The sequence below is a fragment of the Tenrec ecaudatus genome, chromosome 9 (genome assembly GCF_050624435.1).
Source record: "Tenrec ecaudatus isolate mTenEca1 chromosome 9, mTenEca1.hap1, whole genome shotgun sequence".
Lineage (NCBI taxonomy): Eukaryota > Metazoa > Chordata > Mammalia > Afrosoricida > Tenrecidae > Tenrec > Tenrec ecaudatus.
This window is the reverse complement of record NC_134538.1, coordinates 10,324,032-10,396,120: the sequence shown is the minus strand read 5'-3', so window position 1 is coordinate 10,396,120 and position 72,089 is coordinate 10,324,032. Positions and strand designations below refer to the sequence as shown.

Here is a 72,089-nt window from a genome sequence, read left to right as displayed (position 1 = left end):
TAGTTTAAGTTTAAGGGCACAAAACATGTTGGGACAGAGCAACCTGGGGCCTAATAGAAAATCTGTGTTTTGTCATCATGTTTCTGAGAAAAATTACTTCCCCTTCCAGAAAGAGCAGAGGTAACTCAGAAAAAGAGAAAGCGTGCCCTGGAAAAGCGAGCAGTAAGTGGGAGAAGTAGCAGCTATACTTTAAAGCCAGTGAGGTACACCAGTGAATTAAAATAGCAAGTGAACCCACAGGAAAAAGCTTTTTGCCTCTAATTCCTGTCACTATGAAGTTCCTGCCTGTGGTTCCACAGCTGAACCACAAATTGAAATGAGCAACAACATTTTTCAATCATTAAATGCTACAGAAAATGAAACATCTGAAGACACCGAAATTGAGAACCATACTTCCCTCTTCTCATCACAATCGGCTCCTCCTGTTTAAGTATTTCTTTTTTAATATATTCACCCAATGTGGCATCTGCTTCCTCCCTCCTTCATATAATCCACTCAAGGGATGAAATAATTGTTTTTTACCAATTTAACTACTATGTAACTACTTTAACTCTACTACATAACTATTTTTTGCATCTATATTAATGTAACTCAATTTATTTTACTTAATAGAGTTAGAAAAAAATCTCCTTAAAAAATACTTAACATAAGATATTCAATTAATGCGGTCTCTATGGAATTTTTATAACTACTGCATTGCTCACAAGCAAATCGGTTGTATGTGGATGTCTCTTAATTACCTGACATTAGTATGTAAAAGTTAGTCCCTGCTTTCGAGTAAACAGAGACATTCTGACGCTGGCCTAAGATTTAAGGAACCATTGTTCCATCTGCTTGCTCATGGTCAAAAGTTGCTTCCTGTGGTTACTCTGAAGCCCGAGTTCATGTAAAACATCTATATAAGATTCCCACAAGTGTAAATTCCAATGACAAAGATGTCTATCCTCTATGTATTCTGGTTTCAAATGAGACGACGTCTGTGCGAAGAGACAATGAAGATGTTCAATGTCAGCAGCTAACACTAGGCTTGGGGTCAGCTATGGAACAAGCCAACAATTTCTCATATGTATGTTCAGGCTGAAGCTGAAGGAATTTAAAACAAGTTTGCAAAAGCCAAAATACAACTTTGAGTCTATTCCATCAGAAATTCAAGAATATCTCAAGGACAAATTTGAACACTCTCAGAAGACCTGATGAACTGCGGGATAACCTCAACATCATCATGCATGAAGAGAGCAAAAGGTCCATTAAAAAGATGAGATAGAAAAAAAAACTCAAAGCGGATATCAGAGGAGACTCTGTAACTTGCTCTTCATCATAGAGTGGCTAAGGCAAGTGGGAGAAAATCTGAAATAAAAGTGCAGAACAGAATATCTCGAAGGGCGACTCAAGAAGACCAAGTAAGATATTATAACAAAATGTGCACAGAATTAGCATTAGAAAGCCAAAAAAGGAAGATCATGCGTGGGATTGCTTGTACTGCAAGAACTAAAGAAAAAATGCAATATTGAAAGTTTCTATGGACAAAATATTGAAAGATACAAAAAATAATCAAAAGAAGATGGAAAGAATACGGTCATTGAACCAAAAAGACCTAGTCCACGATCAACCATTTCAAGAGGGAGCATATGATTAAGGACCAACAGTCCTGAAGAAATAAGTCTAAGCTGCGCTGTGGGCATCAGCCAAATGCAAGGCTCCAGAAAGATGGAATACCAATTAAACAAAGTGATGAAGCCCTGGAACATTTCCCACCTATCTTAAGAAATTTGGAAAACAGCTACCTTGCCAATGAATTGGAAGAGATATATTTGCCAATGAATTGGAAGAGATATATTTGTACCCCAAATAAGTGGCCCAACAGAATGCACGAATTACATAACAATATCATTGATATAAAAGCAGGTAAAATTTTGCTGAAGATCATTCAACAACTTTAGCAGTACATTCACAGGGAGCAGCCAGAAATTCAGGTCAGATTCAGGAATGGACGTGAAAAAGATGCATCGTTGCTCATATTAGAAGGATCTTCACAAGAGCAGAGACTACTAGAAATATATATTTACTACATTTTTTTGACTAAGCTAAGACATCTGACTATGTGGATTGTAACAAATTATGGATACCCTGTACAAGAATGGGAATGCCAGAACATTCCATTGCACTCATTTGGAACCTGTATATGGATCAAGAGGTAGCTGTGAAAAAAAAAGGGAGAGTGTGTGTTTTAAAATTGGGAAAGGTGTGTATTGGTGTTGTATCCTCTTACCATATTTATTTAATCTGTACACTGAGTAAATAATCATGGTGGCTGGGTTTGACAACACCAAACAACAACAACATATGTTAGGTTTCATGGCAATCTGAATTTTTTCACCTGCTCTAATATGTTGCTATCTGACCTGATTGTCAGTTTGTCATACTGTGGGAGCTATGTTATCAACATTTCCAATAGCAGCGTGGTCACCTATAGTGGACACATTTTAGCAAAGTATGTAGACTCGGACAGACTAGGAAAAGAGGGCTGCTTATCTATTTATGACAATTATCCAATGAGAACCTTTTTACATCACAATAAAACATTGTCCAATTCTTAATTTGAACATCAAGAAGGATCGATTATCAAAGGCGGGCATCATGTCTGGTGACAATGAGGGTCAATGAGTGTGCGGTGGACTTTCAGTAAGATCAGTGGCATGTTAGCTTCAAAAATGAACTCAGAAAATTCCAGCGCTGGTATCCTTCACGCAGAACCAGGCAGTGTTCCCTTCTTCTGCACATTAGATGCCTTGAGAGCATCTGTCTATCCATCTATCTATCTAAAGGTCCTTGATCACACACCAGTTATCCTACTCCATTACTAACCCAAATAATGGTGCTTTGCACCTCCCAGCCACTCCAGGGGAGAAGTGACCTACTTCCACAAAGAATATAGCTTAGGAAACCCTACAGGACCATCCTGCTCATCCTACATGGTCACTCTGAATCGCAATCATCTTGAGGGTAATGGGTGTGCTATTCTTCTATCAAATGTCCTAGGTGTGCCTTTGCCATCACAAATGATACTCCCGGTGATACATCCAGAAGCAGAGGCTTGGAACTGTCTTCGCAGTGACACTGTACCTCTGTGAATCAGCCAGGATACTTTAGCGAGGGCAAGCTACAATATCAGTCACCCAGGTTCTCTATCCATGGAACAGAGGAGTCATCTCTAAAAGGAAGACTGTCCTGTCATCATTACTTCGGAACTAGAACTCCAGCTAGTCACTGCTCATAGGAAACCATGGCAGGCCTCCCTTGAGTGATCCCATCACCCCTGAACATGGATGCGATCCAACCAACCAGACTCCATTTCGCGAACTAGCAGCTTATTTTAAGAGTGCAGATCACTTGAATGCTCAAGAGATCTGCTAAAGGTGACAGGCTGCTCGGGCTGCTCCAGCTTCCCTCGTGTTTTTCCTCATTAGTGTTTCTCATCGCTTCTGGTCAATAAAAGCAGAAGTAAAAAAGCACTTTTCACGTAAACATGTGCATCTAGGTCTGCCAGGAGGGGTGAAAGCAATGTAAAGTTAAGGCAAAATTGTCCAAAAAGTCATTGATTCGTGTGTGCTGTAAGCGAGCACAGGCACTTGGTTACATGGCACTGAGATCACTGCACTCTATTTTATTGTTGGTGCAAATAATCTTTGTTATCCGATTTACTCGGCGAGGTTTTCCTCTGTTGGGTAATCTTCACGACAGATTAGAGAAAGCATATCCTCTTTATGTACTCCCATGCCAACTTTAGTGGCTCATTCTAGATCGAGTTTCTAGAATTAATAGTGCTTTTCCTTCAAGGCAATGCTTCAATGTCTTGAACAAAGGAGTGGTCCTACCAGTATATCATCTTTCTATAAATCTTTTCTTTGGAACCCAATGCCCACATGTGCCTTGTCACTAGTAATCCTGTGTAGTAAGTCATACCAACTACTTAGATGTACAAAGTTAAGCCCAAAAGCATTGATGCTAAGATTCGAATTCACAGGATTATTCAAAATAAAAATATGTCAAGCAGGTCTCCATCACCAGCAGATGGCTGCAGGCACATTCTTTCAATAGCATGCTGTCTTGGACTCCGGATAGTGCCTTCAGAGAAACAAAAAGGTTCATCAAACTAGCTTCCGATGGTATCTGCTGGGCCAGTTACATTCAAGTCAAAGAGGTTTGCTCAGAAGGTCATGACATCTCTTTCGTGGGAATCCCAAGGGGATGTTCTAGGGGCCCTGATGATTTAGTAGTTCTCGTTGGGCTATGATCACATGGTCAGCATTCTGAAACCATGCACCACTCCACAGGAGAATGACCGGGATTTCTACTTCCTTTGACAGTTGTTGTCTCAGAAGCCTACAGGAGGGACAGCAATGAGTCTGCATGGACTCGAGGACAGCGGAATTTAGAGAAGGGAACATCTCAGTGGATTTCTCAAAGTGTACATTATCATCCTAGGGGTTTATTAAGAAGAAGTTTTAAGAACAGGGAAAACTGTATGGATAAGAAAAAGACTAGGAAAATTGTGCCATGTAACTTTTTAAATTAATAAATCTTTTTATTGGGGCTCATACAACTCTCATCACAATCTATACATACATCAATTGAGCAAAGCACCCTTATACATTCGTTGCACTCGTCATTCTCACCACTTGGGTTCCTGGAATCAGCTCGGTTTCCCGTTTTTTTCTCCTCCCCCTCCCTCCCCGCTACCCCCTTCCCCCTGGTCCCTTAATAGTTTATAAATAATTATTATATCTTATCTTACACTCCCCGGCGTCTCCCCTCACCCACCTTCCCATTGTCCATCTCCCAGATAGGAGGTTACACATAGATCTCCGAGATCGGTTCTCCCTTTCTACACCCGCTTCCATCCTGGTGTCGCCACTCCTACCGCTGGTGTTGAGGGGTTCGTCTGTCCTAGATTCCCTGTGTTTCCAGATCCCTACTGCACCGCTGTACATCCTCTGGTCTAACCAGGTCCGCAAGGTAGAATTGGGGTCATGATAATTGGGAGGGGAGGAAGCGTTCAGGAACTAAAGGAAGGTTTTGAATTTCATTGCTGCTACACTGAACCCTGAGTGACTCATCTTCTCCCCACTACCCCTCTGGAAGGGGTGTCCAGCTGTCTACAGATGGTCCCCATCACGCACTCCCCCTCATTCACGGTGATGTGATTCTCACTACCACCCCGCCTTTGTTGTTTGAGACCTGGTGTCCTCTGCCCTTCACGATCACCTATGTTGGTGTGCTGCTTCTCTGTGGGCTTGGTTGCTTCTGGGCTAGATGACCGTTTGTTTGCTTTCAAACCTTTAAGTCCCCAGACGCTATATCTCACGTAATTTTATTTTTGTTTTCCATCATGGCAATTTACTTGCTCATTAAGTGTACCACGGGATGACCCATAAGAATTTCAATGAGAAACCTCATTCCATCAAACCTATCCCCCTGATCTTCCCCATTCAGACTTCTTTCCAAACGTAAGGAATTACAGAGGGTAGAGCCCACCTAAAACCGTTCAAATTCAGTAGCTGTTAGCTTGTATGCTGGTGTAATTATCTGGGTAACCAAAAGAGCATTGGTAGTGCACCCCTGGCCAACCATGTGCCAAACTACATAAGGAAGAGAAGATCCAAACCCTGCCCTCCAGGGCTCATCGTTTAGAGGGGTGGGGAAAGGGCATGCATGAAATATTTACAATTGATGGTCAAAGGAAAGAGTTTATGAGAGCCCGGAGAAAATACTACACTTGAGAATTAGCAAGCGCAGTTACTCCAGTATTGCAGTGGAGTACTGTAGCAGGAGTTGTGATTCCAGTACTGCAGTGGAGTACTGTAGCAGGAGCAGGGACTCCAGTACTGCAGTGGAGTACTGTAGCAGGAGCAGGGACTCCAGTACTGCAGTGGAGTACTGTCGCAGGAGCAGGGACTCCAGTACTGCAGTGGAGTACTGTAGCAGGAGCAGGGACTCCAGTACTGCAATGGAGTACTGTCGCAGGAGCAGGGACTCCAGTACTGCAGTGGAGTACTGTAGCAGGAGCAGGGACTCCAGTACTGCAGTGGAGTACTGTAGCAGGAGCAGGGACTCCAGTACTGCAGTGGAGTACTGTCGCAGGAGCAGGGACTCCAGTACTGCAGTGGAGTACTGTCGCAGGAGCAGGGACTCCAGTACTGCAGTGGAGTACTGTCGCAGGAGCAGGGACTCCAGTACTGCAGTGGAGTACTGTAGCAGGAGCAGGGACTCCAGTACTGCAGTGGAGTACTGTAGCAGGAGCAGGGACTCCAGTACTGCAGTGGAGTACTGTAGCAGGAGCAGGGACTCCGGTACTGCAGTGGAGTACTGTAGCAGGAGCAGGGACTCCAGTACTGCAGTGGAGTACTGTAGCAGGAGCAGGGACTCCAGTACTGCAGTGGAGTACTGTAGCAGGAGCAGGGACTCCGGTACTGCAGTGGAGTACTGTAGCAGGAGCAGGGACTCCGGTACTGCAGTGGAGTACTGTCGCAGGAACAGGGACTCCGGTACTCTAGTGGAGTACTGTAGCAGGAGCAGGGACTCCGGTACTGCAGTGGAGTACTGTAGCAGGAGCAGGGACTCCGGTACTGCAGTGGAGTACTGTAGCAGGAGCAGGGACTCCAGTACTGCAGTGGAGTACTGTCGCAGGAGCAGGGACTCCAGTACTGCAGTGGAGTACTGTAGCAGGAGCAGGGACTCCAGTACTGCAGTGGAGTACTGTCGCAGGAGCAGGGACTCCAGTACTGCAGTGGAGTACTGTAGCAGGAGCAGGGACTCCAGTACTGCAGTGGAGTACTGTAGCAGGAGCAGGGACTCTGGTACTGCAGTGGAGTACTGTAGCAGGAGCAGGGACTCCGGTACTGCAGTGGAGTACTGTAGCAGGAGCAGGGACTCCGGTACTGCTGTGGAGTACTGTCGCAGGAGCAGGGACTCCAGTACTGCAGTGGAGTACTGTAGCAGGAGCAGGGACTCCGGTACTGCAGTGGAGTACTGTAGCAGGAGCAGGGACTCCGGTACTGCAGTGGAGTACTGTCGCAGGAACAGGGACTCCAGTACTCTAGTGGAGTACTGTAGCAGGAGCAGGGACTCCGGTACTGCAGTGGAGTACTGTAGCAGGAGCAGGGACTCCAGTACTGCAGTGGAGTACTGTAGCAGGAGCAGGGACTCCAGTACTCTAGTGGAGTACTGTCGCAGGAGCAGGGACTCCAGTACTGCAGTGGAGTACTGTAGCAGGAGCAGGGACTCCAGTACTGCAGTGGAGTACTGTCGCAGGAGCAGGGACTCCAGTACTGCAGTGGAGTACTGTAGCAGGAACAGGGACTCCAGTACTGCAGTGGAGTACTCTCGCAGGAACAGGGACTCCAGTACTCTAGTGGAGTACTGTAGCAGGAGCAGGGACTCCGGTACTGCAGTGGAGTACTGTAGCAGGAGCAGGGACTCCAGTACTGCAGTGGAGTACTGTCGCAGGAGCAGGGACTCCAGTACTGCAGTGGAGTACTGTAGCAGGAGTTGTGATTCCAGTACTGCAGTCGAGTACTGTAGCAGGAGCAGGGACTCCAGTACTGCAGTGGAGTACTGTAGCAGGAGCAGGGACTCCAGTACTGCAGTGGAGTACTGTCGCAGGAGCAGGGACTCCAGTACTGCAGTGGAGTACTGTAGCAGGAGCAGGGACTCCAGTACTGCAGTGGAGTACTGTAGCAGGAGCAGGGACTCCGGTACTGCAGTGGAGTACTGTAGCAGGAGCAGGGACTCCAGTACTGCAGTGGAGTACTGTAGCAGGAGCAGGGACTCCAGTACTGCAGTGGAGTACTGTAGCAGGAGCAGGGACTCCAGTACTGCAGTGGAGTACTGTAGCAGGAGCAGGGACTCCAGTACTGCAGTGCAGTACTGTAGCAGGAGCAGGGACTCCAGTACTGCAGTGGAGTACTGTAGCAGGAGCAGGGACTCCGGTACTGCAGTGGAGTACTGTAGCAGGAGCAGGGACTCCGGTACTGCAGTGGAGTACTGTCGCAGGAACAGGGACTCCAGTACTCTAGTGGAGTACTGTAGCAGGAGCAGGGACTCCGGTACTGCAGTGGAGTACTGTAGCAGGAGCAGGGACTTCAGTACTGCAGTGGAGTACTGTAGCAGGAGCAGGGACTCCAGTACTGCAGTGGAGTACTGTAGCAGGAGCAGGGACTCCAGTACTGCAGTGGAGTACTGTAGCAGGAGCAGGGACTCCGGTACTGCAGTGGAGTACTGTAGCAGGAGCAGGGACTCCAGTACTCTAGTGGAGTACTGTCGCAGGAGCAGGGACTCCAGTACTGCAGTGGAGTACTGTAGCAGGAGCAGGGACTCCAGTACTGCAGTGGAGTACTGTCGCAGGAGCAGGGACTCCAGTACTGCAGTGGAGTACTGTCGCAGGAGCAGGGACTCCGGTACTGCAGTGGAGTACTGTAGCAGGAGCAGGGACTCCAGTACTGCAGTGGAGTACTGTCGCAGGAGCAGGGACTCCAGTACTGCAGTGGAGTACTGTCGCAGGAGCAGGGACTCCAGTACTGCAGTGGAGTACTGTCGCAGGAACAGGGACTCCAGTACTCTAGTGGAGTACTGTAGCAGGAGCAGGGACTCCGGTACTGCAGTGGAGTACTGTAGCAGGAGCAGGGACTCCAGTACTGCAGTGGAGTACTGTCGCAGGAGCCGGGACTCCAGTACTCTAGTGGAGTACTGTCGCAGGAGCAGGGACTCCAGTACTGCAGTGGAATACTGTAGCAGGAGCAGGGACTCCAGTACTGCAGTGGAGTACTGTAGCAGGAGCAGGGACTCCAGTACTGCAGTGGAGTACTGTAGCAGGAGCAGGGACTCCAGTACTGCAGTGGAGTACTGTCGCAGGAGCAGGGACTCCAGTACTGCAGTGGAGTACTGTCGCAGGAGCAGGGACTCCAGTACTGCAGTGGAGTACTGACCCAAAGTACTGGGGAAGACTGAGTTCAAACCACTGGGCTGAGCACTCAGTCAAACAGAAAGCAGAAGATCAATTCAGGGAATGAAGCCATACCTATCTATCAATATTTCCATAATCATTTACTCAATCGGACAATTAAAATGTAAATACACAGGGGGTAATGATAAATGTATTTGGGGCTTCAAGTCTGCAGTCTCTGCTTGTGACTCTCTGGCACATATCATTTGTATAAATTTTAACTCATCCAGTCTCCAATTACTGGCTGTATGATGACCTACCACAGAAGCACAGACTTGTTAATTAATGGATTAAAAATTAGTCAGGAAGTACATGAAGCCTTATTCAGAACATAATAATAATATCCCACAATCCAGCTAGATATACAATTACCTTTGTTACTGATACTAATTTTGGGGGGGGCACAATTTAAAATGCCTTTTGTTGCTACTTCCAAAGAAAACCAGAACCTAAAATAGATGATAAAATTGTAATTTATTTGACCTTAATGTAAAATAAATTGACTAATTGCCAGTGTTTGCTGCTCTTAGTTGCCATTGTGTAGGCTCTGGCTCATGTCCACCTTTGTATATAAGTTTATACGAGGCTGGTGATGTTGTGGTTCAGGCACAAGTCAGCCCTTGAAACCCACCAGCTGCTTCTCCACAGAGAAGCAGGGCTATCTGTCTCTGTAAATATTTAGTATCAAAATACCTGTGGGGTGGCTGTGAGTCAGAAGTGACCTAATGACTGGATTATTACGTTCTGGGCCATCCAAGGCAGTGGTCCTGGTTATTATGGGACTGGGGAGACGATTTCAGCTCATAGCAACCCAAGTTGATAAAGTATCACCATTCCCCGGGGTTTCTCTAGGCTGTGATTTTTACTAGTGCCGATCTGCAAGTCTTTCTTCCTTAGAGCCATGAGGTTGGTTCTAACCACTAACCTTAATTTCACAGCTGAGCACTTTGCTATTGCTCCAAAAATAAAAAATAAAAACAACAACACACTGTTATCGAGTCAATTCTGACTCACGGCGACCCTATAGGGCAGGGTCGAAACTGCCCCTGTAGGTTTCTAAGTGTGGTAGCTGCATAATTACAGGGCAACATGATAAATAAGTATAGCGGGGGTGTCTAACCTGTCGATCAGGTCACAGCCTGATGATGCCTCCTTGAGGGATTGGCCTTCTCAGGAGGATTCCTGCTACTTCCTCCCTTTCTCCCTGCAGGCTGGCCACACACTCTCCCGGCTTCACCTTCCTGTGACAAGACACAGGGATCCACGCTAAAGTCTTTGAGCACCCTGGAGATGCAAAATTCGTGGAAGCCAAAAGAAGTCTCACAGAATGGAGCAAGAGAGGCATGCCTTTTTTTTTTTTCTTTTTTGCCAAAACCCGGCACAGTGAGATGGCTGTGTGAGCAGGCGCATTTTTGTGGTGGCAAAACCAGTCCCAATTCTCTCACAAATCAGGCCTCTTTTGACACACTCAATCTTTCCAGCGCCTCTAACTAGAAAGCTTGGTTAACAGTCTGAGCTGGTGGAATGATCTCCAAATGCTGCACTCTCCCCCTCACATAAAAAACCCCAAAAAACCAAATAAACGAGCATGCCTTTATCTTTGGTTTCCTTTGAAAAGCTTTTCTTGGATGAGGTGTTGAAGGTATCTTCCCCTGGCTTGACTGATGTTTGGTTTGGGCGTCATAAGAATAGCCCCATGTCTCATCATCAGAGGAAATCACGGAACCTACAGTGTATGTAGAGGGGCTGGACAGCCATGCCCACAGGGAAGCAAACCAAGAAGGAAAAAGAGAGAGGGAGGGTCTAGACCCTATATTCGCACAGCAAGCTCTGAGGACGAAATCCCTGCACAGAGCTGCTAAGGCACAGAGAGGACTGTAGGGCCGACAACAGTTCAAGACATGACGTCCCCTCTCTGGAGCACACCGTGACAGAGTATAATATCGGGGCTTACAGTGGGGAGGGGAGTGAGTCTGGTCTGAACCCCCAGGGGGTGAACCAAGAAGGAAACATAACAAATCAGCAACAGGAGCAAAGCAACGTCCCTGAAGAGTCCCTGAAATAGACTTCAGGCTGGGAGGGGCAATTCCCTGAACACCACATGACTGGTGAGGGGGGTTTGGGGGTGTCATGAAGGTCAGCAGACAGATATGGAATTCTGTATTATTTGAGGGTTTTTTGGCTAGGTTTTTTTCCACCATTTTTTCCATTTATGTATTAATCTGCATCAATTTAAATGCCTTGTATTTGTTTCTGTTGCTAAGCCTTCATTTTGCTCAAGTTAGTGATAAATCTTCCCTACATTATCTTTGTGCCCAACCAACTCAAAGGAACAAAACCAGAATGATTAGTAATGAAAAATGTAGGAATTAACACAACCGTTTGCTTTACGTATTATTAAGATTTAAAAAGTATTTAAAGAAAGTTTGTACTTCCTAAAAGGAAAATGCAATCTGAATGAAAACCCTGATGAAAAACAACTGTGAACCGTCCAGTGGCACTGGGGTTGCAGGGTGAGGGTGCTCTTTGCAGCACCCCAATTTCTTGATGAGAAGGTCGGAGGTACACTGGTTTGTATTATTGCGACATCCAAGAAATGCTCTAGCTTGCTTTTCCTTCCGCAAGGGCTTTATGTGTCAAATAGTTTTATGCTTGACCTCCAAATCTGTCTGACAATTTACTGATGACATTCACAATCTTTGGCTTACTCTGGTATTTTGACATATTTGCTGGGTTCTTGGCCACATCCTGGAACGCCACCAGAACTTCTGGATCCTGCATGGCAGCAAGAACCTCTGGATCCCTAAGAATCTCACTGAACACAGGCATTCCTGCCATTCCAGCCATACCTGCTCCCATTCCAGGCATTCCTCCAGGAAAATTACCAGGCATCCCCCCTGGAAAGCTACCCGGAAAGGAGCCATGTAGAGCTCCTGATTGTCATCTAGCTTCTTCCTCCTTCTGGGCTCGGTCATGTTCTTCCCGGGCTTTCTTAACTCTTTCTATTCTTTGATCTCTTGCTCTTCCCGGTTTCGCTCATACTTTCTCCGATGTTCTGCAATTTTCTGGGCCCTCGGCTGAACTTCTTTCAGCATTCCACTAGCGTCTTCATCATAGTCCAGTTTGCAAGCAAGGACAAGGTCATGTGCAGCTTCTTCCCAATGGCCCAAAAGTCTGTGTGCCTTCCCTCTCCATTTGTAAGGCTGAGCTGAATCAGGATTAATTTCAATGGCTCTGTCACAGTCTCGGATGGCAGCAGTTGGCTTCTGTAATTTGACGAAGACACTGGCTCTCTTGGCATAGAGAATGGCCAGGCGAGGATTCAGTTTGATGGCATCAGTAAATAGATCAATAGCTTTCTGTAGTTTACCATCATTTAGGGCATCAATGGCAGCCACTTTCTTGTCATTTGCCTGATCCATCATCTCTTCAGTTATCTCTACAGCTTCATCTCCCATTTCTTGAGGGGCATCTGCATCTGGTTCAAGCACACCTTCAATTGTCAATCTCTACATCACTTTCCTCACTTGATGGTTCATCTGCCTTTATGTTTTCCTCCGTCTCCGTATTATCTGGTTTTTCTTCCTTGATATCTTCTTCTGATCTGGATTTATGAGGAGCAGGTGGTATTTTACCACCCATGCTCTCCACCCACTCTCTCAGGAAGTGCATCTCCTCAGTGTGCAGAATGCTTGGGTCCTGCTTACACATTTTCACGAAGGCCCGCAGCTCACTCACTTTGTGGGGGTACATGCTCGGCAGGCAGAGGGGAGCCTTTTTCCACCTTTTTATCCTATCTTCTGTTTTCTTTTTGTTTTGTCTCTGTTACTGTTGGTTTGACTACCTACATAAGATAGGCATGGGAAGCAAGCCCAAGAAAAAATAATGGGACCATCGGTTCCAAGGGATTTGGCGGTAGAGGGAGAAGGGAGTGATGAGCAAACAACGCCTTAGACAGGGGAACAACTAGAGAATTAAAACCAACAACCAGGAGGACACAGAGATCCTGGGGGTGTTGGAGCAACAGCAGTCTAGCTGAGAGGAAGTACTAAGAGGCAGAAGATGGGTGAGCTTGATAGTGGGGCAGGAGGAAGGTAAAAGGAAACCGAGAAAAGATCTAGGAAGCAAAGCAATGGATAGAGGTATAAACATAGGTGTATACATATGTAAATATATTAATGCATAAAATAGAGGTATTATCGTATGTACATATATTTATATGGCAATACACTGAAGTAGTGAACAGACTGGGCCTCTGCTCAAGCCCCCCCTCAATTCAAAAACAGCTTGTTCTAACAACCTGGTATTCTGTGATGCTCACCCTCCCGGCACAATTACCGGACACAAAATGGGTACACAAGCAAATGTGGTGAAGAAAGCTGATGGTTCCCAACTACCAAAAGATATATTGTCTAGGGTTTTAAAGGCTAGAAATTAAACAAGTGGCCATCTAGCAGAGAAGCGACAAGCCCACACCCACACACACAAAACAAGGTTCAAGCAAATCTGCTTTTCAAGGGAAAAAAAGTCAGAAAAAATGTGACCAGAGAGAACCTACCCAGGTGAAGCCACGGGGTGCATTAACTCAGAGTGAGTTAACAGGTGCTCGCCTAGCGTTGAAAAGTGTGTACTATGAAAGCTCTGCCCAGTGAAGTTTTTTTCCCACGGGGGGGGGGGTAGCCCCTCATACATCATGTAAAGGGTCCTATCCTTTTAAATAGTAACATTGCTTAGGTTAAACTGGTCCAAGGAAAACTATTCGAGAGTTCACCATTTCAGGGGGTAGCATATGAGCATGAACCAATGATCCAAGAAAGAAGTTCAAACTGTATTGGCCTATAACAAGGTTCCAAGAATTGATGGGATACACAGTGAACCATTTCAGCAAGGTGAAGAAGCCCTGGATGCACACATTCCTTTATGCCAGGAAACTTGGAAGACAGCTCCCTGGTTAACAGACTGGAAGAGATCCCAATTCGTGCCCACCTCAAAGAAAGATGACCCAAGAGGTGCTCAAACTATAGAATGATATCATTGATAAAACGCACATTTAAAATTTGGGATAAGATCATCCAAAAACAGCTGCAGCAAAACAAAGACAGGGAACTGTCAATCGCTCAGGCTGGATTCAGAAGAGAATCTGAAATATGGACCTCATAGCTGTTGTCAAGTGGATCTTGGCTCTTGACAGAGACTACCAGAAAGATGCTTCCATGGGTTTCATTGAGGAGTTAAGGCATTCAACTTCGTGTACCATAATACTGTGGATAACATTGAGAAGAATGGGAACCCGAAATATTTCATTATGCTCATTCAAAATCTGTACACGGATGAAGAGGCAGTTAGGCAAACAGAACAACAGAAGTACTACATGATTGAAATCAGGAAAGGTGTGTGACAAGGCTGTATGCTCTCTATATTTATTCAATCATATGCTGAACAAAGACTTAGAGAAGCTGGATTATATGCAGAAGAGTGTGGCATCAGGATTGGAGGAAGGCTTATTAACACCTGTGATATGCAGATGACACACCTTGCTTGCTCAAAGTGAGGAGAAATTGAAACAGTAGCTGGTGAAGATCAGGATTTCAGCCTTCAGTGTGGATTATAGCTCAAGGTAAATAAAGCCGAAATCCTCATGACTGGACCAATAGGTAACATCGTGATAAATGGAGAAAAGGTTGAAGGATTTTGTCTTAAATGGATCCACACGCAATGCTCATGGAACAAGCAGTCAAGGGATCAAATAGCAGGTTGCCTTAGGTAAATCTGATAACTTAGAGTCTTGAAGAGCAGGGATGTTACTTTGAGGACTAAGGTGTTTCTGACCTAAGCCATGGGATTCTCCTTTGCGTCATAAGCATGTGAACGTTGGACCTTGAATATGGAAGACCCTAGAAGAATAGATGCATTTGAGCTGTGCTGCTAGAGAAGAATATGGAAACTACCATAGACCGCCAGAACGGCAAACCTTTCTGGCGTGGAGGAAGTAAGACAAGAGTGCTCCTTAGAGGCAAGGATGAAAAGAATTTGGTTTACACACTTTGAACAGATTGTCATGAGAGACCAGTCCGTGGAGAAGGACATCGTGTTTGTTAAAGTGGAGGGAAAGCGACAGAAATCCCTGGAAAAGAAGGACTGAGACAGTGGCTGCAACAATGGGCTCAGGCATAGAAACAAGTGAGTAGATGATGAAGGCCGGACAGTGTTTTGTTCTGTTGTGTGTAAGGTCATTGAGGTTCAGAACTGACTCCATGGCATCTAACAATGCATAGATTTCTGTTTGAGGCTAAAGAGAATTTCTCTGACAGCTGGCAGCAGAGTCAGCAGCAGCAGGCTCAGGGGGCCAGCTTTTACACGGCTGGAGGTGCCCTCATTTGGGCTGCTCGTGTCTCATGTGTCTCAGAAGTGCATATTTTATCAAGGTGTGCTCTAGACAACTTCTGTCCCAGCAAGCTACAAGCTTCTCAGATCATTTAATGGTGAACTGTGGCAGGGAGGAGAAAGGGCAACTTTAACAGCACCATGCAAAGTGTGGCAGCAAGTCTAAAGGTGGAAATGAAAAATCAGGTGATCAATGAACAGTTGGGAAGAGCTAGCTGGGATTTAAATTAGTGAGGAAAAACCTACTCTGAACTATCAGGGCAAGAAAATCAGAAAGTGTGAAGATAAGTAATAAGTGAAGAAGCTAGGGTGACTGGTTCAATTATATCAGTAATGATTATAAGAGGATCAATATCATAAAATTTGCAAACTATGTGTAAGCTCTAATGTAAGGCAAATGAGAAAATGACTTTTTCTTGCTAGCTTGCAATTGGGGACTCTTACGCAAATATGTGATCTCACACGTACAATATCTACCTATTCCACTAAATCTCTGCCTTTAGATAGCCTCCCTTTGATACTCCTGATTGTCTGTCAGCCAATTATAATTTTATAACTTTTAGTTACTGTTCATTTGTACAAAAATGTCTTCTTCCTCATTGTCCACTCGAATGGCCATTTTCACCCAGTAAATTAGGATGTCTTCCTGGTCCAGACCATCACTAGCCCTCAGTAAACTCCTGTGATGCTTTTATTTTAAGCAGAGTCAACATTGTTTTGCAAAAAACATACAATAGCTTTTAAAAATGTATTCCATGTACTTATTTATTTTTAAAATTTTCTTGCATTGCATTCAGTTAATTTTTTCTTATGCACACTCCCACCTCCTTCCACGCCAAGTAGCTAAATTTGTGAGATCAAAATGTCCACATTATAAAATGCCAAATAAACTATTGTCTCGTCCTCAATGTGGTAGTTAGTCTGTGTTGACTAGAAAAAACAATCCAGAGATATTTATACATGTTTAAGAAAGAGATTTATATCGAAGAGAAATTTCATATTAAGAATACATTCCAGCCCAATCCAGATCAAGTCTATAAGTTTAGTATTAGCCCATAAGTCCAATACTAGTCCACAAATTCCTATTCAGACTGATGGAGCCACATGCAATGATGCAGTATGCAGGAAGACCACAGGCCAGTTGGTGCAAAGTCTCGTGACTCCAGTAGCAGTGAAAGCAGCTCCGGGGCTCTCCCAGGTGTCAGCGTGCTCAACGTGTCTCCTCAACAAGAAGGTGAAAACAGAGAGAGGGGCTCTGCCAGGTCTCAACAAGTCTCCTCATGGCTTGTCAACCGGAAGACGAAGGCAGAGAGAGAATGTGTGGCCTACCTTCAGGGAGAAAAAAGAGGAAGTTCGCAGAATCCTCATGAGAAGGCCACACCCACAGGGAGGCAAAATCAGACTGTGACCTGATTGACAGAGTAGACTTTACCCTAGCACATATTTATCAAGTTCACAGGAAATTATGTAACAACCACACTCAAAGAATCCCATTATTCCTCAACCACAGTCAATGCTTCTCTCCCAAGACACTTGGTAACAATATGTTGCTATTGTGAGTTGCTATCAGTGTCACCCTAATGACCAACGGGATGAAACACCACCTAGCCCATGATTATCCGCACAACTGGTAGATGTGGGTCCGTTGTTGTGGCCACAGTGTATTTTGAGAACTTTGTAATCCATAAATGTATCTTCCAAAACCATGTTAGAGATTATTTTATTTTAATCCATAGACTCTTCACTGGCTAGTTTTAGGAGGTGGATCATCAAGCCTTTTTCCTATTTGTCATAGTCTGAAAACTACACTAAGGCCCTGTTGGCATTTCAAGTGCTGATGGCACAGCTTTAGCATCATAGCAGTACACCAGCAACACAACAGAATAACAACTGATGTGCAGGTGGCGAAAGACGTCCTTAAGCCCAACCAAGCCCACTGCTGTGGATCTGCTTCTGGTTCATGGCAGTCCAACAGGACAGAGTAGAACTGTCCCATAGGGTTATTGTGTTAGGCCAGGTAGCCTAGAGAAACAAATCCAGGGCTCATATGTGTGTATAAGGCAGTTCTATAACAAATGGTAATTGTCTACTAAGAAAACATCCCAACCCATTCCAGATCAAGTCCATAGTCAATTATTAGCCCACAGGTCTGGTAATAGTCTATAAATTCCTCTTCGGACTCATGCAACAGATGCAATGATGCTCTAAAGGAAGATAACACGCGTGTAGGTGGAAAATCTTGTGGATCCAGTGGTGGCGGAAGCATCTCTGGGGCTTTGGCTGCCGTGAGTGTGGCTCCATGTGGTTTCGCATCAAGAATGTGAATCACAGAGAGATTTCCCAGAATCCTCCTGAGAAGGTCACACCCACAAAGAGGGTTCAGGCTGTGACCTGATTGACAGGCTACACTCTATCCCTTTAATCTTATTTATCCAGTTGACATGAAATGATGTAACTATCACAGTTATTTAGGCTGAATGCTTGATGGGAGCAGACTGCCTCATTATTCCCCCATGAAGCAGTGAAGGGGTTGCAACCATGAACATTTCAGTAAGCGGGCCAATGCTTCCCTTCATGTTACCCACTGCACCACCATGTTTCCTTGGACTATGTCCTTAATAAACATGAAATGATCTAATCAAGAATATTTTTCTTGATTAGAGTTGTAAGAGTCCCCAATAAAATGGTCTAAATAAATAAATAATGGAAAAGAAACATTTTTTTCTTTATAAAATATTTCTATACCTGTGAAATCTTTAGAAGACTCAGAATATTCATGACTATTTCTTGAAGGTAAACTCTTTCACATTTTAGATGTATTCAAATACCCAGTGCAGTATCTCCTGTAATACATTACTCAGAACATCCATTAACGTACACAGGACACATTCATTAGCTCAGCGATTCTGTAGAGGCAGAAACCAGCATGGGTGGGGATTTGTTGTGGTGGTGACTGTTAGGTGCTATCAAGTTGGTTCCCACTCAAGTTGTACAACCCTCTGTACAACAGAAGGGGACACTGCCTGGCCCTGGGCCAACCCCACTGTGGTTTTTATGTTTGAGCCCATTCTTGCAGCTATGGTATCAATCCATCTTGTTGAGGGCCTTCTCTTTGCTGCCCCTCTACTTTACTAAGCATGATGTCCTTCTCCAGGGACTGATCTCCCCTGACCACACGTCCAAAGTACGTAAGACGAAGTCTCCTCTAATGAGCATTCCGAATTCACTTCTCCGAGACAGATTCATTTGTCGTTTCAATGGGTGAATTTTAGCACTACATTTCTGATGAGGTTCCAGTCAAGTTGTCCACTGAGGTTGCGAACATCTCAAGACTCAACTGGTTCTGAAGTATCTGCTTCCAAACACGCACATATGTTTGCTGGGCCGGACTTCAACCTTGTTCAACACAGTTCAAGGGTGACTGACAGAGAACCACAAATTCTTCAATTGTGAATGGAAACAGTATTCAACATGGGAAAAACTTCAAGTCACTGCACTGTTAGAAACTAAAACTTGCTCTTAAAAATAAAGGGAATGTGGGCATTCTATAGTAACTAAATCTCCCAACCAACCGAGTCAAGATAATAGTGCCCAGAACAAAGTGGGAAATCACACCACTTTGAATGTGCAGTTCTCTGTACTACACATAATCCAGTGCCAGGGATCTGGCTCCTGAAAGGGCCCAATATGCCCCTTCCAATTCCCCCATTACACGGCTTTTCCCATTTCCCCCATTCCAATTATGTTTCTGAATCACCAACATTTAAAATTTTTTAATCTGTTCAAGTTTCACATTGCTGGCCAGGCTGACATGGTTTATGTCCTTGTTACCTGGGCCTCTCCTGTGTGTTTTCATGCTGTGACAACTAATAGTGAGAAAGTAACAGAGAGAGAGAGAGAGCCACAATCTTTTCATACCCAAATCTTGAAAGTGACCTCCCATAATTGCTGTTATAGTCTATTCATTAGATGAAAGTTACTAAATCCATCCCACATGCCAAGGAAGAGTGACACTAGGACATGAATATGTCCAGGCTAGATAGTATTCAAATCAGTGACCATCATATCAATTCAAACTTAAATCCCATGTTTGTCAGAGTAGAAATGTGCTACATAAAAGTTATTTTTTCTTTATTTCTATCTTTCCTTTTTTATTCTAACCTGTGTGAAAGTTTATAGAGCAAATTGGTGGCTATTCTATAATTAATACACATTTTTTTCATGACACTGATTGAAATATCCATAATGCAACAACTACATCACCATCTTTTTCAATGTCATTCACCAATTGTCCCTATCTCTTCCTGTCTTCTCAGCTTTATCCCTGGACAAATGATGCTCATTTAATCTTATATGGATGAGTGTTCTAAGAGCTTTGGATGAACTTGATGTTATTGTTCACTGTGAAGGCCTGCCTGTTATTTGGTTAAAAGTTGACCAACATGGGTGAGTTCATTTCTAGGTCTTCAGGGTGGCAAAGTTCTAGTCTAGAGATTCCACCAGGCTCTATCCACAACATGTTCATTGTGAATTTCTTCACAATGTCAAAAGGGTGGAGTTAACCTAAATAGCCATGAAGAATAAATGAAAAAGCACACAATAATGCATACACACAGTGAAATAGCATCCTTCACATTATTTCCAATAATTGATTTTCAGAAGTACCTCTTTTTTTCTGAGACACCTCTCTGGTAGACTTACTTCACCAACTTTTTGGTTAATACCTGAACAAATTAACTCCACCTCCTAGGGATACAATGTATAATAAGACTCTATATACTCGTATAATAGAATGAAATACCACTTGTTCTATACCATCCTTACAATTGTTGTTACACTTGACCCCATTGTTGCAACCACGGTGTCAATGTACCGTGTCCAGCATTTCCCTCTGTTTCCTTGAAACTCAATTTTACTAAGCATGATGTCTTTCTCCAGAGATTGGTTTCTCCTGATAACACCTCCAAAGTAAATGAGAGTAGGCTTAACCATCCTTGCTCCTACAGAGCATTCTGGTGTACTTCCTCCAAGATAGAATGTATGATTTGGCCTTGGTACTCCCAATATTCTTTGCCAACACCATAGTCCAAGTGCATCCATTCTTCCATGGTCTTCCTGATTCACTGTCTAACTTTCACATGTATATAAGGTGATTGGAAACACCATGGAAACACCATTAAGGTTCACCTTAATCCCCAAATGGCATTTTTGCTTTCTAATTCTTTAGAGAGGTATGTATGCTGCAGCAGATTTGCTCGATTCAATACATATTTTGGTTTCTTAACTACTCCTTTCATGAATCTTGATTGTGGATCCAAGTAAAATTAAACCCTTAAAATTGTAAATATTTTATACACTCACTATGATGTTGGCTATTGGTCTATTTGTGAGGATTTCCATTTTCATTGAATTAAATTGTAATCCATTCTGAAGGCTACAGTCTTTGAATTTCATCAGGAAGTACTTTCAAGTCCAACCAAAAAAACCAATCCCAACCCCGCTGCCATAGAATGAATCCCTACCATAGCAACCGGATAAGTGTTTGAGGCTAAAAATCTTTATGGAAGCAGATAGCCTCAAGGTGATAAGTGTGCAATAAACCAACAGTTTTACAACACACGTTTGATCAATAAATAAATATTCTAAAGACTGTTGAGCTTCTTGAGCCTCTGAGTTTATATTCAATTAAACTTCATTCTGCTTTTATTTCTTCCATTTTTTTCCTGCCTTATATTTTTAGCTTTTTGTGCTTCTTGCATTGGGGAGCTCAGGTGGTGTCACAGTGGTTTTATGCTGGGCTGCTCATCATAAGGTCAGCAGTGTGAAACCACCAGGAACTCTGAGGAGAAATATGTAGGTTTCTATTCCTGTAAAGAGCAATAGCCTTTGAAACTCAAAAAGGGACTTCTATATTGTTCTATAGGGTTGCTATGAGTTAGAAGAGATTCTATTGCAGTGAATTCGGTGAAAGATTTTTGAGTTATGTATGTTCAGTCTCTTGATGTCCCACTCACTAATGATCTTCTCATTTTCCCCCCTTTATATTATTTGCTCTGTGTTTTGTTTCTATGTGTTGAAGTTCATTGATTCTTTTCTTTTACTGTACCTATATTAATCTCTATCTCAAGCCTATGGTGTTTCAGTTATCTGCATGGCCTCATTCTGCATATGTTCACCAATATATTGTTTCTGGGGTTAGAATATTAACGGCAGTCATATTATTACTAATATTACACATGGAATAAAAGCACACTTGGAAAAAGCACACCAACCCACGTGACCACGAGGTGTTGAAGAGCTCAGGTATCAGGCACCAAAGAACAACAACAACAACAAAAAACATCATTTTGAGACAGGGGAGTGCAGATTGAAGTCCCAAAGCTCATCTGAAGGCAACTGGACATCACCTTACCGAAGGGTTGTGGGAACGAGACCAGCCAGTCAGGGACCAATGTAGCAACAATGAAATATACAACTCTACCTAACAAATCTGGCTAGACCATAGGGTGTACACTGGTACAGATAGGAACGAGAAACACAGGGAATCCAGGTCCAGTGGTGAGAGTGGTGATACAGGGAGGGTGGAGGGAGGGTGGGGTGAAAAGGGAGAACTGATTATAAGGATCAACATATAACCTTCTCCGTGAGAGATCGACAATGACAACAGATAAGTGGTTGAAGGGAGATATCGGAAAGTGTAAGATATGACAAAATAATAATAATTTATAAATCATCAAGGGTTCATGGGGGGGGTGCACTGAGGGAGGTGGGGGGGTTGAGCTGATGACACCAAGGGCTCAAATGGAAAGCAAATGTTTTGGGAATGATGATGGAAATAAATGTACAAATGTGCTTGACACAATGGATGGATGTGAGGATTGTGGTGAGTTGTATGACCACCCAATAAAATGATTTAAAAAATAATAGCACTACTAATATAATCTACTGTAGCATTTCCCAAAGTCTGATCTACAGACAAGTGTCCCTGAGACTCAGTGGATCCCCAAGGTCAAAATCATTTTTATAATAAAGATAAATTATTTTATATTGTTTTTTTCATTCCTAGCCTTGCAGTCATATTTTTTGAAAATTACCAATGTATGAAACTTCTGCTGTCTTTGTATGAATCAAGGCTGTGAATCAAACCTACAAATGATTTACCACTATATACTCAAATTAAAAAGTAAATGCTACTTAAGTTAAGAATATTCTTTTGGAAGCAGAAAAATCATCAAATCCTGACATTGTATAGAAATACTTTTAGTATTCCATGTAATAAAATGGTAAATGTGCATATATTATTATGTATAATAATATAAAGTGCTTGTATCAAGAAAAAGCATTTGCTTAATTGAGTATGGATACGATTTGTAAAGCCATTTTTGTAAGAAAGAACTGAAAAGAAGCAATGATTTGGGTTTTAATGCAGGTCTTTTTCCCAATATAAATAAGTTGAAATTTAATGATAAATAAAATAATTTACAGTATAATTTTGTCAATAATATATTCAACCTTTCAAGTACAAATTAAATTTGTATCCATTTATGTGACCTTGATAGTTTTCTAGCTTTTAAATACACCAAAGAGGTTGGTGATGATGTTAAAAATGTGATTATTTTTAATATAACATATAGACATATTTGGAAGAGCTGCATAGATCATTAACCAATACTTTCTAAATAACCAGTACATAGTATTAAAAAAAAATCATGTGTGAGTAAAAGATTTATTTAAAGAGTAAGTAGACCAATGGATTTTACTGTAATATAGAATAAAATGTTAGTTGGTATGAATTCAGATTCTATATTATATATACCTATTGATTAATAGATTGTTTTTTTTGAGATTCAATCTTGTATTAAAGAAGAATATTTTAAATTTTGTGAAAAATTATTAAAATGCTCTGCCATTTTCAACTTTACATGAGTTTATTTCATATACTTCAGTCAAAAATAAAACTACAATCAAGTGAATGAAGAAACAAATATTAGTATGTACTACTATAAATTAGATAATTACATATGAATAGAACACAATGCCACTCTTTTCAGTAAATTTCTTTTGTTTTGAAATATATTAAGGATATGCAATCTCTTTATAGTTATTTAAAATTAATTAGATAAATATTTTTTAAACTTTCAACTCAATGTATATCACAGTAAGTATTCATAGATAGAGCTCAAATAAGGCAAAGTTTTTGATGTAGCTAAATAGTTTTTAAAAGTATAAAGGGATCCTGAGATAAGCATAATTAAATATTGATCTAATATAATATTACTGAGCCATGGTATTTTCTTTTTCTTTTAATGGTCATGATATATTAGCACTTTATTTTATTATTACATTTTTTTAGAATTCAATACCTTTCTTTTTCCCCCCCAGTACTTTCATTGGGGGCGCTTACAGCTCTTATCACAATCTATACATTCATCTAGTGTGTCAAACACATTTGCACATATGCCAACATCATCATTTTCAAAGCATTCTTTTCCCTCCTGAGCCCCTGATATCAGATCCCCATTTCTTCCCCCTCCCTCCCTGCCCACCCTCCCTTATGAACCCTTGATAATTTATAGATTATTTTATACCTTAATTAAGGTATAGATTTATAGATATGAGTACACAATATATAGATATGAGTACATAGTTCTATCTCCTCTCGTTATATTTACATGTTACATTTGTACATGCCTATATTCAGATATTCAGACCTCTATAAATGTCCATTCCTCCTGGTCTTTCCTCTATTTCCTTTTACATTCCTCTTGTCCCATCATCATGTTCATTCAGATTTAGTAATTCCCTGCTGCTACGTTGCCCTTGATAAAGCCCCACTAGGCATGCTACACCCTTCTTTCTATTGATTTTAGTTCACTTGTTGTTCCTTTGTTCCTGTGGCCCTTTTCTGCCCAGTCCCCCACCTCCCCTTCTCCTGTATCCCTTGGAACCATTGATTACTTTCTTTTAGTCTCCAAATTATTTATGCAGCTTATCTTATCTAGATAGGCATGCAGATACATTCTAAGTGTAAAAACTAGGCAAAGCCAAATAAACCAATGAAACAAAAACAACCAAAAAACAAAAAGAAAGCCACTGACAAAAATGAAAAAGCCTATAAATAGGTCAAGGTCTGTTTGTTGGCCTTTGTGAGTGTTTTCCAGTCAAGTCTGAATGGGTGACACACGTTGCCTCTATTTTTGGTATTCCCTGGGGGTTTCATCACTTTGCTGCCCTTGCTGCTCTGTTGCACACCATCAGTGTTTCGCCCCAGCGTAATGAGGCCCGATTGTGCACTATTTCCTCACTGAGTCTCCAGTGTTGTTCCCTATAGGACTAAGGTTTAGTGGGGGATGTCGTGTCTTGTGGTGGGGCCGGTCATATGGTCCTCTCTGTGCATTGTCTGCTCTGAACAGGAATATCGTCCTTGGGACTTGGTGGGTCAGGATGTCCTCTCCTCCCTCTCCATCCCATTTTGTTTCTCCCATGTGCTGTCATCTGACGCACCCCTCTTCCTAAGCTGTAGCCTCAGTGCTGTCCTCTGAAGTGCATTCTTCTAGAGGGTGGGGGTGTCGTCATTGTTGGGATTGGGGTCGGCCCCAGTTGTGGTATTTTCAATTGCCTCCTAAGCATGCACAAGTTGGACATTGAATAGAGATTATTGATGCAATTGAATTATAGTGCTTGTGATGAATATTGAAATTACCACGGACTTGCAAAAGCACAAACAAATCTGTCTGGGAAGAAGTACAGCCAGAATGCTCCTTAAAAGAAATGATGGTCAGACTAACAAAGTGGCTACAACAATGGGCTCGAACGTAACCATGACTGAGGATGGCACAGGACTAGGCAGTGTTTGCTTCCGGTGTACATCAGGTTGTTACGGGTAGGAATAGACTCAATGATAGTTAAAACAACAGTACCAATATGCATTAGGTGGTATTGATCTGGAATGAAGCCAGATTTTATTTATGTAGAGTATCTCATTAAATCATCACAAAAGTTTTATGAGATTGATATACAGGTTATAGTTAATTAATGATTAAGGAAATTGAGCTCGGAAATGTTGAGTAGTCTGCCAGTAATAACACAGCAGTAAGCAGTAGCATTTGTCACAACAAATGGACTTCGAGGGGCACAAACAGTTTTTGCTTGATTGGTAATCTAAAGATTGACAGTTTGGACCCACTCAGTGGCCTCACAAAAGTAAGGCCTGGTCATCTGCTTCCTAAATATTACAGTCAAGAAAACTCAATGCAGCAAGCGTTCTACTCTGTAATAGAGGGCCATCCCAAGTCTGAATTGATTTTATGGCAAGAGTTTATGGATATTTTAAAATGCAATTTCTTTGATTATAGCATTTAAAAAAATTATATATATATATATATATATATATATATATATATATATATATATATATATATATATATATATATATATATAGAGAGAGAGAGAGAGAGAGAGAGAGAGAGAGAGAGAGAGGTTGTCTATTCCTATAAAGAAATGCACTCTCAGAAATCCAGAGGCAGTTCTTCCCTGGCATATTGGGTTGTGATGAGTCAGAATATCTGAGTTCATGACTCAACTTTTCAGTAAATTATATGTCATTTGTCTAACAATTATGAGAAGAAATTAAGCTGATCAAGAGTTCTCAGGATTTTTCCCTTCCCAAAATATATTACATTACAGTTGTTACATTCAATTTGGTTACTTTGAATATCATACTGGCAGCCATGATAAAAGGGTTGAGTGCCCAAATAATATAATGCCTTCAACTCCCAGAGAGAGGTCTGATGGTCATGACATCAGTGTTGATTCACTGAGTTGATCTAATTCTAGCCCATAGCAGAGAAATATTATCTCAGATAGCTTTCGCACTTGTATATGTATACTATAGCAATAGTCTACTAACTTTCAGTGTAAGTGTAGCACAAATATTTTATACATCTTTGCCTCAATACCAAAAGGCATCTTCACACAAGTAATAATGAGTTTTAAGACTTCACACAGGTAATAAAGGCTCATCACCATAAATATTGGCCAGTTTTTATAAGATCAACCAGGCATTCTTCCATAGTTTAATAGTACCAAACAAATTTTCTGGATCAAGTGATTTATTTTCATCTCTTTCAAATATACCAGGAATATACTGGTTATTTCTCAAGGTACATTTTACAAAGGCTCACTGATTTTAGATAAATAAAGTAGTTTGGAAGTGAAGTCACAAAGCATGAAATTACAGAGAAACTTGGCTTTCCAAGGTAACCGATTAAAAGTGCAACTCACGGCCCAAATCATTCTTTTTTTTTGTACTACGTATTTTATTATATGCAGATGCCAGTGTATATAAAACAACCCTTGTGAAATAGAAATTCATGAAAATTCAGAGAGGTAGATGTTAAGGACTGACAAAAGAAGTTTGTATAGTATGGCACATGTAACTGTGAAGACAAGCTTTTGTACAAGCTTCAAATTTAGCTCTCCTTGAATAGTCACTTGTTCATGAGAAGTGGCTTAGGAAACCTTTCAAAGATTCATCTTCCTGCAAAAATGAACAGACTTTCTGGGGTCTAAAGGGATTTGTACTTGAAGACACTCCAGTCAGCAAGGGGTCATGTTGGGCATTCTGCAGACAAAACTGTTTCAAATCTGCAGCTGCCTGGGAAACTTTCACACGGTTGAGCCAAGCCTCCAGCCGGAGCTGCTGAACCACTTTCTTCATGGCGGTGACACTGGAAGAGCCAGACATGGCTAGCAACAGGGCGCGGAGACGTTCGTTCCTCGGTCGTCGGATCTGCGGGTGAGTTGGCCGCTCAGGACTGCAAGGCAGCGCGGCAGGGGGCCGGCCCAAATCATTCTTATAGAGCTCCCATTCGAAAGACACACAAAGGTGCAAATATATCATCAAAGAGGTCGTCTAAAAGTGCTGCCTTTTATTATACTTAGATGTGTACCTCCAGTATATCCAAGCTGCTTTTGACTAGCAGATTTGTATCCATCCTACCACTATACTGTATTTCTTGTTATATTGTAGGACATCACCATTTCTATACTCATCCGTAAATGCAAATAAAATCAGTTCTGCAAATTTCCATTTCAAATGAGTGCTTTTTCCTAATGCATCCATATATTTCCAAGAAATTATGACTTGAGATTTGATTAATTATTGAATTTTCTGCTTCACTATGTGCCACCACTTATCAGTCAGTTTGTCATACCGTGGTGTGATACATGTTGTGGTGTTCCTGGAAGCTATGGCACTGGTATTTCAAATAGCAGGACCTCCCTCTGATTGGGAGTTCCTCCTTTCCCTCCTCCTTAACATGTCCCCCCCCCCCCACTCCAATAGCCTATTTCCACCCTGGATCACATGCAAGGAGAAGATAGTACTGAGCTGTGCAGAAATCCACAATAAAAAAAGACTTCAGTGTAAGTAAGTGTAGCACAAATATTTTATACATCTTTGCCTCAGTACCAAAAGGCATCTTCACACAATAACAGAAGAGCTGGATTCTTGCTATATAATGTATAGGGTCACTAGGTGACTGGTAGATTTAATATACCCCTCATCTACCCCAGTCACCTCAAAACACTGCTTCCCTTATCTCAGTAACACACAGTCTTATCTTCTCCAGCTCATCAAAAATTACTATAATTATCCGGAAGCCTTCTTATAATGAATAAAAACACCACTTAAAACCTACTCATAAGCACCTATATACTATTCCTCCTACCCACACAACTATCAGTCCGTCTTCATCTATACACAATATAATTTCCAGCATCTATGTGATCCTCCTCTTACCTAAAGATCAAACCCACCCATCCCCCAAAGTCAAGAAGTCAGTGCATCACTTACAGTTCAAACACTATGCAGCACAAACAATACACAGCAGCAGCAACCACAAAAAAACCAAAAGAAAATCAACAATTGAAGACTACCCAAACCCAATGGAAAAAACAGAAGAAAAAGCTCTTGAATTGCCATCTAGAGAACACAAGAAAACTACGCAGGTCTCCGGGTGACTCCGTGTGGCTTGTGAACAGGAAGATGAAAGCAGAGATGGAGGGCCGGGCCTCCAGGGAGCAACTTATCTAGGTCACCTTCTAATCAAGCTGTGACCTTATTGGCAGGCTAAACACCACACTTCACTCTTAATACCCTCAAATTGACACTAGATTGTGTAACTAATGCACAGGATATCTCTAAGATGAGCCAGAAGACGATTAAAAAAAAAGATTCAGGAATAGATTGGGGGCTCACAATTAATCCTTGCTCCAATCAAAGAACAAGTAGTTCCTACCACACAACCTGCCCTCATGAATGAAACAGAGTCGATATGGGTGCTATAGCAAAGTGTGATGAAAATGTTAGATGGTATCTGGATACCAGATAGGACAGTGACTCCGTTCTTAAAGGCTTGTTCCCAAACATGTAGCCATCTGAAATGTGAAATCAATCCATGTGGAAGAAACACACCCACATCTGTGAGCCACATATTATAAATTATATAATCCAAATCCAAACAAAAGAATAGTATCAGAAATTAAAATTGAGATTCTGGTGTGCAGAAGGCTGTGGAAGACAGTGGAAGCCCAAATAACATTTTCAGGATATATACAGGGCATAAGCCTCTAGTGATTTACTTTTAATCATGATTGAAGGACAGGAAAAAACTGGTTATCAGACAAAGAATATTGGCGAGATGACTATAGTAGATTAAAATGACGAATCTGATTTGAACGGTTAAAACTTTGTCACTTGATGTCCCCTCTGGTACACTTTGGGCTTGATCTAGCTTTTTAAGATTTTCTTGGTATGTTTACCTTTTTTCATATTGAGGTTTATTTCTGATGTATTTGGTCATTATGGGGAGCCTTCTAGAATCTTTGATAGGTGTTTTTACATGTTTTTTGGTATTTGAAACACAGCATAAATGGACATATAGTGACAACAATTACAAGAAGAGCTCCAGGGGGTGGGGGTGCAGTGGGGGAAGGAGGGGAGGCTAAGGAAGAGCTGATATGAAGGAGTTCAAGAAAGAATAAAATGTTTTGAAACTGATTTTGATAGCAATTGTACAATACTGCTTGATGTACCATATACTCGAGTATAAACTGACCCAGATATCAGCCAAGGTACCTAATTTTACCACAAAAATCTGCATTAAAAATGTACTGAAGAACTCAGCTTATAATTGAGTATATATGGTAATTTAACTATGGAAAGGTGTGATATCTGGCTTAGCTCCTAATGTTAAATAAATAAATCAAAGTGAAATAGAAAGCTTTTTAAATGTACCCATTCCAAAACCTGTTGACTCAACAGGATGCTCAAATTATAAAACAATATCATCAAAATCATATGCAATAAAGTTTTGCTGATAACAAATCTAATAATAGTTACAGCAGCAGCATATTGAGCTTCTGGGTGAATTGAGAAGAAGATGCAGACAAAGGATATCATTGCTGATGCCAGATGAATCTTGGCTGAAAGGAAAGAACAGGATTATATTTAATTGTTTTATTGACTATGTTGAGGGATTGGACCCAGTGGATCATAACAAACTAAGGATACTCTTGCAAAGAATTGGAATCGCAGAACACTTCATTGTGCTCATGAGGAACCTGTACATGGAACAAGAGGCAATTGTATGAACAAGAAAATACTACATTGTTTAAAATCAAGAAAGATGTGAGTCTGAGGCTTATTCTCTCACTATACTTATTTAATCTGTATGCTCAGCAAGTAATTAGAGAGTCTGGGTTATATGAAGAAGAATGTGGTATCAGGACTCCTGGGAGGCTTATTAATAACCTATGGTATGCAGATAACACAACCTGACATTCTGAAGTGAAGACTTAAAGCACTAGCTGATTAAAATCAAGAATTTCAAAAAAATCCAGAATTTCAGCCTTAAATATGGATTACAATCAATACAAAGAGAATCAAACTCTTCACAACCAGACCAAAGCGTAACCTCATAAAAATTGAGAAAGTTTAAACTTGTCAGGGATCTCATCTTGCATGGAATCACAATCAATATTCATGGAAGTAGCAGTCAGGAGATCAAATGATGCATTACGTTGGGTAAATCTGCTGCACACGACTCTGAGAAGCAAAAGAGGTTATTGAGGACTAAGGGATGTCTGTCCCAAGCCATCATATTTTCAATTGCTTCATATTTATGTGCAAGTTGAACACTGAATGAGAAAGACAAAAAAATCACTGTCTTTGAATTATGGTGCTGGCAAAGAATACTGAAATTACCCTGGATTGCCAAAAGAACAAACAAATCTCTCTTGGAAGACGTAAGGGCAGTGCGCTCTTTAGAGGCGAGGGTGGTGAGACTTCATCTTCCATATTTTGGACTTATTGTCAGAAGAAACTCATCTCTGGAGAAGGCCATTATGCTTGGTAAAATAAATGGGCAGCCAAAGAGAGGAAGGTCTTTGACAAGATGGTTTGACACAGTGCCTGGAACTATGGGCGGAAACAGGAAGACATGTGAGGATAGCTCAGGACAGGGCAGTGTTTCATTCTGTTGTACACACGGTTGGCAGGGGTCACAAGAGGCTTGATGACATCTAACAATATGTACCCTGGGATCTGAATCAAACATTTCAAATGTGAGTCTTTAGGACGTTCCACTTTGTTGTAGTTATTTGGTAAATTACACTAGAAAAAATTAATATAAACCAAAAATAAATAAGATAGACCTGGGCTAGACTAGGAGATCAAATTCATTGAGTTAGCAGCTGGTGATCTTGGGAAAATTACCTTGTTGACCCCTTTCTTCATATGTGTGTTCACAATAATATCTACATGTGAACGTAATACTTTTAATGTATTAGAATTAAAACAGGTTTTCAGTAAACTGAACTGATGAATATAGTGGTGATGGTAGAATGAGAAATCCATATATGTAATTAATAGTTTTTCCTGAACTTTATTTGATTAAAAACATTTTTATTATTAAAATTTCAAACAATATATGACAAACATCAATGTACGACTTGCATGAGGAAATATTTCATATCTACCGCTGTATACAAATGCACTCATTTAATAGCAAGGTTATAAAAAGAACAAAAGAATAGTCCTTTTGTGGGCTGACAAGTGCACAGAGGCCAGGTTTTTCTTTTCCATATTGTGTGTAAAAATTAGTCTTAATATTCTAATGGATTGAAAACATACCGGTAATTGTATTTTTCACTGATTTTGTAGATCAGGATACACAGTTATCACTGTTTAGGGAATGTGGAAGTATTATAAAATTGTTGGCCTAAGAGCAAAGAATTCAAGTCTACCTGAAGCTATTTTAAGTTAGTGACATGTTACAAAATCTCTAGGACCTTAGGACTAGTGACCCAAAGTTCTGTTTTTGTAAGTCACATGATGCAAAAGTTAAGTTTATTTTGCTAACATGTGGGTGGAGTTTAATCAGGTTGCAACGTGATTGGAGGGCAACTGAGATACTTTCTGAGGCTGGCATCCTGTCTCTGAAGATCGGACAAGCGTGCTACTGCTTAAGCTACTTCTTTGCCTCAACCTGTGCTGCACTACTTGTGGGTCCAGCCAACCCATGGATTTTGTCCTTAGAGCTTGGGGCTCCTTGGAGGCCAGCTTCACCAAGCTACTGGTGTGTTTATAACTTGTTTGATATCCAGTCGGACAGGCTTTGCTAAGCTCCGGGTGCTACTGACTGTTGCTGCCCCACCCTTCTGTAGCTGTCTGCAGGGTGACTCTGCTTGTCTTGTTTTAGGACACACTCCACTTTCTCCGTCTTTGATGTTGAATCTGCAGCCTGAAGGTGAAGGATCTTCAGTATATTAACTGTTCCATGAAATTGAATTGAACTGAGCCCTCTGTATTGCTGTGTGAACTAATAAGCCATTGTATTCCTTCTCTCTGTATAAACCAATTCAAATATATATATATGATACATATTATATGATATTTTCTCTTTCTACCTACCTTTCTCAGAGTTTTTGAGCCTTGGAAAACTTCCCTAAATTCTCTAGAGATTGTATTTATTATTTAATTGAATGTTTTAGTATATATATATATATATATATATATATATATATATATATATATATATATATATATTCATAACTGTCCGGGTTTTGTTTCTATAGGGAACACTGCTTCACACTACAATTTAAAAAAAATCTTTTCTTCAAATTGTTTGCAACAATTAGTGACTCTCCTATCATCTGTCCAGGTTGTTGAAGTCAGAACAGTTTTTGTTTTACAAAAAATACTGGATCAATGGTTGGGAGATGACTTCTAGTTTCTATCTCTACCTTTGACTCCTTGTGTATTTAGATAAAAGCCTTGATCTCTCCTGGCCTCACTAACCCCTTCCAACAGCAAAGTTGGAGCAGTATGTCCAATGATTGTTATTCTGCCACATTGATGAATGAAGGCACTTTTAGAAAATGATCTCAAATCGAATGAAATAACTTAAGACTATATGATGTCTTCTCTTTCTACCTTTCTCAGCATTTTTGAGCTCTGAAAAACTTCCCTAAATTCTCCAGCCACTGTATTTATCATTGACTGCTGTAGTCGTTATTGTTGTTAGTTCCCCAGAATAAGCCACCAACATGAAGTGACCGCCATGCACAACCTACTGAAAATCTGCCTGGCAGTGCACCATCACCATTGTAGACCTGACCTTAGTGAACCACAGATTCGCATTGACTTCAGAATCGCTTCACAAGTAGAAAACCAGATCTTTCCTCTTTGTGCATCTTTGTCTACAGACTTATGTTACTGCAAACTGTGCAATGTGGTCCCAACACCGATGACTGTGCAGTAGGTGCTCTCTCGGTGAACTGAACCTGGGTGAAGAATTTGAATTACAGAGTTGGCCAAGAATATTGAATATACCATGAATTTCTAGAAGAACAAACAGATTAGTTCTGGACTACCTGTAACCAGAAGCGGGGATGGCCAGACAATGTCTCACATCCTTTTTTTTTTTTTAAATCAAAATGTTTTCATTTCCAATTTTTTTTCTTAAATTTTTGTTTCATTCATATACTTTAGCCATGATATCAGAGGGAGCCAATCGCTGGAGAAGGACATCATGCTTGGTAGAGGATCAGCGAAAAGAGGAAGACACCCAGTGTGGAACTATGGGCGCAAACAGCAAGGCTTGGTGAGGGCGACACACAGGATCAGGCAATGTCTCAGTCCGGACACAAGAATCAGTCAAAAAGTGTTGCTCGCAGGGTTCCTCTTCACAGCCACGTACAGATTTATGTCAAATAACGCATGCTTAAACATGTCTGCGACTCATGGAAACAGAGAAGTTTTCTCAATAATTACACTTGCACTCATTAGGTTGCCTTAAAAAAAAAAAAGACCTAACAAAAGCCATGGCTTCCAATTAGCTATGGTGACTGTTTTGTGGAAGGGATTTCTAACAGATTTCTTGACAGATTTTCTCAAAGCACACAGGGCAATCATGCGAGTTTACTATAAAGAAATTGGTAAAAAAAAATTTTCGGAACTGCATTGATGAGTAAAATGCCAGAAGATTTGCACTGAGCAATGTTTGTCCATCATAACATGACACCTGCTCCTTCTTTGAGCATACAAACACTTTCCTGTTAGAATTTCACTGGGAAACCCTACTCCATCAATGCTACAATCCCAGTGTTGCTACTCAGTATTCTTATTGCTCTCACAACTCAAAGAATATTTTTAAGGGATATAATTCATGTCCCTCTAGGATGCCTAAACTCCTTGACACAGAATTCTTCAAAGAGAAAGACAGAAGCATCACTTTCAGCAGAATGTAGACCTCGCTGGAGGATATGGCAAGAAATAATAACTGCATATTTTGATGTCATTATTTAATAAAGATTTCTATGATTTTATAGCAATGCTTTTGGGCTTACCCTCTTAAGTGGGGATCCTATGAGTAGGACTCAATTCAACAGCACCCAGGAACATAATCACTTAAGTCCCTGCTTGGACCCTGAGAATTCTACCATGGAACCAACATGCTCCTTTCCATGCAAAGCTGCCCTTGTCAGCTGCTATTGCAACACTTCTGATTCAGAGCCACCTCATGCACCACAAAGCACGGCCTGGGCATGAGGATTCACCAATTCCTCAGTTATACCCTAGGTGGCTTCCAAACAGAAGGGCCCATGTTACGGCATCATATTAGACAACGCTAGTCTGCTCTTCATGGTTTTCCACGGGCCACTGTCTTTGGAAGTACATCACAAGGTCTTTCTTCATACACATCTTAGTCTGAAGTCTACTCAATGCGACTATGCGCTTATTCCACGAAAACAACCTCCAAAAAAAGTCAAGGTCATGCAGCTAGTACATGCTGGACATTAAATCTAGCGTGGTGTAAATCTCAAATCTGTGGTTTTAAGCTCTTCCCATTAGCTTTTTGTGAATACCATAAACTCTGGCTATTCTGGGGAGTTAGCAAGTGTACATTAAGCATTGGTATTGCTCATGGTAAGCCATCTGCACTGACAGACTCCTCAGCTTCCTGTAAGTGGCAATGATTGCTTAAGCTGTGTAGCCGCCAAGTATCCATAATATCTTTCAAAATTAGTGGCTGGTAATGTTGCTGGGCACTGAGGCAGAATAGAAAGTGCGGATGGCTTCACACTGGACCTTTGTGTATCCACATCTTAAACTGGCAGGCCAGGGTTTGGAAGTTCATGCCAGGTAGGAAAGACTCTTTTCTTGTAACTGCTTACAGAGTTCAAATTCAGCAGCAATTCAATTGGAAGAACATTTACTACACTTTTAAAAGTCAATGTAGGCATCAGAAAAGCAATGTGCAAGTCCGATTTCTTTTCTGAAGGTAAAGTAATGATTTCCAAATACTTGAAAATGAGTATGTGTTGGTGACTTTATTTTTAACTCACTATCTATCTATCTATCTATAAAATAAAAAAACAAAAACAAAACTCAAATTCACTGCCATTGAATTGAGGCCGATTCATAGCAACCCAACTGGACAAGGTAGAACTGCCCTTGTGAGTTTCTGAGAGTTATAGCCAACTCAAATTTAATTTTAAAGCATAAATTTATATGCAGTTAAAGAATGCATATTTGAATTTTCAAGTGATTAAAATGCTATTTTATATGGGTGGTAGAAAATGTTGTTGCCCTGCTGGCTGGCCAGAACTAGTTTGCACACTCAGACATAAGATTTATACATAAGATTTATCTGGCATGATTATCAGTTATGTTACATTTACAACATCACACACTATAGTCCAAAAGCAATGAAAGGCTAGGCTCAGATCATCTAGAAAGGGTGTACTTTGGACAGTGTATAACATTTCATGAACACACATGTTGCTCTTGATATTTTAATGAAAAATAATGTTAATATTTATGTTGTGTTTACTTACTGGCACAGCTGCTAAATAAAAGGGTGGTTTTTCAAACCCACCAGCCCCTCTGTGGTAGAAGGATGTGGTAGACCATTTCGCTGAAGCTTTACAAACGTGGAAACTCTATGAGGCAGTTATACTTGTCTTATATGATCGCTCTGAGTAAGAACCTATTCAATGGCCATAGGTTTGGCTTGGTTTTTGGATATGCAGGCCCAAATTCCCTGGTGGTGAAAATGGTTTGCAATTAACAAGTACTCTAAAGATTGATGGTTCAAACCTACCCGTGGTGCCATGGAAAAGGGCCTATATATCTGATTCCAGTGAAGGTTACAGTGAAGAATACGTTATAGAAGAGTTCTTTATAAAACAGAGGGTCACCACAGCTGAAACTGAGAGGTAGGGTATGCTGGCACGGTGCTAAACATTAGGAAATCTCTGTAGTCACCTTGGAAGAAACTTAGTATTGCCTGCTTTTCTTTGTTGTTTTTTTAAAGAGTAGTAGAGAAATGTTTATATTGTTCAAAGTTGTCCTGCCATTAAATCAGAGAGCTGGAGTTTATTGATATTTGTATTTCATGATTCTAAAGATGACTTTTCACTTGTAGAATAAATATTGCCTCACAAGGAAATCAAGATTTAATGGGAGGAACAAATGTAAAAGACCATCATCATAGGCAGTGTGTGACATCGAATGTGTGTCTGCACAAAAGGAAAAAATACTCAATACCCTTCCTTTGTACATTCCTGTATGTAACAGAGTCTAGGGGTTATGGTTGTTTACATTTTATGATTCAGTGGTGCGTCTGTCACAACTATGAAACTGAATTGATACATTGCTAACAACTAAACTCCAGAATTCCTTTGGGTTTCATCTATATTTTCAAATTTCCCCCTTTTCTAAGCCAGGATCTTATCCAGGGAACAACACTGGTTTTTACAAGGTCCTCAGATCTGAGACAGTTTCTTATTCTTCCCTTGCTTCGGTGACCTTGACAATGTTGAAACCACTTAAGCCTCTCAAGGTCGGCAATTCAAACCCCTGGGCTCTTTGGGAGAAAGACTTGACTTTCGGCTACCGATTTACAGTCTTAGAGACCCACCGTGGTAGTTCTATTCTGTTTGGCAGGTTTCTATGAGTCAGAGTCAACTAGGTGTTAGGGGAGTTTGGTTTAGTAGGCAGGTGTGCTGACAACCACAGTCTGGATTGGCCTATCATATTTCTTAGGATTAGAATAGGATTAGGGATATTGGAAAGATACCAGAAAGAAGTGTCATTTTGTTGCCTTATAGCAAAGGATATGTGGTATCCGAATTACATCCTGGTGATATTGTCCTTCATCACATATTGAATTGTTTGCCAGGTTTATCCACAGCCATTTCTCAGAATTTCTAAGAAATATGTTTTGGATTTCATGTGTTTCCTCACAAGTGTGAAGACCCTGCACTTCTGACTGCAGGTGGCCTCTGATCTGCTTTCTGGTAGTAGCTTCTGTCCTTGACCTGACTCTCTGCTAGTGGTGCCCTTTGCCAAACAGGACAAAACAGGAAGAAACACGCCCACCTCCAATTGTCTACAAAAAATGTTATGCAAAGTCATGCTTTGCCTCTCTGACAGCCAAATCTTTAAACTGAGAGCATCATCCAAGGATCAGATGGCCTCATTACAATGACACACGTGCCTCAGTAAGCTCACAGAGTGAGACTTAAACTGCTGAGTCACAGACTTTGCTTCTCAGGCCTTTCGGAACAACCAGTTTTCCACTGGCCAGCTTTACAGATGTGCATGTAGTGCCCTTGTCGAAAATCAAAGGATCACCCATCAGAACATATTTTAAAATGGAGCAGAAGGAAAATAGCTATCCCTCTTTTGATTTTTATTTCTCTTCACTTATACAATCCATACTTTGGCGATGGTGTTTTTATTTTTCTTTATTAAGATACTGTATCTTCAAGAAAAAAAGAGAAACAGAAAATATGAAATCCATTCATATTTTCATATGTATCATCTCTTTTGTTCTTAGGGGAGCTTGGAGGAGCCAGAGACAAATGCAAACACATATTTGATTGTTTTAAAGCTTTGCTGGTTGTTTAAATATACTTCCATCGAGGAGAAATGCTAAGAAACATGGAATGTATCATATTAAAGGAGTGTGCTTGAATAAGTGAATAAGGTTAGTATTGGGCTGCTCTCTCCTACCTCAACTTCTCACAGGCTGAAGATCAAGTAAAGGAGAAACACAAAGATATGCAAATCACAAGGATTTGCTTCCAGGAATTACAACTTCCCCAAAGAACCATTTTCCAGTGATAGCTACTGACCGGCTTGTGCTGCTTTGTGATTTCACAAATAAACAGAAAGGCTTTCTTGCATAGATGAACTATTTAACCAAACCTTAAAAATCAAGAGGTTTTAGAAAGCTTGTTGCTGGTTGAATTCAGTTTAGAAAACCCAACTTAGAAGGAATTGTAAAAATTTCATTTCACAGAACATGATAAGATGTAAAACCAGTAATATTGCATCCAAGTGTATTAAAAAGACAGATTCCCGATTAAATATATTATTTGAAATACATCCATTAGAAATATGTTTTATTTAAACAAGCCCTTATGAAGTATAATAATAAAGTATTCACATTAAAGTTTAAAATAAATTTTTCCATGTGGGGGGACTTGAAAATATTGGTGGAAAACATGACTTAAATAATAATGTGATTTTCCATGATTGTTTGAAGCCACTTCTTATACCCCTCTGAAAGATTACCACAATGAAAACCATGCAAATCCATTAGCTGGAAAGTTTCTTCATCCCCTGTGTAATTTTTCCCTCCCTCCTTTTCTTGTATCCTGGACCTCAGACAATTACTGATATGTTTACTTTTACTATAGATTTGTTAATATATTCTAGATTTTATAAAACTTTATTATAGAGAATATCCATGTTTCATTTGGTTTTTTCACCATCCATGTTGTGTGTTGCTGTCAGGTGACTGTGAGTCAGTTCTGACTCATAAGGATCCTACCTACAACAGAATAAGAAAGTTTGCGTTCATGTTATTTGCATTTCCTCCTTTCCTTTGTTTAATTGGCTTGGCTTGTTTACTTCTTTTATCTTCTCAAAAACCCAAATTCTTATCTTGTTGATTCTTTCTGTTGTTTTTCTGTTCTCTTACTCATCTACTTCTGCTCTAATCTTTCTTATCTCTATTCCTCTAGTGTTTGTAAACCTATTCTGCTAGTCTTTTTCTAATTGTTGGAGATGGTGGACCAGGGTGATGATTTTCACTGCTTCCTTCTTTGGTGCATGCGATTATTGTTCCAAATTGCCTTCAGGATACTGATTTCACTGTCATCGAGATGTTGCATTTTCATTCTCATTTGTTTCAAGGAATTTAAAATTTGCAAATGGAACATGGTTAAGCATATCCATTATCTCAGTAATACGCTTGTCTTACTCTCATTAGGGTATCTTTAAAAAAAGTCCAATCAAAACAGTGGTTTCTAAGATGACTTGCTGGGCCAGTGAAATTCAAGGCATAGAGGTGAGCTAACGGGTTATGAAAATGTCTGGGGAGAGATTCCAAAGGGATCATGGGGGCTTGAAAGAAGATGTTTTAAAGAAGTAGAGCTCTCTATTAGTGAAAAAAGGTCAGGGAACTTGTGCTGAGAAATTTTTAGTCTTCGTAACAATGCACCCACTCACTCTTCAAGGGTAACACGAGCCGTCCTAGGAGAATTTCACATTCTGGAAAATTTACTAGAGACATCCGACAGCCCTGATCTGCCCCTTTAGACTTCCTTTTGTTCCCCAAACTCAAAGAACATCTCAGAGGAAGATGTCTGGAATCCCCAGAGCATGCCAAGATTTCCATGCGCTGCAGTGTAAATCAAAGAGCAAAGAATTATTTGAGGAAGGACTAGAGAAATGGAGACATTGTATAAACGTGATAATAGTATATCAATCTAGATGGAGACTAGGGAAAGAAAAAGTACTTTAATATTGTTATAATTTTGTTTTTATGGTTTCTATGTTTATAGCAATTCTTCCTGATTTGCCCTTGCATATCTGCTATGAAATAGTGATGAAATGTTGCACTCCCTTTGAAAATTGTTTTCTTATGGAGTTTTGACAGTTCTTCATATATTCTTGAAGCAGGGCTAGTAGTTTATTAAATAGGCTCTTTGCAAATACAGTGATACTGTGGTTGTCGAATTCTATTCGTTCCAAATTCATGTTGGCACACAGGGGAAAAACTCCACATAAGAAATAACAGAAAATAAAGTTGGTTCCAAGTGAAAATAACTATAAGTCACGATGGAAGTCTTGTCTCAGACATGCAACCACCACCCAGTCATCTCTGATTCATTCAATTCAACAGTAACTTGTCAACCTCTTCAGAGGTCTGGGTTCTTTGTTTCATGGTTAATGATTTCACCTCTCTCGCTACATCAGCTACTTCAATCACATTTTTCAAAAATGTTGATGATGTCAACTTAGAGCATGTTGTTTGCATTAAGCTGCCTAATCAGACAAGTGTCCAGCGATTCTAATTTTGCAATCATTTTTTCTTTCACCCTCCCTTGGTCCTCACAGTGTTCCTCTTTGCTTTACTGCTGGTAGGGCAGTAAACTTTCTTTGGAACCAAGGTTATAATATTTTATGAAAATACAGAGCAAGAAAGGCATGTGGTGAGTGTTCTAATGCACTAACACAAGCACGGTATGTTGTCTGAGTGAGATTGGACATTAGACTGAAGTCACCCTTTGAGGCCCACTGGGAGATGCAATGCACGACTCTCCCTAGGTCAGTACAAGATTTTTTCAAGTTGGTTTTCAGTTGACTCAGAAAAGTTGCTGGGGTAGTTATATAATCTGTTGTCAATTTAAGACAAGAGTGAAAGGGTGGAGTTTAGCCTGTCAGTCAGTTCGCAGCTTAATGACTTCATTCGGAGGCACTGAGGAGATGAGCAGCTCACTGGAGGTGAGATACACACTCACTCTGCGAGACATTACTGATGATGAGCCTGATGGAGCTATGCTGATGCACTCAGAGCCCTGGAGCTGAAGAAACCACGTGGAGACCCCTGCCAGCGCTGAGATGCTTCCACTGCCACTGGATCCAGAAGACTTTCCGTCCACTGGCCTGTGATCTTCTTGCATTTGGTGTCATTGCTTGTGTTGGGTGAGTCTGAAGAAGACTTTATAAGCTGGTATCAGACATATGGGCTAATATCAGACTTATGGACTTGAACTGGACTTGACTGGTATGTTTTCTTAATATACAATTACTCTTTTATATAAAACTCTTTCTTATGAACATATGAGCGTCCATGAATTTGTTGCTCTCATCTACCCGGACTAACACAGTTACAAACACCAAGTGGTTTTTTTTTTTTTTAGGGGGGGGGCTCTGCTGCTGGAGTGGAAAGTTCACACATGGAACTATTTGCGTCAGTATCATTGTGTTTCCCCCTATGCTGTGCTGTGCCATGGTCATAAATCAGTTCGTTTTAGACAACAAGACATTTGAATCTTGTTGGAGTCAAATTTATCCCTTTCTCCTTATGGATTACTATGTGATATTGTACATAAAAATGATCACTTAATTCCAGCTCACAAATTTTTTCTCTTGTGTTTCCTTCTCAAATTAGTATAGCACAAGCAATGTCCAGGTTATGAATATGCTTCATTCCAAAGTGTGTCTTCAAGTTGAATTTGTAAGTAAATCATAAACTGGGGCGTATTGTGCTTATTTCCTCTTACTTTAGTGGAAGGAAAAGTTTACAGCCTTTTCAATGATTTGAAAGTTGTATTATCTACACATGAAAGCGATTATTGTGAAGAGCTTGTTGTGAACAGAAGTTTGTCCAATCATTTCCATTTCAGAGTGAAGAGACATAACATTAAAGACAAGTACAAGTTGTCAGACATTCAGAACCTGGGCACTGCCCATATGATGTTTTAAATTTAAGTAGGGAAAAGTATAAGACCGACTTTGTGGGTCCCATTTTCTTTCATCTTTTAAAATTAATCCTTTTACTGGGGGGCTCATAAAAATCTTATAACAATGCTTAATTCAGTAGAATCAAACACACTTGTACATATGTCACCATCAACATTTCCAAAAAAGGTCTTTTTACTTGAGTTCTTGCCTTTCTGAAAGGCAGACTATAGCATTCAACTCTGTGACCACAGTGAAAAATTAACAATATTCAATATGTAAATGAATAGCCATGACTGTATTCCAATAAAATTTTATTGATAAAAACAGATGGTGGGGCACATTTGGCCTCTAGGACAGTTTGGTGATATAGTTGGATGTCTATTAAATTGCAGGACCAAATCATTCTGAGTTGCTTAGGGCTTTCCCAGTTTTATCACTTGAAGTTTTATGTCCTCTGATGCACATTATTCTGGATAAACTAAGAAAGTTTTCATGCTATATTATTGAGTGAGTCCTAATTATCATTTACAATCAAATTTGGGGGACCTAAAATACAGCAAGCAAATATTATAAAAATCACCCCTGCTCCCTTAAACATTGCATTGGCCAGGGTTATATTTGTCTTTAAGTTATGCATGAGAAAAGCACTTTGTAAATGCACATTAGATACCATGAACATACAAGGCAAAAGAACCAGATCACAAGGATCCTCTTCTACGTCTGCTTTCATACAGGGTATTTCCATTTCCCTCCATTGTTGGCCTCTTGTTCAGGCACAACTACAAATGGAATGTGTGTATACACACACACACACACACACACACATCTATCAGGAGGTGAATATGGAGTCCAATTGACTTGTCATTCTTGGATTAATGATAATTGTTCCATGTCAGTAGCATCTCCAGAGACGCCGTTGAACTTTAGTGGATAAACAAGCGAACCATCAGGGATTCAGGTGACACAGAGGAAAAGCAACCCCAAACAGCACTGACAGGCTGTTTTCTTGCCAGGTTCAGACAGTTCCTGTGGGATGCTTTAGTGTCAGAACCACGGTTGATCTAGTGCCAGGATGGCCCTGAAACACCCAGGTTCAAAAAAAGAAGCATAATCGTATAGTATGTAGGTAGTAAAAATGACACCTTCCATAGAAATGTAGGTGACCTTGGACAAGTCTTTAACCTCTAAGCCTCAGTGTAACTTATCTTCCATACAGTATGATAATACCAAGCATATACAGAGATTTGGTGAGAACCCAGGCTTGGTGTTGAAGTCTCCTACTATAATTAGTGGTCTTGCTGTTTCTCTTTTCACTTTCATGTGTTTCTGTTTCTGTCTGCAGACCTAATTTTACTTGCATATTTATCCAAAATTGTTGTGCCGTCAGAGTTGATTGGCCCTTCAGTCATTGTTTAATGTCTTTCTGCCTCTGGTAAGTTTTCTTCCTCTGGAATCTACTTTATCTGATATGAATGCAGTCACTCACATTTGCTTTCCATTGTGCATGTGCTTACATCCTTTCAGAAGCCCAATATGCATCCTGCAATAACACCAGGGCACCTCCTATATGATACTGTAAATAAAGTTATTGTGTGTAGCTGGGTTACAGCACAGGTCAAAACAGACAACAATGGTATGTGATCCTTTATGTCAATCTACATTTTATTTGTATATTTATACTACATATATTTAATGTGAATATCGACATATTAGTGCCTAACATTGCCATTTTTATTCTCTTTCTCTTTTGCTTGTTATTCTGTTGTTTTCTTCCTACCTTTATGCACATAATATAAATACATATTAGACATTTTTTAACTTATAGTGGCTTAAACAATAGAGTGAAATTTGTTTTAAAAAATATTGTGAGTTGGGTGGAGTCTTATAGAGCAGGTCAGTTTTCCACTCAGTGATTTATTCACATTTTGGTTTAGTCATTGATTGCAAACCCCCTAATACAATATCACGTATCCCAGTTCCTCTCTATTTTCAGATTCCATTTCTTCGTATCTTCTCACCTTTCGGAACACTATGCTTGGGCAAATGCTGCCTTTTGATCTTAAATGGTTAATGATCCTAAGGTACGTGTACCTCACCAGAATGATTGTTCTCTCCGTAGACCTCTATATTATGGAGTTGACAATTGAGCAACAGAAGGGAGTTCATCAGCAGACTTGAAGGTCTGTCATGACCTTTCAGCCTAAGGGTCATAGTCTTGGGGATTACACCAGTGTTTCTCGAGCCAGTTTGTCTGCAGAAGCACTAACATCAATTGGCATAACATAGTCCAAAAAGATCATGTTCCACATTGAACTTAGATGAGGTCTTAAAGATTCCTGAGCATTCATCTAAGGTATGTTCTCCTTTTCCAAAGGAAAGAAAAGTGCTGTAATGCAAAATGGATAGAAATAATGAGTCCAGGAGGTGGGGGACTATGACTGAGAGATAACAAGCCACAGAAGATCTCCTCAGTAACTACTGGAGAGGTTTCACAAGGAGGGATTTCCTGCCTTTCCTGGCTCTGAGGACATCAACTTGAGTGCTAAGTAGACCAAAGGTTCTTGAAGAGGGAGTGCAGCAAGTCCTCCCGACAGACTCTCCGTCACTGTTGATCTTGGCACACGTGAAACAACCATTCCTTGCGGAGAAAAAAACACACAAAACCCTAATAATACTTATATAGAACCCAGGGGGCAGTACATCTGATCCTATGTTCCTAATTGGCTACTTTTGACCTAGTTTCTGTCCAGCCCTTGGTGACTTAGGCCACGTTCTATAGATGACTGAAACATCAGACTCTTTCCCTTTAAGATGCACAACATCTTTCATGGGCCACTCTAGAAGGATTTGATATGGTAAACCTATGAAGAGAACTTGCCTTTACCCCAAACTCACCTGTAGCTGATTCAAGGAAACAATACACTCCCTTGGATTTAAGGCTGATACACTGTATTGTTAGAAGAAGCACATGATCACTATTCCAGGGTTATAGAATTTTCTGGAATTGGTGGTTGTTAGACTTTGGTTCAGATCTCTTGTTTGGAGTCTTACCAGTTAAGAGTAGCCCTAAACTATCATATATTTGTCAGGGGAAGCCAGCCCCTAACACATCATTACGGGTCTAGTAGGCGCAATTGTACAGCGATAATAAGTAAAGATCATAGTAAAGTTATAGAGAGCATGAGAGATAGAAGTGAAGTATTGAAATAAATGGGAGTCAGACATGTTTCATGGTAGCATGCTCACCTCTACCTCACTAGATGGTCCACGTGGAGGGAGAGGGAGTTTTATGGTAGCCCTGGCCCCTTTTATATTCTCTGGGGATATACAAGCCCCCTAATTACAGGTGAGGACATACGTCACTGGAAGGGGCTGTCCTATAGGTAATACAGTAATGAGAAGGGGGTGGTCTAGGGACATACACACAATAGGAAGGGGGAGGGATTGGGGTTATACATGTGACAAGATGGGCAGATCCTAGGTTCGGGATGGTGGTCTAACTCTGACCTATTTCCTAGATCTCCATAGGAACCATTATCAGTAGGGTGTGAACGCTTGGTCTCAGGCCTGAAGGAGGAATAGTTTATTGTCTCCAGTAGCAGGGAGTGAGGCCTGCCATATAGTCTGGTTGACTAACTGCTCTAGAGGCCTACCCTGTAGTCTGGTGACTTCACTACCCTGGGGAGGATGTCTGTAAGCGTTTGACCTCTCCCCACATATATTTACTATTTTAATGCTCTCTCTCCTTTATTCTGATAAGCATGGTTCTACTTTTGTGAACACGTGTAATTAAATGTTTTGCCCTACCACGCCTACCCATATTGTTAGTGTAAGTAGAGTCCAATCACTTAAGACTTTAATATGTACCAATCAACAAGTCATGTACTGTGGTCTGAAAATGCCAGCCTAAACATGAATCCTTTTCTCAACAATGGTTTAAATTCTATTTCATTGAATAAATTAATGATACTATCGATAGATTTACTTATGCCCCAGGGGATTCATTACAGTGTTCCCCATCATAAATCTAGAATGATGTCTCTAAAGCGAACCAGAGATGTATTCAAACAATGCAATATGAATGGATTTTGTGCCCCCACTTAATTCTAGCCCCAGTCTAAGAAAAATTAGCTCTTACGACATGGCCTACGCAGTGCACACCCTCATGAAGAGATCACTGAAGATATCAGTGCTATAGCAAACTGTGGCGAAGAAACCGATGGTCCCCAACTACCTGAAAGATCGTTGCCTTCAAACAATCAGCCCCATAAGGGAGGCATCATCTAGGTCCACTTGGAAGAAGCACACCAGCTTGTGTGATCCAAGAATTGTAGATAATAAAATCCAAATCAGAAGAGAGAATGATATCAGTTTATATTATGAATACCTGTTATTCAGAAGGCTAAGGGTGACAGCACAATCCCAAAATCCATTGATCCGAGATGTGAATAGACTTGCTATTGGGTAGAGAGCATTATAAAGTCTATTGTAAGAGATATAGTTAATTAAAATCTAACACCTTATCATTTGATCTCCCTTTTGGACCCATTGTAAAGTTGTTTCAGTTTTCAATATTGTCTGCTTTCTTTCTGATTGAGGTTTTTCTCACTTTTGTTTTTTCATTGTTTTTGTCTAGTTTGTTTGTTTCTTTGCTTCCTCTTTGAGTTTTGTATGATTCTTTGTATATGAAATACAGGGTAGGTGAAGCTATGAAGACAGTAACTGGATTAATAATTACCTAGGGGCAAGGCAAGGGAGGTTGGCAGGAAAGGAGGAGTCAAAAACAATGAGTAAAAAAAGATTCAGAAATTGCTTGTGGTGATGATCTCATAGGTCTTCTTACTCTGATTGAATGATTAAATTGTGTGATATGTGAATTATGTGCCAATATAACTATTTAAAAAGATATCATTAGTCCAGTGGACTAGTGGACCGTGCAAGTATCACTCTCCATAACTCTGAGACCACAAGAACTAGATGGTGCCTACAAACTTCTCTGAAGGGATCATAGTAGAAGTTCCTACGTAAGAGTAGGAGAAAACTGTAGAACAAAACTTAGAGTATTTTTAATCTATCTCTTAGCATAGCTCTTTTGGTGGGTTTGGGTTTGATTGATTAAGGTATATCAAATCCCTGGGGGTACAAATGATTATGATCTCAACTACTAGCAGAAAGACTGGCAGTTTGAAAATACCAGGAAGTGTTTTGGAGAATAGATCAGTAATGAGAGCAAAGCCAAGCCACAAAGCCCCCAAAATAGATTTCAGGCTAAGAGGAAAAGTTCCTGAACCCCCTAGGACCAGTGGAGAGATCATAATAAAGGTCAGGAGACAGATGAGGAATTATCTGTGCTTTGTCATTTTTTATGAGTTATTATTTTTCTTTATTTATATATATATATATTTTCTATTCCTTCCCCCCTTCTTTTTATTCAATTTTTCCCTTTATTTTTGTATTGTCTACCCAGAGGAAGCAAGCACAAGGAGAAAGTAATGGGACCAAGGGTTTCAGATGGATTTAGGGGGAGGATTAGGTAGGGAAAGGGAGCAGTGAGCAAACAACAACACCGTAGACAGGGGAACAATGAGGGAACTAAAATCAATAACAAGGAGGACGTAGAGATCCAGGGGATGTTAGAGCAAGAGCAATCTAGTTGAGAGGAATTACTACGAGGCAGAAGAAGAGAGAGTATGATGGTGGGAACGGATGAAGGTTAAAGTGAACAAATGAAAGATCTGGGAGCAAAGCTATGGATAGAGGTATAAACATTGGTGTGCATTTATGTAAATAATACATTAATTCATACAAGTAGATGTATTTGCACAGGTACATATATTTATATGGCAATTCATTGAGGAAGTAGACAGACGTAGGCCCTCTGTTCACCCTCCCGACACAATTGCTGAAGACTAAATATATGTACGAGCAAATGTGGTGAAGAAAGCTGATGGTGCCCGGCTATGAAAAGCTATAACATCTGGGGTCTTAAAGGCTTGAACTCAAACAAGCAGACATCTAGCAAAGAAGCAACAAGCCCACATGGAAGAGGCACACCAGCCTGTGCAATCATAAGGTGTCAATGTGATCATGTAATAGACATCAGCAAACCCAAACAAACAAGAAAATATATTGTTGAGAATGAGGGGGTTAGATGGAATTAGATGAGATCTCGCTGAATTTAGGATGGGCTCAAACCAGTGCCAGGTGTTCTATAAGCCAACGGAAGCTTAGGGGAGATTCACACAGACACAAGGAGGAAAGGGATGCGAAGAAGAAAGCAGACATCAGATCATGCTTCTACAAGCCAAGTATCTTCAATGGATGTTGGTAGTATCCTGAAACTAGGAGAGAGACAGGGAATAGATTGTCTCATGCTTCAGAAAAGAATTAGCTCTGTAGATACATTTTGGTGAACTTCTGGTCTCCAGAGCTATGAGAAAAGAAATGCTTGTAGTTTAAAGCAACCATTTTTAGTACAAACAACTAATGATAGCTCTCTAGGAAACTAACCTCTGAACATAGTTCAGAGTAACAACAAACATCTCCTTGCTTGGTCCAGATGGTGTGTCAAGCAGACTCAAGGATCAGTTCTTAAAGTTTTGGTGGTAAATCAAGATACAATTTGAGACCGACAAACTCTCCAACTGGAGGATTTTAAGTGAGGCGATGCAAAAATTACAGTCAAGAAAATCCTATGGGGGCAATGTTACTCTGCCTCATGGGTTCACCATGTGTTGGAAATGATCAGATAGCACTCGACAATATACTTCCTTTGGCAAGAAGTTACTTTTTTGTGTGAAAAAAGTTCTGGTTTGCTAATGGACCTGATAAAAATTAAACTAAACCAGTTGACCTTAGGCTTTGAGTTATCTATTTTGAACTGTAATTTCTATTCTATTTAGCAAGGAATGGTACATAAAGATTAGACCGGAGCACCTGAATCACATTCCCCCCTTGCCAACTCCTATATTAAGGCAAATTCCCAGTTAGTCAATGTAAATGCCAAAAGAAAAAAATTTTGGTTTTTGTTGTTTTCAAATTGCAGAAACTAAATGTTCCCACCAAAGACTAAAGGAGACCCAAACCATTTCTGATGAGATATTCTTAGAAGTAACGGGAGAAAACACACATAATTCTGAGGTTCAGCAAAAGTACTCATTCTACCATGAGTGCTGGTTAAGTGATTTACTAGACAGGTGCCAGTGCAATGCTGAGAAAAATCATCCAAGGTCCAGGAAAAAAGGCAGAGCACCAGTGTGGGAGTGAAAAATGCCAAGAGTGGGAGAAATGAAAAGATAGTATATATAATGCATAAAAAATGTTTATCAAAAAGGAAGCTCAAAAACAAACAAAGAAATGGAAATAGCAATAACAGAAGGGGGAGTAATCACGGGTGAAGGGAGAGAATAGTCAGTGTAAGATATGAAATTAACAATAAATTATAATTTATCAAGTGCTCATGAGGGTGAGCAGGTGGAGAGGGAGGGTAAAAGGGGAACTGATACCAAGGGTTGAAATAGAAAGTACATGCTTAAAATATAATTATGGCAACATATGGACAAATATGCTTGATCCAATTGATGTGTGGATTGTTATAGGAGCTGTAAGAGCCCCCAGTAAAATGTTCTTGAAAGAAAGATAAAAAAAAAAGAAAAGAGGAGGAAAAAAAGAAAATGATTAGGGCAAAGAATGTACAGATGTGCTTTATACAATTGAAGTATGTATATGTATGGACTGCGATAAGAGTTGTATGAGCCCCTAATAAATTGTTTAAAAGAAAGATAAAAGTATACAACATACTGGAGCTCAGATAGCTTCTCCCTCGTGGCTTTCCTAGGGGTGCCTCTGCACTTTCCTAAAGAATTTCCTGCACCAAAGGGAGATGGCAGCAATATCTGGGCTTAATGGAAATTTTCATTGATGGTGAAGTTCTTTAAGGTAAGATGACCTTCCAGGATAAGGCGTCATCTCTCAAGAACAATAATTTTGACCATATCTCCTTGGCTCTCTTTTATAATATATATTTTTGTGGGAACCAGGATTTAAATGAGTTCTTGATCTCAGTAACCAGAACTTAAAGTTCTTTTACTTACTACACTTTGTAGAGCCTAGGAGTTTCCATCCCTCTGAGCCAATGACTGAACTTACGGATTTGGGAGCTGGGGAGACTCAGCCCTCATCTCTGGTCAATCTAGTAGTCCTGGGGCACAACTTCCACTCCAGAGTTGTTACTCTGTGCGGTTCAAGTCAACCTTGTCTGAATCCATTTTCTCTCTCAGCTTTTGCCCCTCCTCCTCCTGCTTCCTCTTCCCTGTCACACAGCTTTCCCTTGGGAATGCCCTTGCTATTATTAGGTGCTGCCTAGTCAACGCAGACTCATGGCAAACCCATGTTACATCTGTTCCATAGCATTGTCTTCACTGTAACCTCCAGAAGGGTAGGAGCCTGGGGCTTTGATTTCCAGATGCTGCTGGGAAGAGTCAAACAGATCACAGTTACGTAAGCACTGGAGTCAACCAGAGACCAGTCTCTGAGTACTACTTAGTACTACTCCATTCATAATTCAGTGGTACAATACTCTGTCATAGAGGCTGATTTTAAAGAAGCTGACCTAAGAAAATAGAGCACTCATCAGTCAATTGCTATGTATATGTAAAGTATACATATGTTTGTGAATACATTCACTGCTAAATGTAAAATAACCCATATCACTTAAAGATATTCATAATAGTCAAAACCACAGAGCCTCTGACCTCCAAGAGAACAAGGAAAATTTCTTAGTAAGAAAGATAATTCTTATCTCTTGCCACATGGGAGCAAAACCATTTTATAGTACCTGATTTGTAATCAGGAATTCCAAGGAATGCTTTTTTAATTTGGAATTATAAAACTTGCACCCTTTCATAAACTTAAAATCATTTTGTAATTTCAAAATCATTTATGTAACTAGGTACTCGTATATAATTCATATATTCTATACTCATGCATATTACTATAAATGAAGATAGTAATTCATACTTTTTGTCTTAACAATTTTATTGTTACTTAGAACTAGTTACAGATGGAAACTGAATTTCAAATCTGATATATTTCTTGCATTGGTTTAAATGAAAAATAGCTTAATCAGAGGAAGGTAAATATTAGTCATTATTTAAATAAGGGACATTGAAGTTTGGTTTGAGGTTACTGAGGTATTTGATTTGTTCTTGAATTGTGTTTTACTTAAAAAGAATTATTTTGAGTAATTGGGGCCACTGATAATACACTTGGGGCCACTGATAATACAGTGGGATCTGAGTATTTTTTATTACCTCGTTGTTATATTATTCTTTTTCTAATTAAAAAATAATTTCACACAACATAATTCACCACGAAAAAGGGTTGGCTGGAGAGAAGTAAAACCTTGAAATGTGGTGAAGGACATCATTATTTAAAAAATGGAAGTGCTAGCCAATCACTTCCATTTCATAGCGACCCTTTGTACATGGACAGAAGCCCGGCTAGTCCTTTGATGGCCTCACAATGGTTATTCTGTTTGGACCCATCATTGCCGACACTGTCCATTCATCTTGTTGAGAAATTTCCTCTTTTCCCCTGCCTCTCTACCAAACATGATGTCCTTTAACATGGTTATTCAGAGATGCTTATGATACACACCGTTATATGCCTTAGCATAGTCAATAAAATACATGTAAACATCCTACTGGTATTCTCTGCTTTCAGCCAAGATCCATCTGATATCAGTATTGATATCTCCTTGTCCACATCTGCTTCTTCTTTCTCAAGCACATGAGAAAAAGTCCCGCTCTCCATTCTCTAAGGAGCATTCTGGCTGCACTTCTAAGACTGATCTGTTTGTTCTTTGGGCGGTCCGCGGTACTTTCAATATTCTTCGTCAACACCATTGTTCAAATGCATTGACCTTCTTTGGTCTTCCTTATTCAAGATGCAACTTTCACATGCATATGAGGTGATTAAAATATCATGGCTTGAACCAGGTACACTTTAGTCCTCAGACTAATATCCTTGCTTTTCAACAAGCTAAAGTGGTCATGTGCAGCGGATTTACCCAACGCAATGTGTCATTTGATCTCTTGCCTGCTACCTTCATGAGCATTTCCTATGGATTCAAGCAAGAGGAAATCCTTTCCAACTTCAATCTTTTCTCCATTCATCATGATGTAACCTATTGGTTCAGTTGTGAGGATGTTGGTTTTCTTTACATTGAGTGGTAATCCATATTGACGGCTGCAGTCCTTGACCTTCATCACGAAGTCCTCCTCGTTTCCAGCAAACAAGATCATGTCATCCGCTTATAATAGGTTGTTAATAAACCTTTCACCAATCCTGATACCACATTCTTCATATAGTTTTACTTCCCTGATTATTTGCTTAGAATAGAGATTGATTAAATAAGGTGAGAGGATACAACTCAGATGTGCACTTTTCTTGGTTTTAAATGATGCACTATTCCCATGTTTTGTTCACACAACTGCTTCTTGATTCACGCGTAAGTTCTGCATGAAGACAATGAAATGTTCTAAGATTCCCTGTATTCTCAAGGCTGTTCATAGTTGCTTGTGATTTACACAGATGAATACCTTAACATAGTCAATAAAAAACAAATAAACATCTTACAGGTATTCTCTGTTTTCAGCCAAGAGACATCAGACTTCAGTAACATCTCTTTGTCCCCGTCTTCTGAATCTGGCCTGAATTTCTGACAGCTCCTTCTCAATGTACTGCTACAACCATTACTAATAAGCTTAAGCAAAAATTGTACATCCTTGTAGCATTAATGACATTTTTCTATAATTTGAACATACTGTTGGGTCACCTTTCTTTGGAATGGGTTCAAATATGGATCCCTTTATGTCATTTGGACAGGTAGCTGTCTTCCAAATGTCTTGACCATTTCCAGAGTTTCATCCACTTGTTGAAGCATTTCAATTGGTTTCCATCCACTCTTGGAGCTTCACTTTGGGCTGTTGCCTTCAGTTGAGCTTCAACTTTTTCCTTCATACCATTGATCCTTGACCACATGCTACATCTTGAAATGGTTGGATGTCGACTCGTTCTTTCTGGGCCTGTTTATTCTTTCCATCTTCTTTTGATGTTTTCTGTTTCATTTAATATTTTTTACCATAGAAACTTTCCATTTTCAACTTTACATTTGAATTGTTTCATTTGTTCTTTCTCTCTCTCTTTTTAAAATCATTTTATTGGGGGCTCATTGAATTCTTATCACAATCCATACATACGTACATTGTTTCGAGCACATTTGTTGCCATCATCAGTCACAAAATAGTTGCCTTCTACTTGAGCCCTTAATATCAGCTCCTCATTTCCCCCTCCCTATCCTCACACCCCTCCCTCATGAACACTTCATAATTAATAAATTATTATTTTGTCATATGTTACATTGTCCAATGTCTCCCCTCACCCACTTCTCTGTTGTCCATCCCCCAGGGAGGAGGTTATATGTAGATTCTTGCAATCGGTTCCCCCTTTCCACCCCACATTCCCTCCACCTTCCAGACATCGCCACTCTCACCACTGGTCCTGAAGGGTTCATCTGTCATGGATTCCATGTGTTTCCAGTTGCTATCTGTATCAATGTACATCCTCTGATCTAGCCAGATTTGTAAGGTAGAAGTGGGATCATGATAGTGGAGGGGAGGAAGCATTTAAGACCTAGAGGAAAATTATATGTTTCATCATTGTTGCTACCCTGTACCCTGTGGGTTATCTCCTCCCCACAACCCTTCAGTAAGGGGGTGTCCAGTTGCCTACCAATGGTCTTTGAGTCTCCACTCTGCACTCACCCTCATTTACAATGAGCTGATTTTTTGTTCTTTGATGCTTGATGCCTGATCCCTTCGACACCTCCTGGTCACACAGGCTGGTGTGCTTCTTCCATGTGGGTCTTGTTGCCTCTGAGCTAGATGGCTGTGTGTTTATCTTCAAGCCTTTAAGACCCCAAATGCTCTGTCTTTTGATAGCCGCCACCATCAGCTTTCTTCACCACATTTGCTTATGAACATGTTTGTTTTCAGTGATCATATCGGGAAGGTTGGCACCCACTGATATGATTTTTTGTTCTTTGAAAGACATTATTTGTTATTTCAATTTATGATACGATGAGTATGTTATTCCTCTTTAGTTTTCTACCTCTAGGTCCTTTACATATTTCATTATAGTATTTTTCTTTGTCTTCTCAAACTTCCCTTTGAAATTTTCTGTTGACTTCTTTGACGTCATTATTTCTTCCATTTGCCTTAGCTACTCTATGATTAGAGCACATTTCAGAGTCTCTTCTGACAACTACTTTGATCTTTTCTTTCCTGTTTTTTTAATGACCTTTTGAATCTTCCAGGGTGATGATCTTGATGTCCTCTCATAGTTCATTAGGTCTTCTGTCCGTGTTTAATGTGTCAAATCTGTTCCTCAGATGTTCCCCAAATTCAGGGGGGGGGGAGGGTATATTGAAGGTTGTATTTTGGCTCTCATGGATTTGTTTTCAATTGCTTCAACATATGAGCCATTGGTGGTGTGTTCTACAGCCAGGCCCTATCCTAGCTTTAGCTGCTAATATGGAGTTTCTTCATTGTTTCTTCGCATAGATAATGTCAATTTGGTTTCTGTGTAAGCCATCTGGAGAAGTTCGCATGCATAGTAGCCTTTGGTGTTGTTGATTTGTGATTAAAAAGTCAAAAAAGAGGACCTGATGCAAAGGGCTTAAGTGGAGAGCAAATGCTTTGAGAGTGATCGGGGAAAAGATTGTAAAAAAAAAAAAAAAGACTCCCCCCCAAAAAAGAAAAAGTCAGTAGTATTACAAAACCCTATCATGTCATCTCTAGCTTCCTTTCTATCACCAAGGCCTTGTGTTCCAACTAGTTCTTCCTCTTTTGCATTCCAATCACCAGCAATTATCAGTGCATCTTGATTGCATGTTAGATCAATTTCAGATTGAAGATGTTGGAAAAATTCCATTTCTTCATCACTAGCTTTCATGGCTGGTGTATACATGTGAATAGCAGTTTTATTGACTGGATTTCCTTGTATGTGAATAGATAATATCCTATCAATGACAGTTTGTACTTCAAGATGGACCTTGAAAGGTCTTTTTTTGACTGTGAATGTGACACCAGCCCTCTGGAATTGGCTATTCTCAGCATTGCAAACTATATGATTACCTGATGTACAATTGCCAATACCAGTCTATTTCAGTTCATTAATGCCTAGAATATCAATTGTTATGCATCCCGCTTCTTATGGACAACTTCCTAGGTTCATAATTCATACATTCCAAGTTCCAATGATTAACTGATGGTTGCAGCCATTTATTCTCATCTTGAGTCATGTGCCCTCAGCAAATGAAGGTCCCAAGGGCTTACCCCTGAGGGCTGTGCTCCATCGAAATCATTAGGGTCCTTGCAACTTTGAGAAGTCAACTCTCCCTCAGTCATATTTGGAGTCCCTTCTGATTGGACGGGCTTATCGTCTGGCACTATCTCTGACAATGTTCTTCTGCTTCTCATAAGGTTTTCAGTGGCTCTTTCTTCAGAAGAGGGCAGTCTATTTCTTCTTTGTTGTCTGTTCTTGGTATGGAAGCTCTGCTGAAAAGCGTTCACTTGGGGTCACACTGAAGATATTTGAAATATCAGTGGCATAGCTTCCAGCAACACAGCAACACCAGAACCGCCACAGTATGACAAACTGACAGAAAAGTGGTGGAGTGGAAGAGTAGGTGTGATTTATCATCAAGGAATCCTATATTTGCTCTTATCTAATGTGTAATGACTGCAATATTATAAAAAGAGAAAGAAATAACAGAGTCAACTAAAAAGCTGCTGCAAATATACAACTTTAGAACTACCAAGGCTTCAAATATCCATGTGCTAAACTTGTGCCACTCCACTCATTAAGGCAAGAGGGGCACAGGGAAGAAGCTACTGTACACAAACACTCCTGGGGGGAGGTCCAGGTAGTATGGCAGGGGCCAGACCAAATCCAGGGATACTTATGGTAGCCAACTAAAAAGGAATGAGGAGGGATGAGTAGTAGAACAGGGTTCTAACCCATCGAGGGGAGGGTATTGTTTATATCTCCACAGAGAAGGAGGGACCAGACTTCAACCCAGTGCTCCAAGATGTGAATGCAACACACCAGCATGAAGCAGAGAACCAGTAGAGAGGTCTGAGGGTTTGTTAATGGCCCCAATCCGATTATGTGGGCAGCCTCCCCTCTCCACCAGAAGCATTTACTTCAGATGACAGCACTGAAGTTACAGCTCAGGGAGAGGGAGATGTCTGATCAGAGCACATGGGAGCAAATGAAGGGGGAGGAAAAGAGAGTGGAGCACATCCTGTCTCACCAAGCCTTGAGGATGATATTCCCACTCAGAGCAGCCAATGCACAGAGAGGACCATATAGCTGGCCCCACTATGAGACACGACATCCATCACTGACCCATAACCCTACAGGGGACAGCACTGGAGACACAGTATGGGAATTGTGCCCAAACAGATCCCACTACACCAAGGCTAAGCACTAAGGGCATGCAACAGAACAGCAAAGGGAGCAGAGCAAGGAAGTGCCGAGGGAGGACCAAAAATAGACTTTGGATCCAGGACATGGCACCCCATCAGAGTCTACTGGAAAACATTCCTAAAAGTCAACAAACAGACCTTGAACTATTTACAGGCTTTTCTTTTTTATCATTGTTTTTTTTGGTTGTTGTCTTGTTTTCTTTTGTTGCTCTGTTTTTCTCTGTCTTGTTTTTGTGCATACTTTTCTCTCTGCACATCTATCTAGACAAAATAGGCTAGATTGACAATCTGGAGGAGAAAACAATGGGATCAACGGGACATGGGAGAAGGGGAGGTGGGAAAAAGGAAGGGGTGTTAACAAACCCAGGGACAAGGGAACAACAAGTGATCCAAAGCAGGTGGCAAGGAAGGTATAAGAGGCCTGATAGGGCTTGATCAAGGGCAATGTAACCAAGAGGAATTGCTGCAACCCAAATGAAGACTGAGCATGATAGTTGGGCAAGAGGAAAATAAAAGGAAACAGAGGAAAGAACTAGGAGGTAAAGGGCATTTATAGAAGACTAAATACAGCCATGTAAATATGTAAATATATTTATATATGATGATGGGGAAACAGATCAATGTGCATATATTTATAGGTTTAGTATTAAGGTAGCAGATGGACATTGGGCTTCCACTGAAGTACTCCCTCAGTGCAAGAACACTTTGTGCTATTAAACTGGCATTCCATGATGATTACCTTCCTGACACAATCGCTGAAGACAAAAGGATGCATAAGTAAATGTGGTAAAGAAAGCTGATGGTGCCCAGCTATCAAAAGATACAGCATCTGGTTCTTAAAGGCTTGAAGATAAACAAGTGGCCATCTAGCTCAGAAGCAACAAGCCCACATGGAGGAAGCACACCAGCTTGTGTGATCATGAGGTGGCAAATGGATTAGATATTAGGCATCAAAGAACAAAATATCATATTGTAAATGGGGGGGGAGTGTGGGTTGGGGACCCAAAGTCCCTCTGTAGGCAACTTTCCTCTAGTTCTTAAATGATCTGCCCCCTCACCCTCCCCACTATCATGATCCCAATCCTACCTTTCAAATGTGGCTAGAACAGAGCGTGTACACTGGTACAGATAGGAACTGGAAGCACAGGGAATCCAGGACAGATGATCCCTTCAGGACCAGTGGTGAGAGTAGTGATTCCGGAAGTGTGGAGGAAGGGTTGGGTAAAGAGGGGAACCAATTACAAGGATCTACATATAACCTCCTCCCTGGGGGACGGACAACAGAAAAGTGGGTCAAGGGAGACATCCAACAGTGTAAGATATGACAAAACAATAATAATTTATAAATTATCAAGAGTTCCTGAGGGAGTGGGGGTCAGGAGAGGGAAAAAAATGAGGAGTTGATATCAAGGGCTCAAGTAGAAAGCAAGGGTTTTGAGATTGATGAGGGTAACAAATGTACAAATGTGCTTGACACAATGGATGTATGTATGGATAGATGGATGTATGGATGTATGCATGGATGGATGGATGGATGGTTGGATGGATTGTGATAAGAGTTGCACAAGCTCCCAATAAAATAATTAAAAGAAAAAAGAAGATATATTCCATGACAAGACTTGCTGGTAGGGTAAAAATAGGGAATGTGTATTTATGTGTGTGTTTAAAAAAGGTAGAAAGGCCTTAAAAATAAAATCTCAACTTGAGCAGTTTCAAAAAACAAAACAAAAACTAACTACCTCAATAGCTGCCCTATAGGCAGAAGGCAAAAGAAACATGGATTGAGTCATTGAGGAAGTAAACCTGAAATATAGCCTGCACTCATGTAACCTGTTGTGAAGAACCTATCTAGAGTCGTTACTCAGATTTCCTTCCTTATTATGTCTTGTAAATGTTTAAACTAACTTCCCTATTTTCAGTCTTCTGCCTTCAATATTACATGGGTGTAGGTGCCATCTGACTTTATAATTGTTCCACAGTTTGCAACATATCAAAGTAGAATAGCTACAGAACTAGAAATAGAAACAATTGTCATCTGAGGCCGTGAGACTGGAGCTCCAATGAAGACGTCTTAATTGGCCTCCTTCGGAGAATGGAGAGTATTTTCAGTTCTGCAAAGTAAAACCACTACCCTGTGTCTTTCTGTTTTCTTCCTCGTCTTTGTTTTTGTCAGGTCCAGGCAATGGGAAGATGTGATGTGCTAGCCATTTAGTAATTTATTTTCCTAGCGCAACATCTCAAGGGACGGACTCTGTGAGAAGCAGTTCGCATTCCGTGTCCTCATGGGAAGCTAAGCATGCTGAGTCTGTTTCTCACAGCAGCAGAGCCAGTGCTCCTGGAAATCCCAATACCTGCAAAGCGGGTAGAGAACCTGGGTTTTGGAAAAAAGACATGCAGATCCTGGCTTGTGACTCCGGGGAGAATAGCTGGGAATTTCATAGCGATGTAGGTGATTACGGCAGAGGCATGGAGACATCTGTGTCCAGAAGCAGCAGTGTCCATGGTTGTGTCCTACCTTACATTTATCCTTAGGTTAGAATTGATCGTTATTTGTAGATCCTATCTCCCTTATTCAACTTTTCAATAGTATTTGTTTGTTTATTTTTCCTGAGACAGGTTGTCATGTTAATCGGTACACAGGAAGAGCCTACTACATTCCTTCTTGGGGGAGTGGTTACAGGTCGGGCTGCTAACTGCAAGGTCAGCAGTTTGAAGCCACCAGTGCTGTATGGGGAAAAGATGAGTCTTTCTGTAAGGGACAGTCTCAGAAGTCCACTGGAGGAGTTCAACCCTGTTCTAGGGAATCCCTATGCATCAGAATTGACTTGATGGCTATGCGGTTGGATTTTGTTTGCTTGTTTTGCTTTAGTTAGACATTGTTGATATGACTGAGCAATTACATGGGACTAATGAACTTTTTCTACACACGTTTTCTCATCGTTCCTCTGACTCTGACTTCTGATGCTTCAATCATCTTCACTTGTCTCTTCCTGTTTGCTTTTTGTGATGACTCCATTTCCTTATTTATAAGCTGCCTTATCAGATAAATGGTTCAACACTTACAATACCAATTCTGAATGTGATGAGTTTGGAAAACTAAAGTTATGTCCCAAGGTTCAGCCTAAGTTAATCTGCTCCTCCTCTCATAGCATACTTTATTGAAAGGTTCCACGCAGTCCCAGATTTCTATCTCTGGACATGATCTCTTTTGCCTGTTTCCATGTAGGCACCATCCTTTCCATATATACACTATAATATCATTGCTGTCCCATCCTCCCCCGACTCAGAAACATCTATGATTCCTTCATGCTGTTGTTCGAATGTCCATTGAGTTTCACTGCTGACGTTTCTCACCTCTACTTCTTCTTTTGGATTCTCTACATCCCCTGCATCATCTTACATTGGGATCATTTTTATTTTGTTCTTATTTATCTTGCACACTTAAAATACATTCAGTGAACAGAATAATAATATTTCATAAGATTCTTGATGCAAGCTCTATCTTCTAATTATCTTCATGGTATGCCAGCATGAAATACTGAGGGAGGCTGATCTATATGTCCGGTGTGAATGGATTCTCTCTCTGATCCTACAGATTGAGCACTTTAAGGACAGTTTTTGAGAAGGAGATAAAAATCTATACTTTACAGTCTCTGTTTTGTTTACTCAGAGCCAATAGACAGGATTTCCCCCTTATTAACTATAATGTAGTTGTATTTTAGAACTACAGAGAGATTTAAAGATCATTTTGATTGATCGTCTCGCCTTTAAAGTGAGAAAATTGAAATTTAGCAAGGTGAAGGGCTTTGCTAAAGATAGAACTAAGGTTAAACTCTTCATTAGCACAGTCCCAAACCTCCTCCTGCTCACCACACCTCTTCTAGGCTTGAGATTTATTGCTTGCCTTTTTCACTTCTTTTAAAGGGATATTAGGATGTTCCTAAAGATGACCTGACAGTTGAAAATCAGAGTTAATTATTGTTTGATAGAAAGTTTATAGAAATTGATCCTATAGAGACATAGCCGTAAGACCCCTTCCTCCTTGGGAATTTTTAATTGGTCCATCTTACAAGGATAGATAAAAAGGAACAAAACAGAATGTTGGAGAAAGAAACCATAAAAAATATATTTGGATTAGAATGGGAAAAAACTTTTGAAGTTCTTAATTTTTTCTCGCAACATTTATATTCCACTTTTTAATAAACTCATCCCATTCAACCACCACTGAGTTTCTGCATGTGCTTACTTGTAGCTCTATCTTAAAATGTTCTTTTTCTTAACACACTGAAGCATTTATTCTCTTCCTTAAGTGAGTGATGTTATCATTAAAGTCGATAGCATATTTCTACTGCATTTGGGACTCTTAAGTTATACTTACGGGTATTTTCAGAATAAATTGCATAGGATATTCTGCTGGCCTTGGCCTTACCGAGGCCCTGGAATCAGGTCCTAGATTCAGATCGGATGCAGAGACGATGCACAGAGAAGCAGATCAGATTTCCAACTTCAATGATATGCAACTGCCCATACACTTTTTGTTTCACTCTATTTTTCCCTAGAGATTCATATTTAATGGAACCATACAATATATACAAGAATAAATGGAAAAGTATTGCTACTCGGTTTCTGGTTTATACCTATGTGCGTTTATTCCAAAGAAAACATAGTAAACATGTCTCTCTAATCAGTGGATGTCTGCTGACAAGCTCTCCCAGTAAACCATTTTCCTTGGTCTCATTAGGGTGCCTTCAAAGAAAGAAAGAAAAAGCCCAATGAAAACAGTAACTTCCAGGAGGATCTGCTGGGCCAGCTAAAGTTCAGGTACAAAGATCTAAGCCATCTGTAGACAAGTGGACATCCCCTTACAGAAAGGTCACAAGGAAGAGACAGCCAATCAGGGTGCAGTACAGCACTGTTGAATCATACAACTTTCCTCTAGTTCCTTAATGCGCCCTGCCCCCCCCCTTCCCCCTGCCACTATCATGACCCCAATCTAGCTTACAAATCCGGCTAGACCAGAGCTTGCACACTGGTACAGATAAGAGCTCACAGCACAGGGAACCCATGACAGATATACGCCTTAGGACCAGGAGGTGAAGGGGAAGGTGGGCGAGGGGAGAGAGAACTGATCCCAATGATCTACATAAAACACCCCCAAGGGGACGGACAACAGAAAAGTTGGTGAAGGGAGATAGTGGTTGGTGTGAGACATGAAAAATATAATAATTTATAAATTACCAAGTGTCCATGAGAGAAAGAGGGTGTGGGAGGTAGACAAATGAGCCCATACCAAGGGCTCAAATAGAAAGAAACTGGTTTGAAAATGATGATGGCAACCTATGTACAAAGGAACTTGACACAATGGATGGATGTATGGATTGTGATAAGATCTGTAAGAGCCCCCAATAAAATGATTTAAAAGAAGAGAAGATCTTTCTCTCAGAAACGTGTGTGTCATTAAGAGAAAATGCACATAGTATTCAGTTTTGTTCGGAGAGGCATTTCCAGAACCCCGTCCATTATATTACTCTGTTATTGCACTCATTAAAATAAAAAACAACAAAAAAAACTAAAATTAGCTTCCTCCATGAGTTGTCTCTTTTCCTAGTCACTAAGCAGAGGCGTTTTCTGTCTGTCTTGGTGTTGTGCTCCAAGAGCGTGGCCCTGTTCCTGGTGTGAGTAGGTACTCCGCAAATATTTACCAAATAAACCCGCATATCCTCAATGTCAGAATACAAGAGAAAAGAACAGGGGAGGCATTGTGATAAATTCATCTCTCTGCCAGCTGATATATCTGGCACAAAAGGAAGGCTTATGTGCACAATGGCAACACTGAGACTTTAAGAAAGAGTCCATTTGAAAAGGGCAAAAAGAAAAAGAATTGGTGGCTTCCTAGCAAAAGCTTGTCCCCAAAACCTCTTTGCCTCTTCTTCCAATACTCTCAATCCAAAACCAGGAGCACAATTGATGTCAGGTAGGACAGGTGTGTGTCCAACTCCCTTTCATTGCCCCTGGATTGATATTGCCCCTAGGCCTTACTTTGCTCATTTGTAAAAAGAAGGTTGTGCATCAAACATACCCAGCTCTTTGGGATGCTTTGAGGCATAACTGACATGATGAAGCACAACAACACAAGTTCTACATGTCAGTTTTGTCAATTTTTACTCCCTTGCTTAAAAAATCATCATGCTGTTACGGTGTCCTCCATTGTTTTAAGGATCGACATTAAATATGTAAAATTTCTTCTTGATTTATTTTGCTATAAAGTGGTGTTAATGATAGCAAGCCCCAACTAGGCTGAAAACAAAAAAAGTTCTCCAACCAGCATGGGGCTAGAGCTTTTTGTTTTGTCACTAAGTATGACTGTATGGGGAAAGGGGTGGGAGTGGAAAGGGATTAGGGTGAAGGAGAAGAGTGATTTATTTTAATGGAGGCAAAACACTAGAGCAGTGCTCCTCAAAATTTAGTATAAATCAGACATGTAAAGGGCTTGTGGGCACAGGATGTTAACTCTCTTCACGGCTAGTTTCTGATTCTAGAGTTTGGGTGGCTCTCCTTAATTTGTATTTCAAATAAAATCACAGGGCAATGTCATATTGATACTGTTAGTCCTAAACACAACGATTGTAACCTCAAAGGCCCCCAAGAGCTTAATAATGCATCTGCTACAATCCCAGTTTAAATAGTTAAAACCTTGTCCCTCGGCTACATTTGGGCCTGATCTTTGTCAATATTTCTGTGGGTTATATTTTCATATTGGGGTTTATCTCTGACTGATTTGGTCATTGTGGGTCGCCTTCTTGAATCTTGCTATGTGCTTTTCTGATTTTGGTATATGAATTCCAGGATTGAGGAACCTATGAGACAAGTAGAATCAGGGTTCCTGGAGGGTGCGGGGTGAGGGTAGCGAGTGCGGGAATGAGGTGCAGGGGGAGGGTGTAAAGGGAGATGATATCAAGGAGTTCAAGAGGGAGAAACATGTTTTGAAACTGATTGTGGTAGCAATTATACACTATTGTTTGATGTAATTGAACTACAGAACGTAATGATATCTACATGAGCTCCTGAAGAATGATTTTGAAAAAATGAATTGTCATTTCAACAGAAAGTTCATGCCTATATAAATATCAATTTAATGTAATATTCATAGTATATTTCAGATAGTAAAAATATTCTTCTAAATTATAATTTTTAAAAATATGTTCATGTGGGGCCTGAGCATCTGCAGATTTGTGTTTGAATTGACTTAGAGTGGAGCCTGATTGTCAGGATTTTTAAAACCTACCCAGATGGTTCTAATGAGCATAGGGTAACTATCACTATCCTAAGGTCCATTGGTTCTTTAGCTCTGGAGTATTTTAGAAAAGAGGCATTCCATGATTCGTTCAATATTTATCAAGTGAGTACTACAACTCCAACAGTGTGCTCAGTGCTAGGGACACGAATATAAATATACGTACAGAGAGGAACTCTGGGGGTGGTGTCAGGTAAACATAGGTCTGCTAACATAGAGGGCAGCCGTCCAAAACCCTTCATGAGAAAGACGAGGCTCTCTATCCACCTAGAGATTGTCTCTGAAATCCTATATAAGGCTGTTGTGAATTGGAATTGACTCGATAGCAGTGGGTTTGGCTTCTTGGTTTTAGAGAGCTACTGGGGACTGTTAAAGTGTTTGTGGAAAGCAAGGAGTTTCATGAGCAAAAAGGCTTCAAGAAAGAATGTGAATTTGGTTTTAAACATCACTGATACATGCTCCAACCTGAATGGACTTCAAAAATATGCTGCCTGACAGCATCCAGACATGAAAGAATATGAAGGCAAATCAACAACTAGTGTTATTGAGGTAGGTAGTTGATTGTACCAACTTGGCCAATAAACTCAAGTGGGGTTAATTGGAGGGCAGAGGGATAAATGGCTCAGTGAATCTCGCCTTTCTAGTTCTCAGGTCTCTTGCTTTCTGATGGTTGGACCAGGGTGCAGATGCCTTAGCCAGTTCCCTGCTTTAGCTGGCAAGGCTCACTTCCTGCAAGACATCACTGAGGAGAAGCCACATGGACGTATCCCCATGCAGCCCTGGGTGCTTGACTAGCCATGCGGAAACCCCTGCCAGTGCTGAGATGCTCACACATTCACTGACTCAGCTTTCCTCCTGCAGTCGGCATCATTGTATCTGTTTTGTGAGATGGAGGAGGACTTTGTGGATTGGTGTTGGACATATGAGTCAATGGGTTAATGTTGGACTTGTGGGCTTAGGCAGCACTGGGTTGGGATGTTTTCTTGATGGACATTTACCCTTTATATAAAACTCTCTCTTATACATGAGTTGCTGTGGATTTGTTTCTCTAAAGTACCCAGGCTAACACAGCTATAAAATCATAGAAACACTGATTAAGTAGCATATAAATAGGTGAATGTATTGTTTCTTAATGTATCCTCCGTCTAGGTCCGAAGATGTGTTCATTTCTCTAATCCTTCCCAAAAGGCTTCTGCCGTCTGAGTTACACAATGAAAAGTGGCAATTTTAGCATCTTTCGGTGTCTCAAGTTACCTCCTTTTAAGTGAGGGTTGAGTTTGGTGTACAGAAAGATGGGTGAGGGGCTGGTGGGCAAGGGAAGTGGAGTTGGCATCTTCTAGAATCGAACTTTTGTGCACACAACATATCCTAACAGCTCTGGGGCGGGATGTCAGAGTTTTGGGGTAAAAATGATGAGAAGAAATTTACTTCTCCTTTATATGTCAGACCTCTCTAAGAAATATTTTCTTTAACTACAAACAAAAGAACAGCCAAAACACCAGCTTCCTTCTCTTTAGTCAATTCCTCAGCCTGTGGTTTGAATTAAGAAGGGAAAGGAGAATGTCTTTGTTACCCCGGTTCGATACTTATCTTGACGGAGAGGAATGTGTGCTCCGGTTAGTCTTCAAGGCGATGATGGAGTATCTTATTAGAAGTTCTTTGGAGGTCATAAGCATGTAACTAATAGGGCTGAGATACCAGCTCACTCACTCACCTGTGCACAACTGCCTCTGCCTGCAAAGGATGCTGGGCAGCTCAAGGGTCTGGGAACTTCATTCACTGATGCAGTTCCTAGTGGATGATGTTGGCCAGCAAGGCATTCTGAGGAGTGTAGTCCTGAGGATGAGGTTTAGGCGTGAGGTAGAATTACTGCCCCTTCGACCTCTGGCCCAAGTCTCTACTTTTGCTCCTCTGTTCCCTCTCATTTCCCTGAGAGATTTCCCACACAGCTCTTCAAAGCATCAAGATCAGAGGCCCCACTTTCTGTAACTTCTTTTTATTATATGGGGTGCAAAATGCCACCATATATGAGTAGAAATCGTTCATATTCTGCTTTATATTAAGGGACACAAGCTCTTCCTAGTGAAGAGATGCCTGACCTGAGGCTTTCCTAGGCAGAGGCTGGTCCCTGGCCCTTGATCATAGGTTCAGGGAGGGGGAGTGTAAATGCTTTGTTCAGGAGACAGGTCTTTTATAGCATATACAAGATAGGTCTTTCTTCTGCTTTGAAATCTAGGTTTTCTCAAGATCATCTGGGACTCTTTCATAAACCATGCAGCAACCACACCAATTGTGACAACCTAGGGGAGATTCTCAGAATCAAAGTAACGAAACAAAAGAGAGAAATGTGGAAACAGATGGATACCTCATCAGTGTTTTGTCTGCCTAAGAGGAAAGTAAGACTAACAGCATATCACTAGAAACTGTCCATCCTCACCCCCCACCCCCCAAAGGGCTTTTAATGTAAATTTTATTATAATAACAGTCAGGAAAGAGTTGGTTGGTCTAGCAGGCTGGAACGAAGAAAAAAGAAAGATAACTCATTTTCTTACATGTTCTAATTCTAAAGACATTTTCAAACCATTTCCTAATTGTGTGTGTGTGTGTGTGCGTGTGCGCACACGCCATAATTGATATGTCCTTATCTGTTTCTGTACTACTTTTCTCTGGCATTCCTAGGACTTTTCCTGATCACTTTTGTGGTTTGGTGCTTAGGAATATGTATGTCAAGTACTCAAGATGGCCTGTGGACTGGTTCTAGGCATAGACTGGAGATTGGACTCAGTTTACAAGCTATGGAGCGTTGCTGAACCAGGGCCTTGTGGTTTCTGGTCCTAATGCATTCCCTGCTCTTTATTACAGGTTGGGGGCAGCCCACTGATGATTAGCTTGGACTTAGCTGGGCTTCCAAATGGCAGCCATGGCAGGCTCCTTCAACCCATAGTACTGGCTGTCCACTGGATAGTATCTTGGCCTGTGCATGAAATTAGATTTATGTAAGTCCTTCACCAAGTACCTCATAGGGTTGGTCAGAACCTATGTTGAATGCCTTGGTTTCAGCCATTCTCTTTCTTCTGCTACATGGGAGGCGGCAGTGGGAAGTAATGCTCTGAGTGGAATGCACACTAGAATTATGACCATCCCTTGTAAAGCGGACTTAGCTCATATGCCTATTCCTCATGATAGCCACCCGAATAAATAAGTCTGGTACCTGTAAGGTGTTACAGTGTGCAGCCATGTGATCTGTGGAGCAATTATTTAATTGTATGCATGTCTTGTTCCACCTCCCCTGTAGTAATCACCCATGTGCGGTAAGAAGTATTGACAGCTATACAAATCCCTCCTTACTGGATTAGGAGAGTCCAAAGTCGCAATTGTCCAGCGGCACTTTGGCCAGAGAGTTTAAAGATTACTGCCATGCTTCCATCTCCTCAGTGGTATCTCCTGCTATTTGGCCCATGGTGATTGATAAATCTCCTGAAGGGCTGTTCCAACCCAACTACACCATCACTGTAAAGTTCCCCCAAGTGATCAACCCCAGCTCGAGTGTTGGACAAAGGCTTCCACTCCTGCCTCTCATTCTACCTTGACAGCGTGGGATGTTTTGACGTCAATCTTCCAGTATTGACTGCCTTCTTTACTGCGAAGACTCAAAGGTGATCCAGAGTCCCTACAGTGCACTGTGCACACCTACCACAAGAGATTGTGTATGTAAATGGGGAATCCACCACCCAGGAAGACATTTCCATAAAGGGAATCAGACTCATCCGGAGGAACCAGAGATTTTAGACCATTTGCATATGACAGCCAAGTTTCCATTAGGTAATTTTCATACATAGACGGTCTCCAAACTGCAATTCTATATTGATGGGGGTGATGCCAACATTCATTATTATCAATATGAAGTGGACATGACAGATGATGGGCTGCAATTTCAACCAGGTGTAGTAACTGTCTCCGTACCACCCACCTAAATCTCAAGTAAAGTCTTATCACGTTGCTACAAAATGTCTACTTTTCTTACTAAGCAAGTGAAGACATTTTTCTATAACTGGGTGTCATATAAGAAGTCATAAACCATGGTACCAGAGGTAGCTGGGTGACTGATGGGGAAGTTCATAATTTTACCTTAGTTGCACAAGGTGAAATCATGCAAAAGTTTCCAGTGTGACATGGAATTAAATGATAGCTTAAAATGAAGATTTTTGTGGCAAATATATCACTGTGTCTGATTACCAGCACTTTACATGGATTGTGACAGTCTGATGAAAGCATTCTTAATCTAAGCAAAGTGTAACTAATTAGGTAGTCAGCATAATTGCAGATTAAAATCTAAAACAAGTAGCACATGGGAGGATAATCAAGTTTTACTTGCAAGTGAGTTATCTCTCAGAAGGGAAGTTGGCTGGTGGTTGATTCAAGAGGGCACCTGGATTTTCAGGCTCAGTCCTTTTGCCAGTTTGGTCCCCCATGCAGGACCTTTGGTCTTCTTTAACTAAGAAAGACCTACCTAGAACTTTATGCCCAGTAATGTTGCAGCGTACTAGAGATTTGGCACTCATTCACTAAGGTGAACATAACCTGCAAAACTAGGACAGCAGGTACGGTAAGCAAGGGTTGTTACACCACGTGGCAAATGTATCATCGACTTAACTTGCCCGTTATTAGGCACTCTTGGAAGTAATGGAAATCCAAATGATGTTCAATGATTTCAGAAGATTTTGGAAAACTGGTTTCTGTTTGAAGTCAGGATTTCAGATTTAAAGTTAAAGGTGTATTTCTGTTTCCTTCATCGACAAGGAGCAGGTTTAATGCTAAACAGGCAAAGTTCTCTCCAACTTCTTTCCTTGTGGGCAGTTCACCCCGTTGCTTTCTCAAAGTTTATGAGAAAGCGCCACGGGGATGTTTGGGCCTCTCCCAAACTTTTGAAATTTCTTTTTGATATGTAGGTCAGATTGAGTTTAAACTTACCTTTTAATACTATTTTCCCCCAGGATTCTCAGCATTAAGAGCAGATGTTTCATTATAACCTTTTGAATCCTTTCTGAAAAGGCACTACGGTTCTCTTAAGAGCCTTGTGAATGGCAGCTCATTTGTTATCATAATCGAGACTATCAATTTTATGTCAATTTTCTCCACTATCTAACTTATTACAAAGAATATCAGGGTTTGCTTTGTTTTGTTTTTCGTTTTCGGATCTGAGGATTAAATCTGTTCCAGTTCTTTTTTTTTTTTTATTCCCTCTTCCAGTTCTTAAGGATGTATCCCAGGGCTGTGTCTAGAGGTCTTGACATTGAGTTTTCCATCTGAAAGAGACTAGAGGGGATCGTGACGGAGTCTGAGTCTTCTTATCTAACTGTGTGACAGTCTTTTCAGAAATGGTCCCGATCTTGAACCTGAGTTTTCAGTATTAACTAGCACTCAATGTATTAACCATAATCCCTCCCCCCACCCACCCTTGATCTTGCTCAAGTGAGGCCTAAATGTCTCCATTCCTGGGGAAACTCTTTCCTCCCAAACTTTCTCTGGTTCCCTTCTCACAGGCATTGAAAAACAGTTAACTCCGGATGATTGTTAAATTCCTCAAAGATACGGGAACCAGAGGAGGTTGATGGCAGGGCCAAAGAGCCCTCTTCACTCTCAGAATGGCTGTTGGGATTTACAAAATGTTTCAAGACAGTACCGATAATAATGTGAGGTTTGGAAAATTCTCATAAGACCCACAAAGTAAAACTACCTTGACTTCGTTCGCCCCAAAGCCGGTGGGAAAGTAGCCTGAGATATAGTTTTACTTGCTTTCTTAATGGCTCATGGCCACTGCCAGCAAGTCAATTCCAGCTCACTGCAACTCCATGGGGCAGGGCAGAACGGTTCTCTGTTGGCTTCTGAGACGGAACGTCCCATAGGGGCAGAAAGCCTCATCTTTCTCCCATAGAACAGCTGGTGGTTTCAAACTACTGACCTTATGTTTGACAGCACAATGAGTGATCCCCTAAGCTACCAAGGCTCTCTGCTGGAAGAGACAGACTCCTTAAAGGAAAGATATTTGCCACAATCTGGGGATAATTAATAAATTTCTCATCAGACCTGATTATAGATTGAATTATAACAAATCTTTTCTAACTCAATTTATTATCAGCAGATTACTGAGATATTAATTCAACAGTTACTATATACCTATCATTTAATTTGTTCCTTATAATTTGAAAACAATTTAAATCATATACATACAGATGTTATAAAGTCAAAGTTGAGCTCCTACAGAAAGTATATCCATATAGACTTTATCTAATTAATACCAGTCATAGGTAAAAATGCTTAGAAGTTCTTGTACTAATGACAAACAGTGTGTTCCTTAGAAGGACTGCTCCCATTAAAATAATTCAAAATCCGCTTGTTAACAGAGGAAGAGAGAACAAATCCGGAATAGAATATTTCTAAAGTCAGAAGGGGTCTCCAAAGGGAGGCCCAGTCAGTGTGTTGGGGGAGGCAGGTCAAGTGCACCATCCAGGCACCCGGCACCTTGTGTGAAGGGCAGATTCAGAGTTTCAGAAATTAAACAGACCCCACTCTCTGCCTGCATTTCCCTATCTCTAAGGATACAGTCAGCAAAATCTTTTAAAAACACTCAAATGTTCCTAAATACTCCCGCCCCACCCCCCTAACTATCATGATCCCAATTCTATCTTGTAAATCTGGCTGGACCAGAGCATGTACACTGGTACAGATAGGAACTGGAAACACAGGGAATCCAGGGTGGAAGATCCCTTCAGGACCAGTGGTGAGAGTGGTGATGCTGGGAGGGTGGAGTTGGAAAGGGGGAACTGATTACAAGGATTTATGTGTGACCTCCTCCCTAGGTGATGGACAACAGAAAAGTGGGTGAAGGGAGATGTTGGACAGTGCAAGATAAGACAAAATAATAATTTGTAAATTTTCAAGGGTTTGAGATGGAAGGGAGAATGGGGAGGGAACGGGAAAAATGAGGAGCTGATGCCAGGGGCTTGGGTGGAGAGCGGATGTTTTGAGAACGATGAGGGCAATGAATGTAAAAATGTGCTTCACACAATTAATGTATGTATGGATTGTGATAGGAGTTGAATGAGCCTCTAATAAAACGATTAAAAAAATTAAAAAAACTCAAATGTCATGTTCTTTTCTCCACTTCAGACTCACAATATTCTCAGTAGAGGGTAAAATAATAATTATTTGATTGTGCAGAAAGAGCTCGAGGAAACAGAAAGGACAAGACAAAGAAACACTGAAGAAAGCTAGTATCACAGACAAAAGAAAGTAATTTCATCCTAACCAGACCGTATGGAGGTCTGCCAAGGAAAGATCCCAAATCTTAGAAAACCAGAAGGCCCCATCATCTATTCAACGGACAAGTTACCCCTTGCTCCACATCGGGTCTTACAGAGGCTTTAAATGAACACCAAGATGCTACATAGAAACCAAACCAACGGGGAAAGGAAAGAAAGAGAAGAAAAAATTTCCAGCCAAGGTTCTCTCACCTTTGGGATCCCGCTAGCTTCTCACGTGAGGCCATTGAAGACAGTGTGAGCAGAGAACTCTAGTGGCCACTCCTAATGGCGCCTGGCGAAGTCTGGAGTCCATCTTCATCCTCATGAAGAATACTGCCTCGTCTAGCATCTCCTCTTTCTCCCGGCTCAGTTCAGCAGATATGTTACTGGAAGCGTCTCGTCCTTCGTGAGAGAAACATTTGCTTTGAGTAGACACAGAGGCAATGCTGACGAATTTTATTAAAAACTCCTGGAAGAGAGTAGTTTTCTAGCGGATGCAGCCAAGAGATCAGCATTGTTATCAACACCTGTCTGCCTGCGCGTCTTAAGGCTTCTCAGCCAGCGCAGGCGGCTCCGACCTGCAGTCCAAACATGTTCTGTTCCCACGGGACGCTGTTGCATATCCCAGGGTTCTGGAGATTGTCGTCCTGAGAGCAAGGTGTAGTTCACAAGATAGAATGACTTCCATCTCTGCCCATGACCCAGGTCTCTGCTTTCCCCACCCCACCCCCCGGCCCCATATAACCTTTATCTGAATTCTAAGACCTCCTGCTTCAGACACTTAAGAGTTAATAGAAAGTAAGACTAGAGATGCCAGGAGGTGAAGGGGAAAGCGGGGCGAGAAAGGGAGAATCGATCACAATGATCGACGTATAACACCACACCTGCCAGGGGGATGAACAACAGAAAAGTGGGTGGAGGGAGAAGGCAGATAATATAAGATATGAAAATAATAATTGTTTATTTAGGAAAGATTCATGAGGGAGGGAGAGAGGGTGGAGAGAGGAGAAGAAAAAATGAGGAGCTGATATCTAGGGGTCAAATAGAAAGAAAATGCTTTGAAAAGGATGATGGCAACACATGTTAAAATGTGCTTGACACAAGGGATGTATGTATGGATTGTGATAAGAGCTGTAAGAGCCCCCAATAAAATGATTTAATCATTAAATAAAAAGAAAAGAGAGTAAGACATCAGAGGGAGCCACAGTAAACTTAACTTGTTGTC

At 40.8% G+C, this 72,089-nt stretch overlaps 2 pseudogenes; both read right to left on the bottom strand.

Annotated features, from left to right (window-relative positions):
* Nucleotides 1–11,647: 11,647 nt before the first annotated feature.
* LOC142456288 (hsc70-interacting protein pseudogene) lies at nucleotides 11,648–12,754 on the bottom strand (annotated as a pseudogene).
* A 13,939-nt stretch (nucleotides 12,755–26,693) lies between these two features.
* LOC142456287 (guanine nucleotide-binding protein G(I)/G(S)/G(O) subunit gamma-5 pseudogene) lies at nucleotides 26,694–27,131 on the bottom strand (annotated as a pseudogene).
* Nucleotides 27,132–72,089: the final 44,958 nt, after the last annotated feature.